General features: G+C 40.6%; 1 protein-coding gene and 1 long non-coding RNA gene across 2 annotated transcripts; one reads left to right on the top strand and one right to left on the bottom strand.

Moving 5' to 3' along the window:
* The first annotated feature begins 334 nt into the window (after positions 1–334).
* Positions 335–36,063, top strand: LOC121880175 (chitin deacetylase 1-like). Its single transcript, XM_042387300.1, has 11 exons — positions 335–476; positions 14,352–14,507; positions 15,271–15,375; positions 15,622–15,771; positions 16,268–16,383; positions 16,674–16,879; positions 17,793–17,914; positions 29,989–30,218; positions 30,364–30,534; positions 34,039–34,170; positions 34,525–36,063. Exons 1-11 carry the CDS (start codon positions 416–418, stop codon positions 34,669–34,671), a joined length of 1,596 nt encoding a protein of 531 aa, XP_042243234.1. The 5' UTR covers positions 335–415; the 3' UTR covers positions 34,672–36,063.
* A 341-nt stretch (positions 36,064–36,404) lies between these two features.
* Positions 36,405–46,030, bottom strand: LOC121880176. The gene is made up of 2 exons (XR_006091501.1): positions 45,604–46,030; positions 36,405–44,682 (listed from the first exon to the last, which is right to left on the bottom strand). It is a non-coding gene; the product is annotated as an uncharacterized LOC121880176 (long non-coding RNA).
* Between the last annotated feature and the right edge of the window lie 19,899 nt (positions 46,031–65,929).

A 65,929-nucleotide genomic window follows, 5' to 3' on the forward strand; every position in this document is an offset into this window, starting at 1 on the left:
TTAATACGATAAATGTACCACGAAAATACACTAAGTTACTTCTTGCGTTATTTTGAATGATGTAGGTTAAATTAGGATAGGTTAGGTTAGGTTTACTTTGGTTAGATTAAGGTTACTTTAGTTTGATGCGATTAGATGAGGTTTGGTTTAGTTTAGTTTGCATGGATTAAGTTCAGGTGGTTTATTTGCTGTAGTCTGAAAACAATGATTTGGCGGTGCTGTTCGTGGTATCTTGCAACATGGTACACCTTGGTGATCACGTGGTTGGGGGTACCGTATGGCTGACCGTCACTGGGAGTGTTGGAACCTCTGATCTGCCCCTCTGAAGCCCCTCCCCTCCCCCCTTCCTCTGCTGGCGAAAGTTATATAAAGAGGCCGTGACACACACCTGACACATACACTCGTGGCCGCTAACATGTGGCGCACGGAGGCGATGTTCACCTGCTTACTGCTGTTCTGCGCTACCGTACTTGTTGGTGAGTCTGCCTTGTTTTCTAAGTTAATTTTTGCGTTTGTTATCAGAATTTGTGGTAAATTCGCATTACATCAACGAGAATTTGTTTTTTTGTACCAATTAGTATCCGTTATTTCGCGTCTGAAGCCTAATCTGAACAAAAATTATTTTATGTATTACAGTAAAGTAGAAAATTCAGTCTGCTGCATAGGGTCTTAATCGTGTTTAGATTTCTTTTGTGTTTTGTGAAAAAAAAAATAGGATAGGCTAAAAATGCCGTACGTAAGTGAAAAATCACCCGAGACATGCGTCAGCTGATCATGATAAACAAACGAATCCAGGTAAAAAAGTCACAGGTAAAAAAGTCACAAAAAAAGTCTCAGGAAAAAAAGTCACAGGAAAAAAAGTCACAGGAAAAAAAGAAAAGTTAACTATCGAATTCTCACATTTTTTAAGGTTAATATGTCAATCAGTTTCAGTAAAGGAATATGCAGAACCTAACCTAACCTTTATTACCGGCCACCATAAATTAATTGTGACTTTTTTTTCCTGTGACTTTTTTTCTGACTTTTTTTTCCTGTGACTTTATTACCGGCCACCAAACAAACATCTCGCCATGAGCTGTGACTATATTCTACTGTGACTTTGGCTTAATGTATCAAGAGGAAACCTTTCGATGTCAACAGTTAAACTATTTTTTTCTTATTAATATGATGTGTTTACGGAAAAATATTAACCGATAAAATAATGTAACAGCAATGACTGATATACTGTAAATTGTGAGGTTACTTTGCCCATCTGACGAAGTTTCCACATTCTTGAGTACTGGGTGTTGACAAGTCCATTGATGTTTGTGTTCACAGTCCCTTGAGGAAGTTTATACATCCAAAACCTGGATATGTACTCGATCATTTACAAATAACTACATTCTTCATCTGGTGCAACGTTAATCTTGTTGGAACAATGCCACATGTACGGCGGTGCTCGAGGGACTCTGCAAACACAAACTTTAAGAGACTTTTAAACAGGAGACTAAACATAACTATGAAGGGACACTAAAAACAAGCATCAAGGGGCTCTGTATACACAAACACTAGAACCGTAGATGACCCACTCTCTCCCTCAAATACCAAAAGTAGTGCAGCGTTCTTTATCGATGTTTGAGTTTATCCAGATACTGTACTACGTCTAAGAGTTTAATAGGTTTCTACGTCATTTAATACATTGCACACGTTAAAGGGTTTCTTACAGTGTTTATTATTTTCCTCAGCTACGAATTCTGTGTGAATCTGTAAAAAGGGAACTCGATTTGGGGATTCTGGATTATGGCACATATTCAGAAATCCGTCTTAATGTGTTTTTCTTTTCACCTTCCAAAGTAACTCATCCTAACCACCACCACTGTGCCTCTGCCGGTGCGTACATCAGGTTTTGAACGATAAAAAAAAAAAACACACACACACACACACACGCAACGCTACCAGGAAATCAGATAACCAAGCAATCATCTACTACAACATGGAGTTTGCCATTTAGTCGAGTCCCCAGGTGAGAGTTACTCCAGGCTCGCGGCACCAGCGTGTTTTGATGTGACTGACCGGGAAGTGTCATGACTGGGTAACACCTGGCGGGATGTACGATGTTGGCTAAGTAACACGAACGCTACACGGCCGTCAGATAACTGTATTTGTCTTTTAAGTTTTACCTCTTTCATTATTATTATTATTATTATTATTATTATTATTATTATTATTATTATTATTATTATTATTACTCGTCAACAAGTCTTTAGTGCGGTCAAAGACACTGACCTTCACAAATCTGTCCTAATACGCCTCAACCTAACCAAACTCAACCTAATTCAACTTAACCTAACCAAACTCAACGTAGCCTAATTCAACTTAACCTTATTGAACCTAACAACCTGACCTAATCTAATTCAACCTCGCCTAATATCTAATTCAATTTAATTTAGCCTAATTTGACCTAATCTAACCTAACCAAACCTAATCTAACCCAGCCTAGACATTAGGAATAGGACCCATTAGGACTAGGTTATGGAGCCCATTTGACATATCACCAAGCGAAGGAAGAAAAGAGAGAGAGAGAGAGAGAGAGAGAGAGAGAGAGAGAGAGAGAGAGAGATTAAAGAAAGCAACAGAGAGAGATTAAAGAAAGCAACAGAGTAAGAGAGAGCGACCGTCTAAGGGAGGAGGAGGTATCTGGAACACTCCTTACCTCAGGCTCTCCTTTCCTCCTCTCTCTACCTCACCCTCGATATCTGACCTACTCATGGAGGAGGAAGAAGAGGAGGAGGAGGAAAAAGTAGTGAAAGAAGGAGGAAGGATGATGGAACAGAGAAGAGAAAGGAGGAGGGGAGAGAAGGGCATAGTGGTGATGAGAGAGAGAGGGGAAGATGAGGAGGAGGGAGGTGTGGTAATAACTTAATTTTTTTCACGTGGCCTCCATCCTCCTCCCCCAATAGCCACACCTTCGCCGCCATTTTATTACCTTAAAATTAAATATCCTAATACATAGTTGAGTCACAGATTTATGCGGCATTCAGTGACTGTTGCCTCATAGTCAATATCTGTAACGGTTGTCCGCTTTCGGGTCGATGCTCTCTTTCACCTGAGGCAGAGCAAAACAGACCTAAGGAGAGAGAAGGGCAGTCGACATCTCATCCAGGCTGCAACATAACTTCTGGGCAGCTGCTTCTGTTCGGATAGCTCCTCCGCGAGTCTGACGTAGAAGCATCTTGCACTTGGTCCCATCCCACCAGAGGCTGTGAACACCAGAGGAGTGAAGCTATCTTGATCAACGTTCTGAATTCTCTCCGCATATGCCCTTATCTTGTCGTTCTCGTTCCTCCTATGTGCAGCATCGAGAGCTAAGTTACGGTGACATGCGGCTATGGGATAAAAAATCCTTATGTCGAAGAAGGCTCGCTGTCCCCGTGTCAAGAATCCTCAAGCACTGACGTCAACACGGCCTTCGTTGGATGTGTTTGAAGTCCTATGTTGGAAATTCTCACCGTCCAATGGAAGGAGGGTCGGTTCTACCCTGACATCACGTCAGGTTTCCTTCAACATATTTGCTGTGAGATCCCTTACTTCGTCATGCCTCATGCATATGAAGCCCCCTTTCTTGCACACCATGGCGTGATCAACGTCAGGGTTTCAAGGATTTGTGGATTCGTGGGATCAGGGATTCGTGGGTTCGAAGGTTTAGGGGATCGGGGTTCACGGGTTTGGGGATTCAGCAGTGAGAGTTTGAGAGAGAGAGAACCAGCAGGTGTTGTTGTGTTGGTCATGGTTCTATGTTTTCTCTTTGATTCGCCTGAAGTTATGACGAGACCCTTGACTGTGGTGGTGGTGGTGGTGTGGGAGTTAGTAGGAGAGCTTTGGATCTGACTCTTTCCAGCAGCTCAGAGAGACTCGTTCGTGTGGTCGTTTTTATGTCGATTATAACTACCTCGTGTTATGTGTGGTCGTTTTTGTGTCGAATATAACTACCTCGTGTTATGTGTGGTCGTTTTTGTGTCGAGTATAACTACCTCGTGTCGTGTGTGGTTGGTTTTATCTATTATAATCATCTCGTGTCGCGTGTGTGTGTGTGGTCGTCGACGTGAACACAGGAGTACCCCTTTTTGCACTTTGCTCCCACGGAAATTCATAATATATAGACAATATTTTACATTATACCCACTGCGTCACATCCTTTGACATTCCATCAGATTACTTTGACAGACTTGCAGATATTACACCGACCGCTCACCAAAATACATAGTCAACCTTAGATATGAATATGGGTGTCTTACGGTATTCGAACTCATAAAGCTCTCAAACAGTCTTCTAGCAGTACGGCATTCTGTTCTCGATAATGTTACCGTGCATATATTGTAATATTATCAGTGTTATTAATAATTGCCCTATTGACTCACTGATATTCCTTTTTATGAAACTGATTCGAATGATACTTAATTGGCTCGAGTTTTGAACTGTTCGAAATAAACTGAAGAGCAGTGGGAATGAAGTGCAAAGACGGGTATTACTGTAAAAGCAATAGGACGCCCGTGGCTACTATTTTGACAGGTGACCTCAACGTCTGACGCTTCTGTAGGTAATAGCTAGACCATGTACACATCTAGTAATATATAAACAATTTATACACCTAGAAAAAATAATAACTTCAGATGGAACTGTAATGTATATTAATTCCATATCACAAATCCTTTCTTCTCACTCATCAACTAAACACAACACACACACACACACACACACACACACACACACACACACACACACATACACACACACACGGGTATTACTATTAACGAAACGAAAACCTTGCAAATTATTTCGCATTTTACATTAAATTTGACTGAAAATGCGAGTATATGAGATAATATTGTAAATCTTAATATATTATCACCAGCTGGAGCAAATGACTCATGATGACAAGGTGGTAGTAATGGTGATAGTAAAGTATTCAGAGGAAAAACTTCAACATTTATACAGCAGCTGGTGGTGAAAGTTAACTTGTTGTGAATTACTTGTTATTAACGTCATTACTTAATTTATGAAGCTGTACACACGACCTGTAGCACTTAGTATATCAGAGGCTGGGAGAGTCGTACTTTGTATAGTTCTTTTAAGTGAAGATTGAAGAATGTAGTCAAACAGTTAAGTGCATTCATTAGTTTTCACTTACGAGTAATATTCAGTCGTTCTATATGGTGTGTGGGTGTGCGTTAAATTAGTCGTTGTAGTAGTAGTACAGGTAGTAGTATAAGTAGTAATAGTAGTATGTGCGTGTGTGTGTCTGTGTGCCGAGGTGGACGAGCGCTACCGCCGGAAAGACCATACCGCCGCTCCTCCCGCACTAGATGTAGCCCTCCACACGTGCAACATCTGTGGACGGTCCTGCCGGTCCCGTATCGTCCTCTCGAGTCACCTCAGAACTCACCAATGAAGGTGACGTCTTTAAAAATCGCTGGATGATCGTCATAGTCGATTCCGAGTGACAGCAAAGTATTATTATTAGTTATAGTAGTAGTAGTAGGGTGTGTGTGTGTGTGTGTGTGTGTGTGTGTGTGTGTGTGTGTGTGTGTGTGTGTGTGTGTGTTGCTACTTGCTTCACCACTTCACTCTCTACGTAATTCTTGCATCACTTTCAACTCATTATTTTCATCCCTTCTCTACCTTTCTGCTTCCCTTGAGAGCCAATCCTCACGCAGATATTTTGAGAGGGAGTATAACATACATACATACGTACATACAACCATACGTACATACAACCATACATACTGTACATACATACATACGTACATGCAACCATACATACTGTACATACAACCATACGTACATACAACCATACGTACATACAACCATACGTACATACAACCATACATACTGTACATTGTTACTTCCAGGGATTTAAACGCACCATCACGTCAAGAAATCCGTTACTCCATCACCACACACACACACTGTCAGTCACGCACTACTTGACAGAGACTAAGGAGTGAAGCGGCGATGACTGTCACGGTCAGCCTCGGTCCGACAATAGAGAGACGAACGATAAACTATAGGCCTACCGTGATACGCCTCCATACGCACGTACATTTTCATTATCATGTTCGAATTATGTATTTACAAGGGCGTCAAGTACTGATATAGGTTAGGTGGTGTACTAGTGAATGAAACATATACTAGTGAAACAATAAAGTGGCGCCAGTCTGCAGGTATCACGTATCGGAGAGAAGTTGAGATAGTACTGACATATTTCCACCTTGTCTGGATATTTTGTCAAGTAATTCAACTTTTACCTCGAGCAGCAATGTGAAGTGAACGGTGAAACTAGCAGTAGCAATTCAGTGACGGGAATAATGAACGTAATTAACAAGAACAGGGAAATGTGAAACGGTGGCAGAGAGAGAGAGCGTGATGAATCCTCCACTCTACTTTCCTTCTCAACCCAGGTGGCAGGTGTCGCCCATCGTTAACTCGCGTTGGTCGGTGAGGTAGTGTGGTGGTGTGGCCCCCAGCTGGTCCTTCGTCAGGTAGTAAACATCACCCACCCGGCCACCGTGTTTAGTGGTCACTTTTCACCTTCTGTTGCTTTCTCTTCTCTTCTTTCGTTATACTCTATTTACGACTTATCGCTTTTCTCTTCCTTTCTCTTCCATTCTCCACGGTGGAAGGGGGACGTGTGTTCCTCCTCTTCCACAACATTTCTTCACGATTGAAGTAAAGATGAACAGAGAGACGGATAAATAAATTACCATCCTCTCTCTCTCTCTCTCTCTTGTCCCTTTCGGCCATATGTCACGTCTCGATACACTTTCTCCCTTCGCCAATAAATAACAATTGACTCTTCTTCCCCGTCAGCCACCACGATCAACAAATACAACCCCTTAACCACCACCACCACCACCACCACCACAGACCAATAACAGGGAGGAAAAGTAGTATAAAGAAACGTGTTGAAATAGATCATAAATGTAGAGCCATTCCATATATAAACTATACTCCTGCCCCTCAGATGCCCTATGTAATTGTGTAATAACTTTGTAACTTGGTGTGAGGAACTGTATCATGTTTAGGTCATCAGGATCGTTAGCGTTGGCACCATCATGTACAGTAAACGTAGTGTACTGTACGTGATGGGCTTAGTTGTTCGCTTAGGGTATTATCTAAAGTGTGAACTCTTGTGTACAAACTGCGATGGGTCTTGACTGTCACCCTGCTAGACGCCGCCACCGACAGCTGACCCCTGGACCCGCGGCCTTCCAGATCCATGACCCGTCTCTTGTTTTGTTTTTTGTCACTGAAGGTCACTCGCACTTCTGTTTTAGGTCTTAGATCCTTACTCCGAAAATAATCGCCCTTAACTCGTGAGACATAAGGGCAAGCATGAACTTAGCATGCTTCCCTGTTGGGCGCTGTAAACGCTTCTGCGCTTCACCTTACACAAGGATGTAGGGGGGTGCCCAATAAAAAATAAAAAAAATCTGAAATTTCATGTCTACCTTCCTCCTCTTCCTTCTCCTCGTGTCTCTCTCGTGGTGTGGTATTCTTCCCTTCCTCCTCCCGAGTCTTATAACCAGTGTTGGTACAGGTGGCTCCTTCACCAGGTCTTATAACCAGTGTTAGTACAGGTGGCTCCTTCACCAGGTCTTATAACCAGTGTTGGTACAAGTGGCTCCTTCACCAGGTCTTATAACCAGTGTTAGTACAGGTGGCTCCTTCACCAGGTCTTATAACCAGTGTTAGTACAAGTGGCTCCTTCACCAGGTCTTATAACCAGTGTTGGTACAGGTGGCTCCTTCACCAGGTCTTATAACCAGTGTTTGTGCAAGTGGCTCCTTCACCAGGTCTTATAACCAGTGTTGGTACAAGTGGCTCCTTCACCAAGTCACCTACTCTCAGAATGGTGTCAGAGCAGCAGCACTTTGTCCTATCGAGGTAAATCATTTTAGAAGATTTTTAAATAATATTAGAGTTGAGTTTATACAGTTGATTGTCTGTCTGTTTTAATTATTATTTTTCTTTCCTTTACCGGGTAATTATCTCTCTCTCTCTCTCTCTCTCTCTCTCTCTCTCTCTCTCTCTCTCTCTCTCTTCATCACAGTTCACCCTAACAGGTTTTCCGTAATAAAAGGTTCGTAAATGAGGTTCTCCACCGTTGCATAATTTTCATCCTGGTCAATCTGTTCATTGTTTCAGTGTTTCGCTCTGTCACGTCTAGAATGACAGAAATTTTTTATGGTATTATTGAGTGGTCCAGTGAGATGTAGAAGGCAGGGAGCAAGGTCGGTCATTGATTGGTGGGAGGTGAGTGACGTGTCAGTGACGTCACACACCACACACACACACACACACACACACACACACACACACACACACAGCCTTATATTTTTGCCTTCAGTAGCCTTCCCGAACATGCGGCACCGTGGGAATAATAGTCGGATCTTCTTTTCAAATATTTATATCTAGTAGTTATAGTTATGTGTATTTATATTTTATTTTGTGGATCATTATCTTCAAAATAAACTACACATATACATAATTATAAGAAATACCTATAAATATTTGTTACAATTCATCAAAGTCCTGAATATGTTATACAAAAAAGACTTGTAAATCCCATTTTTCCTCAAAGGTACATTTCGTCATGGTTCAGGTTTGGCACAAAGTTGAGATGAACAACTTATGTCCACACACTTTAGTAGATAGGATGCAATAATGCTTCATTTGTTTATCTTAATGACACTACAACCAAACGTGAAGTATCAGAATTCAGAGATTAAGTATTTCTCACTTAACACAACAGTATGGCGGTGCAACTGTCATCTGTCTACCTCCCCTTCGTCTCTTTACGTCGCTTCACCTTTCCTTAACATGACCGTCCAGCAGATAGGAGTCGCTGACGCTCTGTTTAGTAATCTGTATTAAAATTATAACCAAACACGTCATGCTTACAACAGGGGGAACTGCTGCCTGACTGACTTACTGTTATTCACACATTAATGTTATATATAATAAACCTAGTTTGCAAACTTCCTGGGTATGTTTTTATTGTAAACAGAATATATCCGTTATTTATTGGGTCATGGAAGTGGCCCTGTCATAAAAGGACACTATATTGAAACTCCAGCCCCGACCTCCTACCATGCCTAGATTACGTCAGATTTGCATGAGAAAAAAAATGCATAGAATCGCTCAGATCATTAGCACAAGCTGGGAATACCACCATGATATGCAGTAACACATTCTACGCCTAATTTGTGTTTTCCCTAAGTATTTTTATCTTTGCTATGCTTGTAACTGCACAAGTAGCTCCAGAAACCTCTCAGACCATCCCTCTAGCCCCGAACACCGTCCTCTTCCCCCATAACTCACACTCCGACTCCCGTCATCCCCCGGCTCCCCTCTCCTTCTCACTCGTGAATGCTTCGGATTCACGAGTCGATACTCTCCGGGTTCATACCTCACGGAGAGGGTGGATTGACAATGTTGAGTGTAATAGTCGGAAATGTCCTCAACTGTACATAATACTCGCTACCACTCAACACAGGATACATTGCCTATACTGTAATGTGTGTGTGTGTGTGTGTGTGTGTGTGTGTGTGTGTGTGTGTGTATGTTTAATGGCCTACTCCTCCTCAGCAAGTGTGCTGCACACAACCACACTATCACCAATACCTTGTTTAGGCAGGCAGACAAGTTCAAGGGCTCGTGGCAACACCCACGATCCAAACACTAGCATCTCATTGACCACATCATTGTCAGAGAAAGAGATCTCTGAGATGTCCTCATCACCCGTGTCATGTGTGGCTCAGACCACTGCGGCACTGATCAACAGCTCGTTAGGGCTAAGCTCTAACTTCACGTCGCCCCAAAACGGCGAAGGCAGCAAACCTCTAAAAGAGGTTTTAACACTAAGCGTCTGGAGGATCCAGCTGTAGCACATACATTCAGAGAGCAGCTCGAACATGGGCTGATAAACAACCCGATAACAAACGACCCAAATCCCAGTGCAGATTGGGATATTCTCGACACTGTCATGACAAAAACCGGCAGAGGCCCTCTGTCAGATCGAAAGAATGCACCAGTACTGATTTGATGAAAATGACCCTGCAATCAATGTACTCATCAATGATAAGCGTGCTCCTTTAACTGACTGGCAGAACAACCCTCAGTCTCGGACCAAAGCTGATACCTTGAGCAAGAAGAAGGCGGCGGCCCAGCGGGAACTTCGCAATCTAAAGAATGACTGGTTTAAAAATAAAGCATGTGAAACACCAAAAAATTGCAGATCAGCACAAGATGCACGAATTATTCAATTCCACCAAAACATTTTATGAGCCAATCACTCGTGGCGAAGCCCCCCTCCGCTCATCCGACGGTAACTCCTTAATTAAAGACGATGAAGGCATCCTTCAGCGCTGGAAAGAGCACTACCATTCATTGCTCAACCGAAACACTAATGTGGATGTCCTGACTACACAGCAGGTCCCAACACTACTGCCATGCAACAAACCAGAACATCACTCCAACTTGCACACCTCCCCAGCTAAATGTACAATGTTAGAAAAGTACATCACATATGACAGCTGTTTTCTAATTAACTTCTCAAACCAGCGATACAAACCAAACAAACTGGAATCGTTAAGTTCATCTTAGTTGTTCTGTCACCTCAAGAAAGAGCCGGTTCAGCAGTGATCTCCGCTATACTTGTCTAATAATGAGGGCGTCTTGCCTCCGTCGCCCGCAGTCATTATAACCCACCTTTCTCTTGTGACAGCCTCCCCCTCACTCCTCCCACCAACACCCAGCCTCTCCCTCAGTCACCCCACCAACACCCAGCCCCTCCCTCACTCCTCCCACCAACACCCAGCCTCTCCTCACTCATCCCACCAACACCCAGCCACGGCACCAGTCCAACTTCCACCTACATAATGTATGAATCAGAGGCAGGTCGCCGCCCCCAGACACAACGGCGGAAGAACAGTTGCCTCCATTTATAACGGGTACAGTGGCTGGTGTGTTTTGTGAGACGTGGCACTACCGCCCCCACCAGATAGGAGCCAATGACGTTCTACTTGGTAATCTATATATTAAAACTGTTACTATGCCGGAAATACTCGTTTTTACAGATAGAGGGAAGGGGGGAGAGGGCGTCTTAATTAGCATCCTTGGTCTGGTTACTGTAGCGAGGGTAGTTCTGCCTATTCTGGTAGGTTTACTACCATGTAAACAAACAGTGGTGCCACATCTCACAAAACACGCCAGCCACCGTACCCGGTATAAATGGAGGCAACTGTACTATACATCTTGATCTGCCTTCTATTGTTGAAATCAAGGAGCCATGAACTTTTTATTATCGTGAGTACTGTGTATCTATTGGCAGGAAGCACTGGTAGTGCCCCAGGTGCTGCCAATTACCGATAATAAACCTTAATTTACTCTCACCTGGTACAATCTATTACTCTAAGGCACACATTAGTGGATGACAACCATGATATATTTACAATTGTTTATTACTAACCCTACTCTCACCTCGAGGCATCAACGTCTTTGTATTACTAATAATCACTCGCTTGGTGTCATCTTGTGGTTATAAAGCCTGAAATGGCTCCACTTACTACCGTCTAGTGGCTGTAAATGCCGACACACTCACGTACTACCATCTGAAGTTTGCGGTATTAATCTCAAGTATTAATCTAACCTCCATGACACCTTCGCTTTTTCTCTACATTCACTCGTCTTCCAGGTTCCTCTTTCTCTTCCTACGTGAAAGTAATTGTTTCATCCGTGAGTGAAGACATAAAGTGTTCAAGAGGGAGTTCCCGGATATGGTGTAGTTACCAGTGATGGTCCGTCATGGTGGTGCCTCTACCCTTCCCCAGTCACACAATATAAATATACGGTGCCGGTATGCAAAAGAAAGTTTACCAAGACAGTACTCATAGTATACAAACACAGGTAAACAGCAAGCCAACTCGACCAAGGACAACCAACAAAAAAGTGAGATACTTATTCCCTTAAATATTGTCTCCTAATACGAATTAAGTAAACGCTATCTTGTTTATTTAATCTGTATAATTGTTTAACGTTATTTTTGTGTTTGGCGTGAATCAACCAATAAGGGGGCATTCTACATCCCCAGTTAAGTGTAAATTTTAATTGTACGAATCTCTGTGACTGACGGTCTGGCGTCTGACCCCCGTGGTTCTTTTTTAAGGAAAAACTCAAACAGACTGACATAAATTACCGCTTTATCGTTGCTGCCGATGATAATAACCCACACTCAGAGAGCAAACAATGTAGAACTTAAAAGTGTTTGGGGAGCGTGGCGCCCAGCTGTTGTGTGAGGCAGCTTTCCTGCGCTCTCTCCTAACGCAAAGTAAACATGCGAGACCCACCGTGACTCTTCCTTCCCACTTTCCAATTTAGAGAATTATTATTGTGTCTACGACTCTACGAGATACGACCATTGACCTCTATGTAACTACACCTTCTAAAGCAATTCAAAATTAATGTATAGGATTAATATCTACAGAGCATATAATTTTTGTGAACGTTTAAATAATTTGTATCGTAGATGTCATCCAAATGTTACTTTTTCTTCACATAATTAGGAACAGTTTGTGTGTGTGTGTATGTGTGTGTGTGTGTGTGTGTGTGTGTGTGTGTGGAATACCGTAACTCGGCCAGTGGAACACGATCTCACATCTCCAGTTAAGAGTAAAAATTATCGCAGAAACTTTTGAAAGACCATCATTGTGGTGTAGGTTCAGCGAGCCAGTTAACGAACCTTTGAGAATCTGGCACCCCCCACCCCCCCCACACTCACCGGCCTGGCACCACCATCACTACCACAAGAATGAAAACTTACTTGCACTCATTCACCTCACCCTTGCTCTGCCATTTTTCTCTTTTACTCAAGTGTTACTCTAGTGGAGTACATAGGTGTTGCTTTAGTGTTACTTTAATGAGTCTACTCCGGTAAGTCTTACTCTAGTATTGTCTGGTGGCTACTCTAACACCAAAAACAGGTGTATTGAACCTCGAAACCATTACGTTGATCTTGGCTTACTCGTGTGATGTCAGTAATGGCCGCTTTCAAATACAAGGCAGTAGTGTTATACAGTAATCATACGCTGCCTTTTTAATACCATCAGTCCTTGGTGTCTAACCTTTAAAACCGGTATTAATGACTACGTTGCTTCTGTGGCATCAATATTGTCTGATTTCTACCGTGAGAAGTGTTCTGATATCACCAGTACCCGTAAAACTTAGTACAGGTGCTGTCGGTGTAAACGCAGATATATTAGGCTCTGCTCTGGCGTTCAGGTTTACCCGATTTCTGTCATGGAAGGTGTTATAAATATTCTTGATTTCAATAACAAAAAAAAATTAACATAGGAGGCGTTATAAGCTCACTTTAAATTGAACATTACATAATTTCCAACATGCGAGGCTGGTAAATGTGGATGTGTCGCTTGGTCTGGTCTGTCAGCCGTGATGGTGGAGGGTGTTAAAGGGGTCGAAGAAAATTGTTGACCATTCCCAAAGATCCCGAGGCAGAATTTCCATCACATTTGACTGTGTACTGTGCATCACCGTTTCTGAGGCATTTATTGTTATTATTACCTTCCTGATTGGATATTTACCTGCATGTTCAACTGTTTTTCAAGTATCAGTATAGTTTCTTGGTTATAAACTTACCTGTGCGTCTCGCCTTTTTTTTTTTACTAATTGGAGATTCATTCATTATATTTCGTCCAAGAGTTAAGTGATTAGAAATTACGTGTACTGTATGTTTTGATTTGTCTGGTGGGAAACATTTACGTGTTGAATGTTTTTTGTATTAGAAAGTTTCATGCCTGTAATGTTTAATATTATTTTACAAGTTTTTATCAAAATTATACAAGTTGTTCCGTCATGTCAGGAATTCTTACCTGTGTATTAAATATATCAAGGAAATCGACTAACTTTTCTGAAGAGTTTATTAGCGATTCCTTGATTTTGGAAACTTCACGTGTATACAGTGCCTGTCCTTAGAGGTAAGACATCTTATATTAAACTAAAAAGTACCACAGACAGGGCCACTAAACGATCCATAGGGTAGTATCAGTTAGGTCATTTCCCTTAAAAAAATGGATCACCTGAAGATTAGTCCAACCACCTTATTTCACCTGATTATTAATTAACCACCCTAACGCTAACCTAACCCCTTCAGGTAGCGTTAGAATATTTAATTATCAGATGAAATAAAGTGTATGAATCAGTCTTCAGGTGATACAAAAAGAATTATCGGATTATGTCGTGGTATTTTTCCAACACTGTGTTTCCCTGGATTTCACGGTTGCTCGTCCCTGTTGCAGGAGGCGTTGTCCCAGATCATCCCCTGCTGAGGAACAAACGCGCCCTACGCCTCAATGTTCCTTGTATGGAGAATGGTCAGTTCTACCGCAACCCCAGCGCCAACCCGGAGAAGATTTGGAGCCTGGGCGAGTGTTCCAAGTACTATCTCTGTCTAGGTGAGTCTTTTAAATTAAACTAGTTAAGCTGGATTAGTGTTAGGCTAGATTAAAATACCAGATTACTACTAGGTTAGGTTAGGCCAGCGTTAAGTGAGTGCTAGGCAAAGTTAGTATCAAATTGGGTTAGGGTGTCGACAGTTATGTTAGGCTAGATGGAAGGTTAAGTAGGGTTATGTTAGACTCAAACAAGGTTAAGTTAGTAGGTCAGCCTAGGTTAAATTAAGGCTAATAATTGGAAACTTGATTGTTGTTAGTTTGGCGGACAATTTTGGTCTCATTTTGCCCAATATTTGATGCTTAATGCAATGCAGGTATACAAATAATGGACATAGACAATGCAGGTATACAAACAATGATATACAGTAAAGCAATTTGACCAAGGATAACTAACAAGGCCATTATAATGCTTCTTCCCAGTAGAATCCGTGCATTAACACTGGTAGACAAAGATGTTGGGAAGAGCTTTATATAAAACAATCAACTGTCATTAAATTATCACAAAGTACAATAATAGGTCGAGACGATTTCAGCAAGGGAAAGACTGCTTGAAGTTGACGTATCACCGCTCAGGAAACCTCATACTACCACATACAGTAGCCTAGTACCTCACCCTTGTACAGTACAATGTTTTACCCACTTAGACTTGCACAGTTGTTTAGTATGATGCCACGTACAGTATCTTACCAAGTACAGTATCTCACCACGTACAGTATCTCACCACGTACATTATGTGACCAGTAACCGTATTGTACTCCTACAGACGAAGAAGTATACGAGTTCAAGTGCTCGGTGGGGCTGCTCTTCGACATCAACAGGCAGATATGTGATTTCAAGTCCAAGGTGTTCAACTGTGACTCCCACATCCGTAAGTATAGAGAGAGAGAGAGAGAGAGAGAGAGAGAGAGAGAGAGAGAGAGAGAGAGAGAGCAATCCTGATTCGGTTCTTTCCTGTTAAGTAATAGACCTAATTACGCTTCAGTTTTAACTGGCCCCAACCCTAACCGACCTAACCTAATCTAACCCAAATCAAACTTATCTAATCTAACCTAACTTAGCATAACCTAAGCCTATATTTACCTAACTTGAGTCTTCCTCTCTGCTCGTGACACAGAGTTGACGACACCTAAGCCTCTCTTGTATACGGAGGAGCCCATCTGTGACTTCGGGGAGTACGCCTGCGCCGATAGGACCTGTCTCCCCTCTGAGCTCTTCTGTGATGGTCAGGTCGACTGTCTGGATAGTTCTGATGAAGGCTGGTGCGGTGAGTTTACTGTCCCGGTACAGGTTGCTTGAGGTTCAGAACACAGACGTTTAGGTTTATAATAAGAGGCACTTAAGCTTATAATAGAGGCCTTGAGGTTTATAATAGAGGTCTTGAGGTTTATAATAGAGGTCTTGAGGTTTATAATAGAGGCCTTGAGGTTTATAATAGAGGTTTTGAGGTTTATAATAGAGTTTGAGGTTTATAATAGACTTTGAGGTTTATAATAGAGACTTTGAGGTTTATAATAGAGACTTTGAGGTTTATAATAGACTTTGAGGTTTATAATAGACTTTGAGGTTTATAATAGAGACTTTGAGGTTTATAATAGACTTTGAGGTTTATAATAGAGACTTTGAGGTTTATAATAGAGTCCTTGAGGTTTATAATAGAGGCCTTGAGGTTTAGAACAAATTATGTGCCTCAAAACAACAAGAGCTCAAATCAAGGTCATATTCCCAGGAACCACCAATTTAACGATCTTCTGTTTCTCCAGATGCTGACCACGACCCTAACGCCGCCCCCAAGTGTGACTACGCCAATTGCACGTTGCCCTGGTGCTTCTGTTCGAGGGACGGCACCCTCATACCTGGCAACATGGAGCCAGCACAGGTATGCCCCACCCTAACCTCCTTCACACCAGCAGGCTCTGTAACCAGCCACACACCTGTACTGTCTACTTGCCACACCTTTATACCGTCTGCTTTCCACTTGTCACACACCTGTACTGTCTACTTATCTAGAACCACTTGCTTGTTTATTATCCGTTTGTACTTATCACCTCATCTAATGGACAATATAAATTTAATAACTGTATTTTACTGGATTCAGTTGTCAACTAATGGTCAACTCATGGGGGTAAAACTGTATCACTGTAACCGCATTATCTTTTCCTCCTGCAGGTGCCCCAGATGGTGTCGCTGACATTTGACGACGCAATCAACTACGAGAACTGGAACCTGTACAGCCAGCTGTTCAACGCGGAGAGGACTAACCCCAACGGCTGCCCCATCCATGCTACCTTCTACGTCTCCCACGAGTACAACAATTACCAGTACACCCAGCAGCTCTGGAACGACGGCCACGAGATCGCTGTCCATTCTATCACGTGAGTTTTCAGCGCCTTAGGTCGGGGAGAAATACTGTATCACCGGCTTGACTTATATCACTCGTTCTTTATAGGATACAACAAACCTATGCTAATCTAAGCTAAACTTATCCTTAGTAAACCTCACATCACCTCACCTAATCAAATATAACGTTGCCCTATCAACTTTAACCTAATCAAATCATTTTGTTAGGTTACATACAGTGTGGTTGAATATTGACGTTTTTTCCCCAAATGAACTAGTTTAGCAGTGTTGCTCGTAACATTACCATCATATTGTATTTTGCTATGAGGTTCTTGGTTATCTAACATTTCAGACGAGGAAAGGCTGTCTCAGAACTTACAGATGCAAATGTCGCTAATTTGTGTCTCGGTCCAGGATTTTTATCACTACCACTTACGTGAGTTCAGTCCAAATAAAAAGATGGCTGCTCAACGTGACTGTTGAGTCCCAGCGATTTGGGTTAGCTTTGGTTTGGTTATTCAGAATAAATTAAGTTAACAATATTACTAGTGTCGGTTTTGTGAGGATTATGCATCGCTTCGGGTCCTCTGTTTACAAAGTGGGGAAAATTAGAACAGTGGTGGACGTAAGGGTGCACTAACGAGGGTGTTCGGAAGGATTCAAATTAACATTAACGTCAATATCATCAATGAAATCCACATGAAAATTGTTAGATACTAAAGCTGGACTACCAAACCCCACCGGGATGCTCGGTTTTTAATATTTACTGGTACACCTGGTCGGAACTTCAAGTTACAAGTTATACGACGTTTATAGTTTCACAAAACTGAATATAAAACGAAAACATTCTACCAGGCTCTGTTAGAAAAACCTGAATAAAAAAAATATATATATATATAATATATGCTTCTGTTGGTTCTGTTTATAACGCGGGTGCTGTTACTCCAGGCACCGTGGACCCGAGAACTTCTGGACACACAACGCCACCATCGAGGACTGGTTTGACGAGTTTGTGGGTCAGGCTAACATCATCAACCGCTTCGGTGGCGTCCACATGGAGGACCTCTGGGGTACGTCATCACCTCATTGCTCTACACTAGGCTCCGAATGTTAATTTTTCATAAGGTTTAAAACTAACGAATCCTATCCTGACATACTGTATATCTAACCTAACCTAATTCCACAGGTTTCTCCTAATTTAACCTAATCTAAAACAGTGTAACAACCTAATCTAATTTAACCTTACCAAACACAACATTATGTAACCCAACCTAACCTATCACATATTATAGGGCAGAACACTGGAGTCTGTGTTCGGAACGGTATTATATTATTAGTGTTGGTTATTTTAATTATATTTTTATTTATTTATTAGTTACAAATATTCGTCGATTTGGTGAGCTGTGGTCAAAGATTTTTGTCTACGTTCGATATTTTGCTGTACGCCGATGCTAATTTATTTGGGGTCTCAAGTTGTTCACTGATTTACAATTTCACAAGCAGGGTAAACAGATTTAGCTTTCCGTTTTCGGTTGGTTTAGCATTAAATCGGCCATTTCGAGATTTTTAGTACTTTTCGACATGATCGTCAGGAATATATATATATATATTTTTAGTTTTTTCATTTGTTTTTCCGATTCGGTTTCATAGTTATAGCATGCTGGATGTGGGAGGGTGGCTTTGGGGGTGGTAGGATGTTGGGGTGAGGTGGCTTGAGATTGAGGGATGTTGGTCGTTGTAGGGCATTAGACTAGGTGCTGGGGAGGGGCGTGCCCAGGATTTCACCGGGGGAATTAACTACGAACTTAGATTGGTAATATTATGTTGGAATCCAGAGATGTTATATTCAAATTTGCTAACACAGTCACTAGCTTGTAGGCCTATTTTACTTACTTTCGTTACACAATGATTCATGCTAGGCACAAATACATACTTCACAAACTAGCTTCTATTTAACACTTTCTAAAACAATATCCTTCTTTACTTGATAATCACAGATAAGCATGCATACCAGTTAGCATTTTTTATTACCTAATCACAGGTAGTTACTAAAAAGAAAGTATGAACAAAGTAAAATCTTAAAAGAACACAAAATGTAACATCAAATACAGCATGTACTGTACAAATTGAGAAAAAGCTACTTCGCATTTTCAAACTCTCTTTCATAGTAAGCACAGTACACAGAAATCCCCCTATGATATATCAAATTCAATTAACCTCATTAGGACTCGAAACTGGTACACAGAGAAAAGGTATCCCAGTTGTTACCACTACACTACGACCCTTCAAACCTTGATTGTACTGTTTTAAGGGTCGTATTGCAGTGGTGGTTACGGCTGGGATACTTGTTCTCTGTGTACCAATTTCGAGTCCTGATGAGGTTAATTGAATTCCCTGTACGAAAATAACGAAACAATGAATTAATATATATTATTTAGAAAGGACATAGCATTAATACCTTTCAAGTTACTATGCTATACTTATTCTAACATGAGGTTCAAACGTCTAGATTTCTTTCGAGCAAAATTATCAAGAATCAAAGGGGCATCATTTAGACTGAGTATATTTCTGTTTATAGCCATTAGGGTCAAACCTGACAATCTATCATCCTTCATGGTGCTACGCAGCAGGTTTTTAGTCTCCGTAGATTCGAGAATGAACTTTCAGGGCTTCCAGTTGTAACTGGTTGGACAGCAATAACTCGCAGCAATCTGTTTATGACACGAAAGCTGTTGTTGTCACATTTTACTAGGGCTGAGGTAGCATCGATGGGTCTAGTATTGTGAGGTGCTAATTTCTACATTTCTGCCCAAACATTCCATTCTCCTAGAGCTTGCTGAAGTGTAGCGTGAGGTAAGATTTTACTCCAAAACGTATACGCCTTTTCAACATCGGCGTACTGGTACTTCAAGATATTCATGAGGAGATCTTCACTTTTGAAGTAGCCTAATAGTTACTGAAAAAAAAAACTTATTAGACACAAGTGGCTAAACAAAAATATCACAGACTATGGCAGATAACAATTGAATTAGTGATGATAATATTTAGTAAGTATCGTAAATATTCTCTGTATCACTATCACAGTATCACTATATTCCTCTAACCCGCTTACAAACAGTCCCACGTTACGTGCCACGTTGATGCCTAAATACTGTTAATTATTTCCTTTTTTTTCCTTCGTGTAACACTGTTGACAATGTACTGTACTGCACAGCACTTTGTTATTCAGCAATCTTCACTGATATAGTTACGGTATACAGGCCCTACGGCTACATACTTACGAAGGATGAGTATCCTAATAGTAACTGAAAATTCTATTGGACGCTAGTGGCTGAGCAAACATCGCATATTGCCCACAGTTCAATAAATGTTTTAAAAGGTTGTTTAGAGTAAGGAATAAGTAATTAAGCAATGCAATTTAACTTCATTAATTAATATCATGAACGATATATTAAAAAACACCTATTGATATGAAATTATTGGTGGAAGATTTATTTATTTTTTAATTGAAAACCATTGACAGACGCTATTGTAATTTGGAGTTGCCATGCAGACAAGCACAGGTCAGAAAAAAAACCGAAGTACAATATTAATTATTATACCAGTTTAGAAATACATGAAACAAATCCTTCCGAATTTAAAATTTAGCACTTCAACAAATCCACCATTTTGTTTCGTGAATTAATATGTTTCCAAAGTTTTCCGCCTGGAAAATCTGATCACCCTATTCACAATGTTACACAAGGCATAGTGGCCGCGAAGTCACCAGTCAGATTCTGTTCGCTCGGGCCCACTCGCTGCTTTGCACTGCTCGCTGTCTCGCAGTCGCTCACTCGTCAGCAGTGCTGCCGTTTGACGGAAATTCGTCTGCTAGACGGTAAAAAAATGAAATTCGATGACGTCATTGTACCGGCCCCAGTGGCCCGTCGAAAAAATACCGAAATTGTTAATTAGGCCTCTTTTAGGGTCAAATGCAAAATATATATGATATAGAATAATTATGAAGGCATTTTATTTTATTTCCTTCATTTTATAATTAATAGTTTAGCAATACTGCTATGATGAGTTGGCACGAGAGGGTGAGTAGGAACACAAAGACAGTCATTTCGTCCTGTTCCATTTTGAGTTCCAGGGGCGGATCCAGGAATATCAAAAGGGGGAGGGTCCATGAAGTTTTGGGTGGGGGAATATCGGCCAGCAAAGAGAGCCCATCCTTCTGGGGAGCGGTAAGCCCCTCCCCCCAGAACATTTTTTGAAATCTGACCAATATCATGGGTATTTTGAGCCCATTTGAAGCCATGTGCACTTGATATTAGGAGATGTTCTGAGGTAAATTGTAATTATTTTTTACTATACAAAAATGCCTGAGTACAATACTGCAGTAAGGAAAAGTATAGGAGTTTTCTGATGAAAAGGGGGAGGGGTCCCCCCGCTTTTTGCCTTGAATTCAGTGCCTTTCATATGATTTTCAGCGTAGAGCCTTTGTCAAAAACATCTACACGCCGTTATACACCGACTTTCTATGAGTCCTTTACTGTTAGTTCTTTATTTGTTATTTTATTAGACATTTTAAAATTATATATATTATAATAGTTATCCTTTTTTACAGTGCATTTTCTATGATATTCACCCGTGGTATCACTCCATTTTCTACTTCTTGAACTCTTTTTATCTCTTTTATTCAATATAATACTGTACTGCTCCACCTGATTTTAAAGTTGTTTAAAGAATCTATTGTGGACTATTTCATACTATATATATATGCATAATAATAGTAAAAAGGAAATGAATTGTTACTGATATCCATTATATGTATCACATTTAACAAAGAAAACGTCTTTATGACGTCATGGTCTCGTAACCAGTCACAACACGAGGAAGATAACCAATTGGACCGTTCGGTAAAACACCGTCAGAATAACAGCAGCCCTGAGTAACTCGCCTGGAGCCAGTCGCCAGCTTGCCATTGGCCTAGTAGTCATCACAGCATAAGGAAGTACTCACGCTGACCAAAACCAGTCGAAGTTATTTGTAGTTGCACACCGGTGAATTCTACCAAGATCAACTTTACATGAGTATACTTCTATTGGTTCCATTTATAGATCTATGTTGGATATTGTGTTGAATTTGTGAATTCAACATAGATTAGAAGTTATACACATGTTTATAACAACCGGTGGCTCCACAAGGTATCTTTATATGACCGGTAGGTTTTATACAGTCCACTTGAATTTAGAATAATTGTTTTAAATGATCATATAATTGGGCGTTCGAACCGGGTAGTATAGAATTCGAGTTTGAATTTATAGTTTGATTTTCTGATCTGTCTACTGGTGCTGACGCCATTTTGGTATACATAAGAACATAATAAAATAAAGAGTCTGCAAAAGGCCGGTCGGCCTGTGCAAGGCCAACCAATAGGTTACTTGATTTTAACCTATTTGGGCTGTCAAGTGGATACAGTACAGTGTAGTACCACGTTTGTATGTAGTGAGACATTTGCCACTTCGAAATAAGTCCAGTGGATATTTTTTGTATAATTAGAATAACGTTTTAAGGTAACGGCACGAAGCCCCTGTGCTTGCTCGTCTCTTCCGCCATTGCTTCAAAACCCAAACTTTTCCTTGGATCAGCCCATCCCGAAGAAGGGTTACCATTCTAATCCCTCTATCGCCCCATTGCCCTAACTTCATCCCTCTCTAAGATTTTCGAAACTATCTTGAACTCTCATGTTCTCCGTCACCTTGAGCGCCATTCGCTTTTGTCGGATCACCAGTATGACTTTCGCCAGGCGAGATATACCGGTGATCTGCTCTCCTACTGCACCCATCTTTGGTCATCCTAGCTCTCTTAGGGATTATGGGGAAACTTTCGTCGTGGCCCTCGACATCTCCAAAGCATTTGACAGGTTATAGCACAAGTCTCTGTTTTCTAAACTTCCCTCTTAAGGTTCTCTCCCCCACTTCGTTTTTTAATCTCTAGCTTCCTTGAGAACCGATCCATGGCAGTTGTTGTCGAGGGATTGATATCTCTTTCTCTACCAATGGTGTCCCACAGGGTTCTGTTCTTTCACCTACCCTCTTCCTTCTTTTTATCAATAAACTTCACACTACGACTAATTCTATCCATTCTTAAACTGATGATTCCACTCTTCACTTCACATTTTTCCCTTCCCCCTAACTCTCAAACAAGATCTGTTTCTAGAGCGGATTTCATTACTTCTATCAATGCGGATCTGTGCAGCATCTCCGAATGGGGAGGTAGAAACTTGGTTTAATTCAATAGTAATAAAACTCAGTATTTACCAATTACACATTCCAAATTAGATGAACACCCACCAATCTCATTTCGGGATGCTATCATTGTCAAATTCTAAAATAGATATGCTAGGCCTCACCATTTCTTCTTAATATGTCATGGAAGCCACACATCCTCAATATTGCTAAAGCTGCCTCCCGAAAGTTGGGAAAGCTGTACAGATGCCGTAGCTACTTCACTCCTGAGCAGCTGCTTCAAGTATTCGTCCTAACTTGGAGTACTGCTCTCATATCTGGAGTGGCTCTTCTGTCCACCTGTTAGATAGGGTGGAATCAAAGGCATTTAGTCTTAACTCTCTTCCTTTAGTTGACAATCTTTCTTCCCTTTCTCTTCGCCACAATGTTGCTTCACTCACTCTTTTACAGGTACTTTAACTGATAATATTCAGTAGATTGGGCATCCTGTGTACCGGTGGCAAGGCAGTGTGCTCGTAACATTCATCTTGCCGGCCCACCGGTTCTAGTGTGAATGTTGGGCACTCGAGAATAACCCGTTATAGTAGCTCCTTTTTTCCTCGCACCCAAACTGCCGTTTCCACCCACCCATATCATTGTGGTGTAGATTTATTTTTCATCTATTTTCTTTTTTTTTCATCACCGTTTAAAAAATAACAATAATAATAAAATCCGACGAGGATTTGGAAGACCTCAACAACTGGTCTGTCACGCCCGTTTAAGTTTCATTGTCAATAATTAAATAACGCGTAGACGAATAAAGTGCACCAAATGCAATTGTAAGTGTTAAGTTACGAATCCATCTGCCTACTTTTTCAGGTGTACCCACTGCAGCACATTCCGAGCAGTACTTTTTATCCTTTTACGGACAGTTGGCAGAAATATGGTTGTACTTGTAACAATTTCAGCTTGTTGGGTGTATCTTTTGTGATATATTTGTCCACCTTTTTATGCAAGATCGTCAACCCACGCCAAATCCCCCCCACCCCTTATGTAGGGCAGTAATGTCGTTCAGCGTCGAGTCGGTATGAAGCTCTTGCAGGGAGTTTTCTCCAGGGCTTCGGAACAAACAAATTTTGTGACCGAGAAAGGCGGGCTGTATGCCACAAAGGTTGTTTGTACAGCAATACTTGTTACAATGATAAAATTTAAAGTACTTTGTTAATTGGTATTAGTAATTATAAATACCAATTAACAGTAATTTTAGTTTTGGGGTTAAATTTGATTATAAATTAGTACACCCGGGGCTTAAACGGTAAGGTGAGTATATCTTATTGACTAGAAGTTCGACTGTACTTTGAGCGGAAATTATAGGTCAAACAATAAACATTATCAGGTGCACATAGCGAGTTTGTTAAAAATTCATTGACCTCATGATCAATTACCACACCATGATACCAGACAATGATACCTGCTCCTGGAAACCTTGTGATCCTGCCAGTATGGCCGGTTGTTAGAGAACTAGTTCGCTTTCATGAGACAGAATTATAGCTGGTACTGTTACTCGACCTATTGAATTATATCCATTGAAGTTATATACTAGCGCTAACCAAGTCGATGAGTCTGATCTTCGTTAATTTGTCAGATCGCCCCCTTTTCGACTTATGGTCAAGCTACAATACTAGGTAAACAGGACGTGACGCCTTCATAATTGTCAAATGTGAAGCAGTTGTAGGGTTTAAGCTATTGCCCTTCCCCCAATATATCGTATGAACATCTACCCATGCTGACCAAAATCAGTCGAGGTTATTTGTAGTTGCACACCGGTGAATTCTACCAAGATCAACACTACATGAGTATACTTCTATTAGTTCCATTTATAGATCTATGTTGGATATTGTGTTGAATTTGTTAATTCAACATAGCTTAGAAGTTATACTGTACACATGTTTATAACAACCGGTGGCTCCACAAGGTATATGACCGGTAGGTTTTATACAGTCCACTTGAATTTAGAGTAATTGTAAATAGTTGTGCTAATCTAACTATAGGTTAAGTTCTGATGGATTAAGTTAGTTTAGGTTGGGCTTAATCAGGAAGGTTTGCTTGGTTAAGTTAGATTATGGATGGCTCCATTGGGTTAGGTTGGGTTAAGTTCTTTTAGGATAGGTTAGGATGGGTTAATTTTGGTTAAGTTGGTTTAAGTTGGCTATGTTAGTTAAGGTAGAGCTAGGTTAGGTTAGCTTAGTTTAAGTTGGGTTAGGTTAGCTTACTTTCAGTTGGATTAGGTTGGGTTGCTATATTTGGGATGTTTAGAGAGTTTTAGCCTTAGTAGCTTAGGCTTCTGGTACTAAGCCACTTGTTCTTTTGAAGACACCGGAAGCTTGAGACTCAGCTGTGGGTGTTTTTTTTTCATACAATATATACAGTACTAACTTAACCGTAGTCATTAGTTCAGGTTAAGGAGGGCTATATGAGCGCACTTCACTGTTCAACGGTTAAGCTAGATATGCTGTTGTCGCTCCAGGCTTTAGGCTGGTCGGATAATGAAATGTTTGTGCACTTTTCTTTACAATTATCATATTTGGTTGGGTGGAAGCACACTGCTACTGCCGCCGCCATGACAACGCCCAAGGTTTTACTAAATCGGCCATATCTCCGCTTCTACTCAATATTTTTTCACTCTTTTCAGATACTCATAAGAATATGCTCTAAACATTTATGAATGGTGAAATAATTTGAGCATTTTTTTTAATTTATAAAACTAGAAAATTATTATTTTTTCTTCTAATTGTGTACAGTATTTTGTTTCGAGTAAGAAGCACTTGTGTAAAATACATTGTGCTGCTTACATGTTGCAAATCACTGCTGGGACTGCTGAATAATTTCCTGGTCACTCCCCTAACAAAACAAGGGCAGATCCAGGGGAGGATCTTGAGGTCACGACCCCAATTTTTCCATCAGATTTTTTTTTGCAGTATTGTACTCAGGCGTTTTTGTATAGTAAAAAGTGATCACTATTGACCTCAGAATATCTCCTTATATCAAGTGCGCATGGCTTCAAAATGTCCTGAAATTACTGATATTGATCAGATTAAAAAAATCTGGGGGAGTTACAGCCTCCCCGCAACCACCCCCCGCTACTGTAGATGGACTCGTCGTGTTCGCCATGTTCCTCCATCCACAATTAATTGGACCTCCCTTTTGATCTTCTGGATCCGTCCCTGATAAAGCAAGACATACCCACCAAGTCACCGCTGCCAATTTATCTCTCAAGCACCAAGCTTACAAAGCTTATGTAGAGAACAAGTGAAGAATATCCCCAGTTCTGCTATTGGAGCCTAACATTGAAATTGCAACTGACAATTTGGATTTTCTTGAGGGCACAGAGGTGGTCTCTTTGATTTGTATATAGTCCCTTTCCGAGCTTGCCCCATGGTTTTTTGCACTAGATCCTCCCTCCAGAAAAATCATCCTTCTTTGGCTGCAGATTTTCATAGTGGAAGATTTGTCATTCACAAGACAAAAATGTCTCGTCTGGCATTGCTTTTGATCAAGGGAAGGGGCAGAATATCGGACATCTGAAAGGTATTGGTGGGGTGATTGGCCTGGCAGAGAATCAAACAACATTCAGAAGATGGCAAGTGGCTGCTTCTTAGCTAATCCGTATCCTTCAGGAGTTTGAAGGCATTCTTCAAAGAGACGCAAACAAGGACAACCTCCATCACCATGAACAAGCTCACTGTGCAGGAATTATTTTACACTTCTCTTTTGACAGCAATAAAGGAAATGGGTAACACATGTTTCAAGAGGACAGTCCTGATCTGTTAGTATTAGATACAAGAGATATTGTAAACAGTCCAGCAGTTCAGTCTAAAAACTGTTGAAGAGGTGGGACAAAGAGGATACTCAGAGTTTGTCAGGATCGGCTCATTAGCAGATCAAAACCAGTCTGAGACTATCCCCACAAAACAACCTTGCTCTGTTCAGTCGGCATAGACCCAAATCCCCCCAAAAAAGTTCACAACTACAGGTGACTGAACTCCAGGAAGACTGAGACCGACCTCTTGGCACATCTTTGTGTCCTGTCAATCAAGAGCTATCAACCTTGAGGACTTCTTTATTCATGAGAATCATGTCTACCCACCATCAATCTCAGATCATGGTAACCTTAGGGTTTGCAACAAGTCTGATTTACTCGTGTCTTGAGTCACACAAACCCAGTGACACGCACAATCATCTGATACAAGTATTCTGGATGGAGCAACATTAGTTCATTTTCTTGTGCCTAGTGGAGCAAAAACATATAATGATTATGCCAAAGATGTTTTTGTTCCATGCATAAAAAAAACGCAAGAGAAAGTTCAGTGTTGATTTAGTGACAGCTTGAAGTCAGCCACTCGTCAGTAAAGAGGAAGTGGTGTGAAACAAAATGTGACATATACCACACAGATGCCACAGAATTGGAGTCAGTTTTTGCAAGATAAGAACAAAAAGAAAGAGCTATTTGACTTTCTTGTTAAACAAGTTATGATTGTGTGTGAAGGCTGAAACAGAGCTGTATGTGACAAATGATGAAAATATTCTGAGCTCTGAAGATGCAGACCTTAGCAACCTGTCTCCCTGCAGACTCAAGAATGATTGTGCATGCAGCTGATGCCACCAACATAGGCAGCAGGAAGATAATTAGAACTCGATACCGATGTGGTCATTCTAGCAATTGCATTTTTTGAAAGGCTGAGTATTGATATGCTATGGAATGCATTTGGGACAGCAAAGACCTTCCACTACATACCCATACATGAAATTGGTACTAATGAAAGTCAAAAAGCTCAATCCCTTCTCGGATTTCATGTCTTCACAGGTTGACAGTGTCAGGTTTCTGTGGAAAGGGCAAGAAATCAGCCTGGGATGTATGGAAGGTCTTTCCTGAAGTAATATCTGCATTTCTAGCAATATCACCACTCGGCAATAGCATATAAGCCGTTGTTCATGCTTTGATCCAGAGGTTTGTCATTATTCTGTATGCATGGGGACAGGCTTTGGTGGCAGATATTGACACCCCTTCACCATAAAAATGGGGATGGGTGAAAGAGGATGCTGTGTGGACACTTCTGTACAAGGCTACCAGGGGCTTCTAATGGTTGTAGGGAGCTTGTCAAATGTAGGTGTTGGAGGGGATGTACAACTCGTGGCTGTTTAGGGGTGCAGATGCCTTGTACACTTCAATGCAGAACATGGAAATTACAGGCTTGCATCTGTGCCATTAGTCATATAGACTACCTTGGTTTTCATGTATGGGTTTTTACTATTTAGGATTGTATTATGAAGTAGGAGTAGTAATCAGTGGAAATAATCAAGCTATTTTATACTGATTGAATACTAGTAGTAACAATATTCTGCCACCTGGAGCATAACCAGTGATTTCATATATGGGTATTTTGATTCACAATAATATTGTGCAAGAATTTAAGACAAAAATAAAATCAATGGAAACTTGTTACTCACAGAATAATTTAATTTGCACACATTGTCAGTTTTTTTAATACCTGTATTGACGAAAAAATAATGATCAAATCACTTCATAATTATTAAATGTATTTTCGAGTATCTTCTGAGGAGTATCTGAAAACGGTGAAAAATTTAGAAGCAGAGATATGGTCGATTTAAAAACCTTGTAAAGAAAAGTGCACAAACTTGCCCCTCTGGAGCATTATGCTACTAGACAACTATAGTACAGTACTAGTCTGGTAATATGTGACAATGCAGAATCCTCATTTATGGAATTCAAGGGAGATGACTTATTGGCCTTAAGAATTACTAAGCATAATATAATGGCATGTACAAATAAGGTGTAAGGGTGTTTATTATATGGTACATTCAACATGACACTAACAAGGTTTGGTTTCATTAGGTTAGGTTACATTAGGTTAGGTTACATTAGGTTTTGGTTTGGTTAGGTTTTGGTTTGGTTGCTGTTAAGAAAAATAAATCACTTTCTAACACTTAGTATTTATCAAACACAAAATTAAATATACATTAAAACTACATTTAGTAAGCATGGTCAAACGGTTAAGGCAAGTAGGATGGATAGTTTTTTGAAATGTGTACATCGCTAAGCCACCATGTAATTTTCTTTATTTCTTCTTGGTTCTTAATTCTTTCTCCTTCTTTATTTCATGCTCTGTTTCTCGTGAGATGGTGGAAAGAGACTAGAGGGAGAGGGAGGTAAAGAGGCCAAGGAATGTGAAGGTAACGGCTGGTTTGTGGTTAGGCCGCCCTCACACCAAAGGGGGGAGAGGGGAAGTAGATGAGGATAACTGGGGAATGGGGGTAACTGGGATAACAGACACGAGGGGAAACGGGTGATAAGTTATCACTTAGGACTCAATGTATCACTGCTAAACACCAAAGACACTGAGGACATACTCTACTCCATACACAAGGGACTTAAGAACTAATCATAATGGTTCTTCGTTTATTAACGAACTTACTCAGAATGACCAGTTTCACTTTAAAAACAATAAACCTATCCTCTGTCAGCTAAACAGGGGTCACACGAGTCATAATAATTTCTTGAAACGGATAAAACCTGAAGATGACACACACAAGACCACACTTTACTCCCCAAACTAGACTGTCTTTTTCAGTCACCTACAAGGGGGCCACATACTCATGACCTCACATCTCATTGGTTCAGGCTTAAGGCATTCACACTCATAATTTACTGCGATTGGCTCCTGCTTGGCGGGAAACACACTCATGACATTGTTATATCAGTTAGAGTTAGACTAAGTTATGGAAAGTCGAGTTCAATTTGGCCAGGTGGGTTAGGTTGGGTTGTATTGGGTTCAGATATTTTGAGGCCTGTTAGAGCTTCATCCGTTTTCCACCTTGAGCACCACTTAAACCGACCCTTACTTCTCCTGCAGGTGTTCGTGTACCGTTCCTGCGTGTGGGGTGGAATCGGCAGTTTATCATGATGAGAGAGTTTGGGTTCATCTACGACTCCTCTATGGCTGCGCCTTTCTCTAACCCGCCCCTCTGGCCCTATACCATGGATTACAAGATGCCTCACAAGTGTATGGGCACCAGGCAGAAGTGTCCTTCCAGGTCCTTCCCGGGCATATGGGAGATCGTTCTCAACCAGCTGCAGGCAGGGGTAAGTTCAGGGGTAGATAGAAAGGTTGGGGTAAGCCCCCCAAAAGGTGTTAATAGCCAAAGTCCCTCGAGTTTGAATGTAAACACGTTTCTCTCGCCTCTTCCGTCCAGGCATGCTAGAATAATTGTTTACTCTTGTACCCAAGGAGTACTACTGCGCCATGATGGACCAGTGCCCACCGTCGTACGACGAAGAGGAAGTGTACCAGATGCTGATGCACAACTTCCGGCGCCACTACAACACCAACAGGGCGCCACTAGGCCTCTACTTCCACACCATTTGGTTCAAAACCAAGCACAACATGAAGGGCATGAAGGTAGGAGCCAGGGAATTTTACAAATAAACCTTGAATTTTGTGTGAATTCAGTTCAACTTCAAAATATTATTTTGGCAGCAATCTTACAATAAATTAATGTACTACTGTATATAATAGGTAATTAATTAAACTTTAGGAACAAACTCCAGTAAATAGTCTACTCCAATAAATGAATTGTGTACCTATTTCATGTTAAGCAACCAAATAACCAAATTTTGCAGGTTATGCCTATTAATTCTATAATGAGTATTGTCGGAGATGAATTGTTCTTATAATTGACTTTATTCAAATGGATTATTCCACATATTTATCATAAGTCATATAGGTGGATCAGGGGTGTGATTTTTTGGTTTTTGCCAGATTTCCTGCTTTTTTTGGAACATCCAGGTCGACCCAAGTGAATAGCGCAAATCAGGGAAAAAGATATGGAGGGGGGTGTCAAGGTTCTTTGCCGATGTTCATCTTTGAATTTTTAGTAGCGTTTTCATATTACTGAAAACCTCTAATTTTGTTATTCTATTGTAATAAATTCCGAATTAATATACATACAGTAAAAAAAAAGTTTCATCCGGGGGTTGCTGACTTCCGTAATGAGCCATACATCACCTGATGTGCCTCGAGAGTTGGTATGTGTGCCTATATATACGGCAGGTTATGTCGTGACACCCTCAGGCAAGGAAAACAGGGCTACCGCATATTCCACTATATCCCTCGTCCCTGATTTCATATTGTTTCCCACATAATCTGTGCGGTGTTTTTTTTTACTGTGTACCTGGAATTTTTCACATTTACATCAGGAAAAGCAAAGGAATTTTGTTTTGTCTGGCCAGTAGACATCCTGTAGAGATGCATATAGCACGTTTTTTCCTCATCAATACAACACTAGTGTAATGGGTCGAGTTTCTTTCTCTATATTCCAGCTAAGCTGCCACTATTTGTAACGGGACGTTTTTCTTTACTTCACATTTTACCATCCAGATATTCTTCAGTTCTTCATTTATATATATACCTTATGTATTCTTTCTTATATTCTTTAGTATTCTTTTCTTAGTTATGTATATTTTTTATATTAAACTTTCATGGTATATTTATTTAATAATTTCTATGCTGTGTCTTTAGTTCCGCAACGTACATAAATGTCTTATCTTTCTTTTCTTATATTTTCCAAGTCTTTCATTTCTTTTCATATACTGTATATTACATTTTCTGAATTTGTCTTTACCTTTCTGAAGTATTTACTGTTTTACTTATATTCTCATACATGCGTTGGTCTGGGGAACCATAATATTCTTAGTACAACACTTATTATACTTACAAGGGTAAGCTGCCACCACCCAGAATTTTGGTAGAATATAACATCACTCATGGACAACTTTTGGGTAGGGGTGTATGGGCACGTGAGTAAGTATTATTTTCTGGGAACCAATGTTTAAAAGGAGTAGAGGTGATACTCGTAGATCACTAATTCAATATTTATTAACACAGTGAGTGAATAAGATGTTACTTAAATTCACTCAGACAAGACTGGACCCTCAGGTTTTACTGCACCATTGACAAAACAGATCTCAATTACTTATTAATTCATGAAACACTTCCAGTACTCATTACATCATTAAACAGCTCCAAGTACTTATTACTTCATTAGACAATTGTTGTATTAATCCTCTGACAAATAAGATTCGGCAATTATTATACACGGTCAGATAACACTGTATCCTCATGTCTTACTTTTATATGATACAAATTACATCTTCAATTCTTGGTTACAACATTTAGCAATCATTATATTATTTCATTGTCAATACAGATGATTATATGACACTTGACAATATCCCAAATCAACTTATAACATCACGTTCTATCGGCATGAACAACATAGTACATTTCCTTCAGTTCATGTACTCAACTCGCATAACATATTTCCTGGTACTATTAATAGTTATGGGTTCACTACTTAACCAGGGATTTCTGTTTGTAATCCCTCCATCAAGATACAATAATACTTAGGCCCATGTAACTGTGAGGAGTGCCCCAGGGTATAATGGTGGCTCCATAACAAATGAAGATCGCTGTTAGGGGTCGGTTGTAGACCACACACGCGAAAGGAGCTGGGGTCTGATTTGCAGGAAACGGACTTCAGTTTAATCCTGTCGAATTAACGACATCGTCCAATACGGCTACCGATCTATGGTAGCCGATGGGTATTCAGCTCCCACACTGGCCTGGAGATACGTTGAGGAAGTCACGAATGCGTATATGTCTAACTTCAAATATACAAAACATGCGTCTGGTAAAGGTACAGACGACACTTACTTTATATTAATCCTTTCACTGGGTAAATGACAATTTCACTGTTACAACATGAACACTGATATTCACAAAATTGACTAAGTTAAACTGAATTAATACGGCGGCAGGGAACATACCTTGAGATACGTTGAGGAAGAGTCACGAATGCGTGATTCTCCCTCGTGTAGCGGTATATACTATATACATGCGCTCACAGGGCAACTGGCACACGCATTCTTACCAGAAAGGTTGATCTCGCCAACAACAGACCTTCTCTACCATTTTGGATCGCTGTATACTTAGTTATGAACTTCGGTGTTCCTGATCAAGGTAATTTCCTATGTCTATTCATATAATCTAATCAGAGGTTGAGCTTGCCAGGAAAAAGTGGAATATACACATTGATAACATCAATTCTGCGAGCTCAGGGCTGCTGCGAACAAGGAACTATTCACTGGGAGACGTTAGATCTGGGAGATTATACAGGTTGACAGAATAATTCAGGAGATTAATGACTTTCTTAAATAGACAACTGACACTCTAAACTACAACCATCAGATTCTCTGATGTTTGGGCAACAAAATAATCTGACTTCAGTAGCATTTGGAAACTCATGGTCATTCTTAGGGAACGATACCGTGGGTATCGTTTGTACTGGCAGACTCAACACTCGCTTGCCTACCCAATGTTAATAACAATAAAAACATTTAAAGCTTTCAACATCACTCACAAAGGATTTTGTATGCTTTAACTGTAATCAAACATATCTAAGTTGACTCAAAACAAGGGTGTTCTCTCTCGCATTCAAATTCATTTTATAGAGAGGTTGGTTTCAGTAAGTTAGAGAAAATGGGATAACGGAGGACTGAGGCGTCTTGAAGCGATGCGAAAACGGACTCCTCAGATGGGGGACTCAAACGAAGGCAGAGTTACATGTTTTGTGGGCTATTGAGCGTAATATGAATCGTCTGATTTTGGCGTTAACTGACGTGTATAACCGTGGTCATAAACTAGCAGGTCGATCTAACGACCTGGTGTTGGCAATCTTATGGTTATTTGGTGATGTTAGAGGTTTAACAATAGGTTCTAACATGTTTGTTATTAGAAGTTTAACAATAGGGTCTGTTTGGTGTTAAGAGTTTTAACTATAAAATCTAACTGTGTTTGTGTGGTTGGTGATGCTATAACTACCCCCGTTTTTGTTTGTGTTATTAGCGATTCCTGGACGAGCTGAGTAAGATGCCTGACGTGTGGGTCGTCAACAACCAGGAGATGATCAAGTGGATGAGGGAGCCCACACCTAACTCCCAGATGGCCAGCTTCGAGCCCTGGAAGTGTCAACAAGCGGTGAGAGAGGGAGAGAAGAGGAGGGGAGGGTTAATATTCGTTTTTATCCCAATAAGCCTTTCAGATTTTTTACCATTATCACTAGGATTCTTTTTAGTTAGTAATCTATTTTTTCAATGGCAATAGTAGGTTAGGTCAGGGCGCGGTTAATATTAGTTTTTATCCCAATAGGAAGGAATGGAGGGTGGGAGGGAAAGGAAGAGGGAGTGAGCGACTGCTGCTGCTTATTGCCCTTTCTATAAATCCTTCAGCGTTCTCTCCTGAATCTTCTATATTTCACACTTTTAAATTCCACTCATTTCTCTCCTTTAAATCCTGCATTTGTCTTTTAAATCACGCCCTTGTTGTCCCCAGGTGCCGGCGGAGGACAAGGCCTGCAGCATCACTAAATCGTGCAAACTGAGGAACAGACTGCTAAGGGGTGACCGCTACCTCCACACCTGTTTCGAGTGTCCTGACATCTACCCCTGGCTCAAGAACGAGTTTGGTATCTATCTGTAAACATTGTCTAGATTGTATTTTTGTCCAGAGATCTTTGTTTAAAAGTTTCAGTCGAGCTTCACCTTACCCGACAGTAAATGATTCAGGTTAGAATTCAGATTTTTACAAATCTTGACAAATCCTGATTTCTCACTGCTGCAGGAGGTAATGTAGGGACGTGTACCAGTATTACCCACCTCAGATGTGACTGTTTCATCAAATATTTTAAGACCACTCAACATCATCACGTCGGGATTAACACTCGGTTGCATGCAGCTCTCTAGGATTTCTTTTGATTGCTTTAATGGTGTTTGGAAACGTTTTCTATGGAGTATGGTTCTCAGCCTCCCTGTAACATATTTCCGAGTACAGTATACCAAATATGTGGGTCAGGTAGGGCCCTTACCTGACCCGAGCTCTGGTGGGGAAAGGAACCATCTTCAAAAGTAATGTGAGCTTATGACAAACTATTTTGATATCATTGATCTTCAGTTATGAAGGCATTAAATAGAATGATTGTCTTGAGAATGAAGTCATTCATAAAACTCATAATAATAAATTCCGATTATGATATATTCAAGGCGTTTTTTCATCAATAATTGCGATGTTAGTTATAGTATCATCCGTAATACTAGCCAGTAATGATAAAAACTGTGATAATTTATTTTTTTGTGTTGTAAACTCGCATCACTGAATGTCGTTTGTTGATCATACAACAGTCCCGCCATATAGTCACTTAAATTTTATGGATGGTTAAACAATTTAAAAAAAACGGTGGAATTCATTTCCACTCGTGTGAAGTGTTTAGTGATGATGTGCATTCACTTATCCATAATCTGGTACCCCGTTGATAACTGCACAGGCAGCATATATTATAACTAGTACCCCGTTAACTGATGTACAGGCAACTGGTATAAACTGATACCCCATTCATACTACACAGTCAACCGCCATAAACTAGTACCCAGTTGACTACCTTTAAACAATTATATAACTTGGTGTCCGAGAGCCTGATGTCACTCCTGTCTGGTACTGTACACAATTGCTCCTGCATCAACCTCAAACTATAATTTTTTCTATTAGATTAATTGCGTTGAAACACTTTAGTTCCGAAGCTTGTATCCATGGTTTCATCTCCCAATAAATTTTGTGTAGACTGTACTGTACATATATACCAAGGATGAGTTATTTCGCCTGGTCATATTTTAATATTCCCTAGGTGATAAATATTCTGTTCAAAATCTGGTATCTACAGTAGGATACCAATGTACTGTACTATACTATTCCTGTAGCTTTTAGCGACAACGGGGTTCCAGTGATGGTTCATATTTCCCTCTAGTTTTGTTTTGTTACTGAAGTTTATTTATACATGTAAATATAATTTTTTTTTCTATATTAAAGGACTAAAACCTAGGCACAACCTTTTATTCTGCCTCGTTTTGTGGTGGTGAGGATGTCACAAAAAGGGGGGGGGGGATTTTACCCCAAAATTTAATTTTCCTTTTTATTTTTCAATTTGTTGTATTTATTTTTAACAAATTTTCAAATTAAAAAAAATATTTATCTAACACCCCCCCCCCACCAATAGTTCAGTTCCAACTATTGTCAAGAGCAATTCCTTGCTGTAGACTTGTCTCGGTATTATACCCAAGGTGTCTGGTCCTGGTTTGGTTATAAATTGTGCTTCCAATTCTAATTATTCTTTTGTAAGAAATTCTATAAAATATATAAAAGTGAAAAGTAAAAGGCAATAGTGGATTTATTTTCTTTATTTTTAAAGTAAAGTATAAATAAAATACATATCTGTGGCTACTAAGAGCCCCAGATAATGTGAAGATATGCATCTTGACTTGTTGGAGTATTCCTCAACCATGCTTAGTAAAAGTAAGTTTCTCTGGATTATAGGTACTGTATATGCCTGAATTAGTTACTGAAATGTTTCCAAGACATTTCTGTAAATAAGAGATCTACTGACAAAGTTAGATACTTTACTTAAAAAAAGTAGCAAATTCACAAGCGTCACAATCTTCAGCAATTTTTGGTACCTTCAATTAAAATAATTGAACACCTGGCATGTCTTAAAATGACGTTGAAACCAATTACAATACTGTACAGTACAGTATTACTTTTCCATGTAAACCAAAGAAGCTCTTTTAGAAATAAACCATTAAAGAAGCTGATATATGACACTTGGGAAGTTAAATCTTCACGATGAACACAGGTTTACAAAATACACATTGGTATTAAGTTTATAAACAAATACTGTACCCTAACCCCTTCCTTAATGCATGTTGTAATAGTGCCATTTAACATGTATGCTACTATCACCATCATACACATATGACAGCTCAGCCCTGAGGTAAGGCAGAGGTTAAGCTCCTTTTATTCAGACATGTTATTGAATTAGAACTTGATTAGAAAGCTGGTCATAAATGAGTACACCTGGCAATGTAAACTTTCACATCACACCTAAATAACCTGACTCTCACCAAGCACACTTCAAGAATACACCTGTGTTTTGCAAAGAAAGTTCTTTACGACATTTGAAGAGACAGAAGATAACTTAGCTGTCTAACAGTTAATGGTGAAATGGTTTATGAATTAGATGAGCTCAGTTATTAGTATAGTCTGATTGACGACATCCACAAAAATTTTCTTGAAAATTCATTTGAACAAGTGTTAAACAGATTAACACTGGTGGTGTTACATATCTTTGAGAACACAATACAGTAATTTTACAACTGACACGATCACAGATAACGACTGATGTAAGGCCACATTGTAAGCAAAGTGATTGCTCATTAAGGGCTTAACCTAAGAGAAGATTTGTTGTTCAAACCATTACTGGAACTCATCCACCTGAAGAAATTATCTACGTGGTATAATGCTGATGTCTGTTACAATTCAAGGTTTAGTACAAAACATCAAAATTCATTGTGGCACCATTTTGTACACATTAGTTGCATTTTAAAATATACATTCAACTTTTATGCAATACTGGATCACCAAAAATCTTAATTTAAAAAGTAAGGACCATATTGAGGAGAAATATTTTTAGTTATGTGACCAATCTATCTCAGAATAATATCCTGATACTTATATTTGCACTTATGATGAGCTTTATGCATAATTATGTCACTTCTAAGATTTAAAAAATACATCTGAGCTATTATACATCCCAAATGACCCCCCTGAGTTCTCAACTAAGGCACATATTTTTTCCTTGTGACAGTCGTACATCCCAACACTAGCTATGTCACATGGACACGAATCACAAAGCTCCTGTCACAATTAATTTTTATGAAAAATTCATCTACTAGTAATATTTGTTTTTACTTATTTTAAACATATCAGTTACAGGAGCTAATAGAAGAACAAGGCCAAGTTGAAATGAATAGTAATAAAAAAAAATCTGTACGAGGAAATTTCACTGTGCAAATAAGGTTCAAATCGTGCAATAAATCAACAAAACACATCAATCTAATGCACAATGTTCTCTTTTTAATTTAGATTTTATAATTTTTTTAAAGAAACCAAAGTAAAAGGCCTGATATCACAACATAAATGCATTTAAAACCAAACTTTGAAAAAAGGGAAGATATTTCTATTCTTGATGGGATGAAAAATGGCTAAATTAAAAAGTTGGAATGGATGAACAAGGTGTGAATGGCAGGTAATGCAAGAAAAGGAAGAGAGGGATCATAGGTGAAAGAATGGGAAAGCACATGGTGTCTGACAAAGAGGGTTGGTATGTCAGAAAGGGGGAAGATTTTGGAGAGGAGGGCAACTCTGACAGGAGGAGGTATGACAGAGAGAGGGATAGTATATGACAGAGAGGGGAGGTGGTATCCGAAAGAGCCGGGGGGTGGGGGGGGATCTGACAGAGGGGTGTGGTATCTGACAGAGGGGGTGTGGTTTATATCAGAGAAGGCTATCATTATAGTGTGTGAATTTGTGTAAAGATAAAATGACAGATATTATACAGTTTACCATTAACCTGAATGGACAATAAAATATGGCTTATTTGATGGAGGTGAACAGAATGTTGTTGAATGGGATGGCTGATCAAATACAACCAAAAAAGAAGGTTTGAACAGATCTGATATGGTAAGTATTTAGACTCACTAGTAAAATAGATGCACCATCAACCTGGTCAAATCTGTGAAATGTTATATTTATTTAACAGCCTAAGAGGTTTTTGAGAGGAATAGCTGATCTCTATTGAAATTGATTCTTCCTTACAAACCCTTCTTTCTGTGTCACTAAATAAAATAAATGTACTGTAGTACCAAATAATTTTCAAAGGAAACTTTCTGTAACATTTTAATCTTAGGATAATGATAATTTTGGTTTTGTTGTACTGTGCAGCGAGTGACATTGCATTTCAATACAGGGTATTCTTTTGGTCATTAAAAATCCCATCTATCAATATTTTAAGTCAACAGTACTACAGTATTCATATGCCATAGATTGAACAAGTATTGCAACATTTTTGTCCTGCACAGTACCATCAATGTTGCTATAGGAAGACTCACCCTGCAAAGTGGCCAACACTAAAAGTATCACAAACAGGACCAAGAAGTCATTTAATTTTCAGGTACAGCAAAATGACTATAAAATCCTTCAGCTAGGCTTGGAATTTCTAGTAAAAAAAATATTTGTCCTGATTGTGATATTTTTCTGAAGATGATAATATATTCTCCATACACAGCATTACAAATCTAAAGGTCAGTTTTAAGTTACAGTGAAGATGGTGATATATCAAGGCCTCCTGATAACTTAACCTGTAGCTAAAAGGAAGATTAATAAGTTCTGAGGTTCACAAAGTAAATGCCTGTGGACAGCAGAAATTAAAATGAAATTTGGCAACTTTTCCTGATTAATAACATGAAAATATACATACAACAAAATTCAAGATGCTACAGTACCATCATTTAAGGAGCTGGAAAGACCATACTCTCAAGAGCTTGGGAATAAATGTATGGGAATAAATTTTTACTTACGTTATGGAAAGTTTTTTCTTATTCAATAAAAAATACAGTACCTGTATACAAATTATTAAACGTTTCTTTAATAAAAACACTTTAGTCAGCAGTCTATTCCACAATTTGCTACTGACCATCAAGAAGATTCAGACACACAATTAGAAAAAAATGCATCTAAACAGTAATCCAATAAGTGAAAATGCTATGAGCACTTCAATTTAACCGTGGTAAAAATTGAAAGTGAATCTCGTAGACCTTGTGGGCACACCGAATACTAAGACTCAATACACAAGGAAGCATCATAACTGCCATTGTACTCAATTGCCTTCACTTCCCCAACTTAAGTCAGATACCCATCCACAGCTGTGTTGCAGGAGGTGTCCCATGTGTAAAGTGGTGAGCACATCCATTCAGCTGCCACACCCCTAAAATTAACTGTAGCAATCGTTTATATCATGACAATGATTCATGTATACTGTAGTTATAATAATCTATTGCTTCAATTGTTTCACAGAGAAGGAAAAAAAATGGAGTGAGATCGTGGGGTTTGACATCAGTTAGGTGACAATATGTATTTCACTAGTGCGCTGAAATGTTGTTTTGGGAAATTTCCGTATGTGCCTATGGCTACCCCTCAACTTCCTGAGTAAACATGGCATCAAAGATAAGAAAGAGAGAGTTTAAGAGTCATTAATCAAGACAATGATAATCCTACTTCAAAGATACTGAGATGCATAGTAAAAATGCCTTCTTTCATTAGTAACTTTGTACAACTTAGAACATAGTACCACCAGGCTAATGACAAATTTTGAATATATTTACAAATGTATTAGTATTAAAAGTATATTTTTTTCTAGATTTGTTAAACTTTGATGGGGTGATAAGGTATGTGTAAAGCTGGTACACAAGTTTTCCTTCACAAAAATAGGTTAATGACTCCACTACTTGTACAGCATTACCAATTGATTAATGCTCGCACTATATTATTTGTCAGTCTAGGAAGCAAAACACACACAAGAAAAGTAGAGGAGTGGAACTTCTTGTCTGACAGTCCCTGTCACACACCCTCTCCAGTGCCAGCACGCTGTCACAATAAGACAATTCAGATATGCTTAGCATAATGTTTGTGCTTCATACCTAACATTAGGAACATGCTAGGACTATGGCAGTGAAGAAGGGTCTATTCAGAATATGTAAAAATGCATATACCGTATATATAGTACAATATTTCCATATCACAAATATCAAATACAGTGCAGAACCATTGAATTTTCTGACCTGAATATGAAGCTCTGTGCAAGTCTGATTTTCAAACAATCACTTTCAGGAAGTTAGATTGATGTATGCAGATCCTCAGTGTAGAGTTAAATTAGTCTGAATAATATACTGAGAAAATAACCATCAGCGATGACTAAACACCAACTAAAGAATGACTACTGTGAGTGCATGTAATATAAGCTGGAGTATACTAGGTGCTACTAGTGAAGCTCAGAGTATTTTGTGGGAGGATAGGAGCTGTCTCCGCCTGGCCAGAGTCTCCACCAAAATGTTAACAACAGTCTGTCTTTCTTGTTTGCTTTCTTTATACTGATCAGATACTCAACACCATTCACCATATATATGAACGTCATAAATAGAAAATCTTATTTACTCTTAACTGCAATAAATAATACAGTAGAAAGTCAACTTCCTGCACCAATTATGGAAAGATACCAGCTCTGGAAGCTGACATTTTACTGCAGTTTCTAAACCAAATGCAACTCGCAGACTTAGTTTGTAATGACTGAGGGAAAAAGGGAGACTATTCAGAAAGCAAAATAGTCAGGTTTAGAAAAGTACAAAAGAATTTTGAAGCTACTGTATATTTATTTTTAGGCAACAAAAACCAGCCAGAACTAACCTGACCAAAAATACACTAAATTTATTAAGTTAGTTGAGTGCAGGTTTGTTGTCGAGTCCCAAAAGAAAAAACAAAAATTGTGGTACTTTTCCAACACTGGCCCTTTTGCGTTCAGAAATGACCCAGACGTAGGTAAACAAAATCCGACTCAACATGAACCAAGTATTTATGTAGTTGATGCTGTTCAATATTTCATTTATGCATTAACCTTTCAGTGAACACAACATTTTTAAAGTTCAATAAGGAATTTAACAATAAACTACTCCAAATAAGAATTCACTTCAATTTTTAAAAGAACTTGAAAAATTGGATAGCAGTAATTTAAGGTGAATTCCTTGTGTAGGCACCACAAGTGTGCTGTTACCACATGGAAATCAACGTACAGCACCTGTGCTAATGTTTCTGAATAAATGTTTTGAATTTAAGTAAGGTGATGCAAGCTAACACTCTCAATCAATGCTTCCTGAATAAAGTATATAAAGAGATAGATTGTTCTCATAGATTGTGCAGCATTACACAGCAGGAATGTTACCCACATCTATCAACTGGCTGACTCACATATACCTGTACCTGCGGCTTCATCACATGTTTAGGAGATTTAAGACCTGGAAACAAAGTTTGGGTTGTGCCATGAATGTCAACCATAGACATACAAAACTACAAGCTATGTAATACAAACAGCAAACAAGATCCACAGGATGCGTTAATAAAACTTAATTTCTGTTGCTTTGAACAGACTTTTCAATTCATTGTAATCAAACCCCAAGCACATGCTTGAACTTCAATATTAACAGAAGAGATATGTTTATAAAACAGCTCAACTAATGGTGGCCACCAGTTCCCACTAATGCATCTTCTGTAAGTGGACAATTATATCTGATGAATCTCTATAACAAATTAAAAAGCCAAGAGATCTCTCAAATTTTAAAACTTACACTGCAATACAAATTTTTGTCCTGCTCATTTTATCATGTTTTATGCTTTAGCAGAGGAACATCCTAGATCATGACCACAAACCATTTTATACGGGACACTTGCATCAACACTTTGCACTGGGTATGATGCCTCTAATAATGAATGCATATTATTCAACATAAATTATCAAATGATTGCATTGTATAAAATAAAATAATTCTACTTCCTTGACAAAATCAGCAATAGTGAATCTCTTCAGAAAAAGAAACCCACAGTATCAGTAACCATCGTATGTTATGGTAGTAGAAGACTTGGAATTTCCCGCCCTCTGTCAGGTCATCATGATGACCTTTGCAAAGTATATCCACTTCACAGTTACTGTCCTGTGTCTATTCTCTATTGTGGCTGTCTTGCCCTTTTTATGAATTTCCAAGCCTGTAGTTAATTATTAAGAAAAAAATAATGTTTCTCTTAAAAATTAAAAAGCAACATTGACACTGCAGATGGTATGATGTTACTGATTGAGCCAAGTACATTCTGTTTGCATTATTGGGAGAATATTTCCAGAAATAAATAATTTACACACTATCACTTCACTATAAGAAAGTAAAGACTAACATACTACCCATATATGGAGTGCAGACTTCAGAGGAAGCCCTTTATGCATGACAATACATTTCACTTCCGTCATGGCATGAGAATTTGGGTTCTATTGAGTGGTCGGTGCAGTTAATACACACACATCACCTAAGTACCAATAAATAAAAGAAATTCTTCTCAATGGTTAAACCAAATGACCATTAATATTGATAATAAGCTCCCTGTGTCATAAATATTTGTTAGTTCAGAACAGGCACCAAGTCATTCAGTTGAACCATGATCATTTACACAATAACCGAAAGCAAGAGTCAGTAAATTTTCTCTCTGCTCTCACTAACCCAGTCATGATATCTAAGCCCAACACTAATTCTGTAGTTCCACTTAGAGAGTCCGATTAATTTCCAAGTAACATTCAACAAGCACACAGTAGTCAACAAATGCCACAACAAATAACTTCAGCACCATTCAGCGACTTGGTACATGAGAGATGGTTCCTTTTACTTGGGAATGTCAGAGGGAATGTTTTCAAGGTAAGTGTCATTCACAAAGTTACTTACACATTCTTTCCTAAGTTAAATGCGATTCATCTGAAAACTCTTACACTTTTATGCTCTTTTGTAAGTTAAATGCAATTTATTAAAAACTCTTGCACTTGTTGGGCACATCCATGACAAGCAGAACTACATAAGGAACTTTCTAGTAAGCATAATATGGAGCACAACTCCTACGGCAGGGCAGCACAGTAGTTTACGACATCCTTGAGATACCCCCAAGCAAGGCACTAAAGGTGGGATACTATAACTTTTGCTGACAGTGCAGGTATCAATTTGTACACAAGTTTTTAATAGTGCAGCTAAACTTTAAGTTTCACAGTTTCTGTTGCTGCACATAATGAGATTTCAATAACCAATTCACACTTTTGGGGTTACATGAGTTCACTCTCCACTCCCATTATAAATTTACAGCCATTGCAAGTTTAAACAATTGTCAATTGAACATTCACAGCTTCACTCCCTTCCTTCAAGAACAACTACTCCTTGTAGCATCAGATAATTACAGTCAACCCTCACCTATTGTCCAATCACCACAAAGGTTACAGTTTCCAGTTTCTTCATTAAATTCATACCTGTAAGTAGAATGCGGTGTAAATTACACAGCATTTGAGCTATTCCCAGGGGGAGGAGGGACACCACCACTTCCTGAGGTTGTGGTGGTGACAGTGGGTGAGGGTTCAGTATTGGTAGATGTGTTGGCGGTTGTGATGGCACGTTCAGTAATCTTGGGCTCTGGCACTCTTGATATCATGTTGTTTGTATTGGCACTGTTCCCAGCATTAGGGTTATTTTCATCATTTGCAGTAACCTGAGAGGATAATACAGCTTGCCTTGAGGAGTTGTCTGTCGTGCCACTGGCTGTATTGGTAGCACTGGCTGCTGTGTGACGTTGGTGGTGGTGAAGATGGGTATTGGCAGGGCTGCTAGTAGCAAGGGGTGCTGGACTTAAAACCTGTTGCGTGGGAGTTGACCTGTTACTTGTGGCCATGATTCGCGGTGGAATACAACCTCGGAAATATGGATGACGAAGAGCTTCAATGGCTGAGATACGCACACCTGGCACAAATTTCAGCATTTTCTGAGGAAAACAAAATTACTGATACAATAATGCACATTATATATAGTATATACCCAGTACTGTAACTATACTGTACATCTACTTTTGAAATTTAAATTTTAGATCTTTTAATTAAAAAATACAGCAGCAAACTATAAGTGAGGGATGAAGTTCTCAGTAAAGAAGTACATAAAATTTCCTAAAGCAGAAAAACAATGTTAGTGTGTCTGTTCCTTCAAAAACCCCAAAAATAAAATAAGTAAAATTTACTATTTGTTCTTTATTTTGGTTATCTACTAAATACATACAGAACCAGTAACTGTATCACTTTAATGGTATCAAAAAGGACATAAGCCTAGAGTTTGGATTAGAGACAAAATTTATACATTACTGGTCCAGTACACATTTCTAATTAGAAGAATTGAATCATGACACAGACCCCTAACACATCTGGTGTCCAAATGTACAGGTAAAGTAACAGCAGTAGCAGGCACCATTTACTGAAGATTAAATATAGTGTCATTAATTGTACAAATGATCATCAATACAGAGTACTGTACAATATACACAAACTGCACAAAATTCATGTAGTACTGTACTGTATTTTTGAAGTACAGTATGAATACAGATCTTGAGGAATATTTATATAAAAAGCAACTACTTTACTTGTACCCTGTGAAGCTTTGGTAAAGTGAAGCTGCCACAGAACTATAAAACTTATGTTGTAAACACAGTAAAAAAAGTACCGCACGGATTATGTGCGAAACAATATGACACTACGGACGAGGGATAGTGGAATATGCATACCAACCCTCCCGGCACATCAGGTGATGTATGGATCATTACTGAAGTCAGCAGACACCCCTCCTCCCCCCCCCATGCACAATATTTTTTTTTACTGTGTGTACATCCAACATTCAGACATATAATACTGTTCAGTACCTGGAGCAGATCTGCTGCATCATCTGTGATTTCTGGCACAACATCTCGTATATGTTTGCCCTGGTGGTGACGGAAGTTACTGCGTGAGAGTGACACATCTCGTGGCCAATCACTTTCATGTGGGGTCCCAATAACACTGAAAATTTCAAAATATATTACTAATGGAACTTTTGTTACTCCCAAGTTTTGTATAAGGCACGAAGTATGTTAAGTGGAAACATGAGGAGACGGGGAACAGGGCAGGTGAGAGTTGAGTAAGACATGCATGGGCAGCCCGAACCATATCTTTGTGCGGCCTGTAGAGTGATTGATAAATTCTATTTAAAGTGGCCCGCGGTGCAGGTAGATGCAGCCAGTTTGTGGTGAGTAAAAGCAATATTTATTCAAAGAATAATCTTCACACACAATTCATTACTGTTTCATCACCTAAGAGTAAGTAACTACAAAAATGTAACAGTGAAATAAGTATAAATAGTCAACAATATAATTTTTTTAACTTGAGTGAGTTTATGGGCCAAGTTTGGCACGACTTGTCTGATGGATCAGCTGCTATGTGGCAGTAGATAACTTGGGAATTAACTAAGGTTGGGTAAGTCCAAGTGGGGTCACAGGTGGTGGTCTCACAGGTCAAAGGCAAAGGTCTCTTCCCTGTTCACAGACTCTCTCTCTCGATAGTGCCTCATCCTTTTCAATATATATCAGTATCCTTCATGTGTGGCTGTCTGTTCTGTCTATTTACTCTTGTCTGATTAGGTCTCTCCTTGAGTGTGTGTATATATATATATATATATATATATATATATATATATATATATATATATATATATATATATATATATATATATTTCTATTGGGATATGAATATAATTTATATATATATATATATCTATATATATCTAAAGGTTGTTTCATTGTAATTCTTCAAATGCAAAGATTACCATTAACATTATTCTGGTGGGTGTATCTCATAAGTAAGACAAATGTTTTAACTGTAGGAAAAATCAATGTATTCACAGACTTCTTCACTCATCTTCTGTTAAATGCCAAGAAACATTAATACTGTATACTACAAAAAATAAAAATATGATGGATTTGTTTCATAAATGGGAAAAAGATTGTGAATGTAAACTGAAAATATTGTAAGGCGGACGTGACAATAAACTGTTTCATTGTCTGTGCTAATACAATATTAACATTACTTTTGAGTTAGGACAGCTAAAAATTTTGGTGGGTTGGCCCACAGAAAAATACCTAAATCGCAATGCGGCCCATGAATGAGGAAAGGTTGCCCATGTCTGGTGGAAGACATTAAGAGAGTGACAGGAAAGAGTTGAGAATGTAAGTACTGTAGATATAGTACCCACATAAACTTCCTTAATTTACAAGCAGTTTACATGTGAATCTTTAACCTATACAGTATACACTGATTTCCTTTGTATACTGTACAGTACTGTACATGCAAATTGGTATATGAAGTGTGAGTGTGTGTTGTAGAACCCAACGTTGTCAAAATTAGAATATTTTTAGGTTACAAAGTTTACACTAATATACTGATATATACAGATATACGGCACTGATGGCGGAAACTTTTAGGTAGTGTGTTTACACTACTCCAAGTCTTTTGAAGAACTTGTATGAGGTGTGAAGCAAATTAAAATGATCTCACTATAAAGAAAATTAAAACCAAGACAGTAGAGTTCAAGACATTGAAAAAACAATAGCTTATCTAGTAGCAAGACAGTGAGTGTACTGTACTGTCATTTGTTTAGTATTTTCATTCCTGGAAAACCTTTAATTACTTCAAATAAAAATCAATTAATATTTACAATTACAGTATCTCAGAAATAACAATAGTAAAGATTCGTTTTAGGACCAACACAGAAACTACTAACGATAGTAGTAGGTTTTCCTAGTGTACATTATTTTGTGTTGCTTCAAACGAATATGACCTTCATTTCCACTGCAAATGAGTCGTTATGGAGATATGACCCCTCCCACATTACCAACAGTCATGGTTGTTCAAAGTGGAAGATTTTTTCCGATTCATGTACAGCACTCAAAAATGGAAAAGATTTTTTTCTAATGTAGATTTTTATGCCGATTCCAAATACTGTAGTGTATGTGATTTTTTGGGGGGTGGGTGGGTGGGGGGGGGGATAAAAAAATATATACTGTACCATTTTTAGCCTAAATTGCTTGTGTCTTTGTTTTTCATTGCAGATGAATATCAAAAGGGGACCCATAAACTTGAAAGCAATTTCTAGCCCTTTTCAGGGTGTTTACTCGCCAGGCAAAAATACTGTATTATTACAGTTTTAGCCACAACTCAGTTAGAGCAATTTTGTGTTTACCATTAGTTATATCTTGTCAATAGGAACAACTTTTTCTTATACCACTTCCGTCGCAAATGGATATTAACCGAGATAGTAAATTCACAAGAAATTAATGTAAATCTGCATGTCGTCTGTATGTTTACAACTGACCTGGTGGGTGTACTGTACTGTACTGTACTGTACTGTACTCTCATGTCCACAAGAAACGTAAAATTACAGCATGATGCTTCAACAAAGTTGCTTTCATTGGTACCAGATATCAAAATAAATACTTTCTGCTTAATGTGGCGGGGACGGCTAGAAGTTAGGTAGGTTTCTTTGTTTGGTTAGGTCAGGTTCTATGGGGAGGTGATAAGTCCAAACTAACTCATTTCCGTCGGAAATGAAGGTAAAACTCGAATCAATCACACCAAATACCATTAAAAACAAATGTGTTCGAACAGTAGTTGTGGCTGAAACTGTAAATTTGCCGATTTCTTTGGTTGGTTAGTTCTACAAGTCTGCATTTTCTCATAAATGGTGTTTTTCCCAAGAAAATGGAGGTCAGATGTAAACAAAGAACCAAAATACACAAGAAACATATATTTCCCTGTAAAAAACGAAGGGGTGTTAAAATGAACCTTTACCGAATAAAGGGTAAAGTTTTAGTTTTGGTCATCCGGGGTAATCTTAAGAATTTAACTGTTGGAAACAGTAGTTTTGACAATTCTAAAACACTCTTCTATGACGTTTCCCTCGCAAATGACCTGACCAAGCCTCTTAACCGGGGCTCCCCTACCGCGGCACATGTACCTGTAGGTCGTTTGCGAGGGCAACGTCATAGAAGTGTTTTAGAAAGGTCTAAATTACTGATTAAGATTACCCCGTATGGCCAAAACTAAAATAATACTTAATATTTTTTGTTTGCTCTTTCTCCCCATATAAATAAAATTACTGTATGAAGTCCGTGTTGGTCCTAAAACGAATCTTAACCAGAACAATTACTGTATAAATAAAGACTAACATCACCAGCTCCCCATACCATAGTTGTGAGTCTCATGTTGAAGTCGTAAATCCTAGCCAAGCCGAAGTCAGCGATCTTGATGAGACCGTTGGTGTCGACTAGGATGTTCTGTGGCTTCAGGTCTCTGTGGATGATGCGATTACTGTGTAGGAAGTCCACCCCACACAGGATCTGGTGGATCAAGCTCTGTCCGGGTGTAAAAACAAGCATACAATTTAACCTCAGAGAGTTTACCTCAAAATATATATAAAATAGAACAGTAAAATTAATGATATTATCACCCCTACACGAATGCAAGGTATCTTCCCCATTCACTAACACGTGAAAGGCTTGCAGTGCCATTAATGTCATTTTTTGTAATTATTATAATTATGTTATGAAGGTAAATTTCCATTTCAACCAATATATGGCTCTCGAGTTGAGCAACGTGTTTTTCCGATGGTTTAGACAATTTTAAAGAGAGACGGGTCCAGGAATGTCAAAAGGGGGTTCCAAGAAGTTGTAGGTGAGGGAACATGGAGAGCATAGCGAGCCCACCCAGCTGGGGGTTGTTGGGGGGGGGGGGGTTGTAAGCCCCTTATTTTTATTTTTTTAATCTGACCAATATCTTGGGCATTTTGAGGCCATTTTTAAGCCATGTGCACTTAATATTAGTAGATATTCTGAGGTCAATAGTAATTACTTTTTACTTTACAAAAACGTCCGAGTACAATACTGGATTAACGAAAAAAGTATTGGAGTTTTCTGATGAAAAGGACGGGTCCGGTCCCCCAGGACCCATCCTGGATCAGCCCCTGTTACGACACTTCTTCTATGACGTTTTCCTCGAAAATGACCTAAAATCGCCTAACCTAGCCTCCAACCAGGGGTCTCCGCCCCTGGATTCCAGGTATATTTAAGCCATTTGAGAGGGAAACTTCATAAAAGAAAAGTTTCTTTAAAATTGTCTCCTCCTCTAAACCATCGGAAAAACACATTGTTCAACTCGAGCGCCATATTGGTTGAAAATGGAAATTTATCGTTATATATTATTCATGTTATTACTAATTAAATATAAACTGTATCAATATCGTTTTATACAATTAATAAGTAAATATATCAGCTGTGCCCGTTGCTTCGTCACCACTTCTCTATACCTTTGCTGTGAAATTTGTTATTTTCTACAAGCTCCGCGAAGTGGATGAGTCTGGTGGAGTGATGGTGTAGGGGAGTATTGTAGTGGATTTCTCCCCGACAATCGCACCCTGGTTTGAGACCCAGTTAGCCACTACAGTAACCTAGACTCCTGTGACTGGATATTTAAAACTATTGTTTGGAGGCATGTAATGAGTAACGATTTTTTAAATTGTATTGTAGTAAAAGTATTAGAAAACCATACTTAAGTAAAAGTACTGAAAATTGAGAACTTTTTAAACAGTTAATACCCAAAAAATGTTACTCGAGTACAGCACTCTAGAAAATTTACTTCGTTATTTTATAACTCTGACGTTGACTAACCTAACCTACCCTTACCAATATATATATATATATATATATATATATATATAAAATCACACATATAAAAAACAATATAGCACCTTAGCTTTCGTCTTGAATAAAGACGAAAGCTAAAATGTGATTTATCTAATCCATTTCATTGTGGATTTACATATATATATATATATATATATATATATATATATATATATATATATATATATATATATATATATATAAAGCGAGAGAGAGAGATTTGATTTGATTTTGCCGCTTACAGCGGCTACTTTATTGTGCACCCCACACTCATCCTGTGAGCGGTAGCGCAAAAGGATTACAGAGTAGAGTTTCCAACGGGTCATAATAATTAATCCGAGTGGTCAGGATATTATAGCACTGAATGTTACACAGTATTTCAATTACATTATTTGTTTAGTTCTATACATAAAGGGTAACTTATTCACAAATGCGTGAGTACAGGCGTGTAAGGCAGTATGTCTGGCCGCACACATTTTTATTCACATTTGCATGAGAAGTATTCAAGCACATTGTGTATTTGGTTCTATACATGAGAACTGATATAGTTACTATGTGCAAAAAAGTGGATACAATCTTAATATGTCAGCTATCTTGCCATTAAAGATGAAGTGTTGTGCCATTTTACACAGTGTGCTGAGAGAGGTGTGTGTGTGTGTACTAACCTTAATTCTGGCCTGTTCTAGGCCCGGGGAGGGACAAGCCTTGAGGTAGTGGAAGAGGTCCTGTTTGACATACTCGAACACCAGCACCAGGTTGAGACGCTGCTCGTGTTCCACTCTACCCTGGCAGATATCCAGCAACCTGCAACAACAACAACAACAATAATAATAATAATAATAATAATAATAATAATAATAATAATGATAATAATAATAATAATAATAATAATAATAATGATAATAATAATAATAATAATAATAATAATAATACACAGCGGTTAAATCCGGGGAAATTGGTACGTCACCAGAAAATGTTAGTTTATCATGTACACCAACTTTGTTATATCAACACCTCTGAATACCTGCTCTAGGCTTTAGCTTCTGCACACCTCACACACGGAACCAGCTGCCGACATAAACAACACGAGAGGTGTTAGTTGTGTAGTTTTTCATATCTGGCCAAGACACCCGCTGCACTACTGTATGATCACGTGGGGCAAGACACCCGCTGTACTACTGTATGATCACCTGGGGCAAGACACCCGCTGCACTACTGTATGATCACGTGGGGCAAGACACCCGCTGTACTACTGTATGATCACGTGGGGCAAGACACCCGCTGTACTACTGTATGATCACCGTGGCAAGACAGACACCCGCAGACTGTGTGATACGTGGGGCAAGACACCGCTGTACTACTGATCACGTGGGCAAGACACGTCGTGGGCACTGATTCACTGTATGATCGTGGGGCAAGTCTGTACTACTGTATGATCACGTGGGGCAAGACACCCGCTGTACTACTGTATGATCACGTGGGGCAAGACACCCGCTGTACTACTGTATGATGGGCAAGACACCCGCTGTACTACTGTATGATCACGTGGGGCAAGACAGCACCCGCTGTACTACGTGATCACGTGGGGCAAGACACCCGCTGTACTAGCTGTATGATCACGTGGGGCAAGACACCCGCTGTACTAATCAGACACCCGCTGTACTACTGTATGATCGTGGGGCAAGACACCCGCTGTACTGTATGATCACGTAAGCAAGACACCCGCTGTACTACTGCATGATCGTGGGGCAGACACCCGCTGTACTACTGTATGGTGTGGGCAAGACACCCCTGACACTACTGTATGATCACGTCACTGATTAAGACACCCGCTGTACTACTGTATGATCACGTGGGCAAGACACCCGCTGTACTACTGTCACGTGGGGCAAGACACCCGTGGGCAAGACACCCGCCCGCTGTACTACTGTATGACATGGGGGCAAGACACCCGCTGTGCTACTGTATGATCACGTGGGGCAAGACACCCGCTGTTACCCGATCACGTGGGGGGGCACTGTATGTGGTGATGCCGCGCTGTGTATGATCACGTGGGGCAAGACACCCGCCGTACTGTGGATCACGGGGCAAGACACCGCTGTACTACTGTATGACGTGGGGCAAGACACCCGCTGTAATGATCACCCGCTGGGGCAAGACACCCGCTGTACTACTGTATGATCACGTGGGGCAAGACACCCGCTGGTGATCTGTGTATGATCACGTGGGCAAGACACCCGCTGGCCACAGACTGTACTGAGACACCCGCTACTGTATGTCACGTGGGGCAAGACACTGTGATGATCAAGACACGCTGTACTACTGGTGCTACTGATCACGTGGGGCAAGACACCCGCTGTACTATGATCATCACGCGCAAGACACCTACGCGATCACGTCTACTGTATGATCACGTACCCGCTGTACTACTGTATGATCACAAGACACCCGCTGTACTACTGTATGCGTCACGTGGGCGCGGGGTATGACAAGACACCGCTGTACTGTATGATGTCACTGTGGGCAAGACACACGATCTGTACGATGGGGCAAGACACCCGCTGTACTATGATCACGTAAGACACTGTATGATCCACGTGGGGCAAGACACCCGCTGTACTACCGTATGATCACGTGGGGCAAGACACCCGCTGTACTACTGTATGATCACGTGGTGCAAGACACCCGCTGTACTACTGTATGATCACGTGGGTCAAGACACCCGCTGCACTACTGTATGATCACGTGGTGCAAGACACCCGCTGTACTACTGTATGATCACGTGGGTCAAGACACCCGCTGTACTACTGTATGATCACGTGGTAATGACTGTCACCTTACTTATAGTTTTGAATAAAGTATTTGAGTTGTACCCTTTCACTTGGGTACAACAATGACTTACATAAATCCATCACTGTATTCAACATGAACGCTATAAACAAATACAGCATATTAACAATAACAATGTATCTCTACGTGGCTCTGGTTTAAATTTCTGTAGTTCACATTACTGTTGTCACCACACTACAGAAAGTACAAGACACTAATATAGGCACCGATGACAACACTCAGTAAGTACGAGTAATAATGTTTTATGAAACTTTCTTTTACAAGTCCAATGGCATTCTTCTGACAAGGGTGTCAATCATGATAGGTGGAACCTCTTCGGCACACATAAAAATCGAATTGTTTTTCATAGCGTGTTTCATAACTCACTTTATCATGGAAAGTCACGTTCACATCAGCATAGATCCTTGTAAAAAATGATTTGAGGGGAATAATGTAAGCCATTTTCTAGTTGGCTTGGGCGTGGCAGAGAAAACAACTGATGAAGGGGGGCGGCATTTCACCCACCACAGTTAGCTTATCAACAAAGGAAGCTGTGGGTATTTTCAATCAATTCTCAACACAATTTAAGGAAAAAATCAAACACATAAGTAAAGAATAAAGGGAAAGTAAAAAGTAGCCAATAAGTGCATGTGTGTGGGGCAAGTTGTGTAAGACGACTGCCAGCGGCCACTTGTATTATTCAAGCTAATCCTCACTGTCGGGACCTTTTATTCGTGTTGATAAAGGATGATGACGGGCCATACGGGCAGTAATGGATCATGAACTACACCGTCATGAATAATTAGGAACAATGAGACGAGTGCGAGCCTATTTCCCGTGAGTTTAGTTCAAGGACAGCGTGTGCACTTCAGACGACAATAACAACCAGAGTTGGGGAACGGTGGTGCACTAAGGTTGAGAGATGCGGCCACGGCTGAGTTAGCTGTCCCTGGAGTGGCCACGAAGCACCACCACACCTTCACTACATCACAACACAGCCTGGGCAGGGGTTGATGCGTGAGGGTGGACAGAAAGACAGACAGCCAATGGGGTGAAGCAGCCAGGGCGGGGTGTGGCTGACGAGGGAGGGCACGAGCAGCGTAGCACGGGGGACCGACCTCACCTCACCCTCATCACTCTCGCCATCACACAATGGGATTATCCTATCCCCCACATTTACCCTACCATGCCCACCCCGCTCTCTCCAATACACCTTCCCCTCACACCCTACCTCACCTACTTATACTCCCCTCGAGGTGTTCTATCCATTCTTCATCCGATTACGACCCCTTCATCCTGTGCTTTTACAACAAGTCACTACGACACACCGCAGGTCGTAGTAATGGTGACGGCACTGTCCTCTCCTGCACCGCCGTGGAGGCCAGACAAACGTACAGCTTAACGATCATAAGGGCGAGAAGCCTCACCGCCTCTTAGGGAGACAAGACCCGTCTAGTCCTTGCTCTTTGTCGCGCGTCCACGGGTCTGCTGTGTTATGCATGATCAGTAGCAGATCTGCGGTGCCCAACGGCTGGGAATCCCGCCCCTGTGGCACGGGTTCACTGGGGCTATAGTGCACGGCGAGTCCACACATGATCTGGTGGTGTGCAGGGAGGATGTTATGCTTAAGGGGGGACAAAAGCTATCTGGAGACACCATTATTATTTCATTCAGAGGCTCGAGTGCCGCGATGGATGGGCAGGGGGACGAGGAGGGGGTTATTAGGGGGAGTTAGAGGAGGGGGCGGTCACCAGCACAGGGGCTGCAGGGGCGAGAGTAGAAGCTGTGCATGGGAGGAGGGAGAGGAGTTGGAAATACAGGAAAGCAGTTGTGATAATCTGTAGACATAGAATAACAGTCACGCGTGATGACCTCTGCTAGTACACAGTATGGTGCGGCTACATGCACTAAACCTATGACCTTAGGTTAGCTTAGCAAAATTTGGGTTGGGTCGGGTCGGGTCGGGTCGGGTCGGGTCTATGAGTTAAGTTAGGCTGTTTTGGGTTGAATTTGATTATTTTAGATTAAAAAAAAAACATCCAAGGCAATAAGTCCTGGAACAAAACAGCCGGGGAAGAAACGATCAACATTCCACAATAAGTTATGTTAGTTCCCTGAAGAAGTGGAGCTCCTCTCCCTAAAACACCACATCAGGACACATTAGTTCACTCCCACCACCAGTAACCATCTCCCTAAAACACCACATCAGGACACATTAGTTCACTCCCACCACCAGTAACCATCTCCCTAAAACACCACATCAGGACACATTAGTTCACTCCCACCACCAGTAACCATCTGCCAAACTTGTCCTCACTTACGGGGTTTTAGGATTGGATAAGAGGTGTCAGTAATATGTTAAAAAGGTTTTGTCGACGTAAAGCCTGGACAGGTCTGAACCATCCCGAAGTTCCTTGCAATTCGACATCGTGATCGACCTCTCAACCTAGTGATCGATCTCTCGACCTTAATGATTGAGCTCTCGATCTAGTGACTGAGATCTCGACCTAGTGATCGACCTCTCGACCAAATGATTGACATCACGACCTCGTGATCGACCTCCCGACCTCGTGAAGCAGCGTCTGGTGGGTGACATCACTCGGCAAGACCGTCGCTGCTGACTCACGTAATTCCTACTAGGTCTCTCTCTCTCTCTCTCTCTCTCTCTTTTTACGATGCCCCTTTCCACTTTTTCACACTCTTTTTTTTCTTTCTCTTATGTCTTCTCTTGTCCTAAACACACACACACACACACACACACACACACACACACAGTAAAGGTTCGTTTATTTTCATGCAGTTAACTATCTTCTTCCCTTCATGTGTTGAGCCCTTCCATCATGTCTGGCTAGTTGTGTCTCGTGCCGCCCACCACCCTGCCGCCCACCACCCTGCCACCCACTACTTAGCCGTCCATCACCCTGCCAGCCACTACCTTGCCGCCCACCACTCTGCCACCAACTACCCAGCAACCTAATACCTTGCCACCCACTACCCTGCCACCCATTACCCTACCGCCCATTACCCTGCCACCAACTACCTTGCCGCCCATAACCCTGCCGTCCATTACCCTTCTACCCACCACCCTGTTACTTAATACTCTGCCACCCACTGTTTTGCGATCAGCTGGGTTTACCAGTTACCACCCAACCACTTATTACTAATACCATCAAGAGGCACTGCCAGTCACCACCAGCACCCACCACCACAATCTACCAGTCATCACCCCTCTACCTACTACTACTACTATCAGGAGGCTATAACCAGTTACCACCAGCACCCACTACCACAATCTACCAGTCACCACCCCCTCTACCTACTACTACTACTATCAGGAGGCTATAACCAGTTACCACCAGCACCCACCACCACAATCTACCAGTCACCACCCCTCTACCTACTACAACTACTATCAGGAGGCTATAACCAGTTACCACCAGCACCCACCACCACAATCTACCAGTCACCACCCTCTACCTACTACTACTACTATCAGGAGGCTATAACCAGTCACCACCAGCACCCACCACCACAATCTACCAGTCACCACCCCTCTACCTACTACTACTACTATCAGAGGCTATAACCAGTTACCACCAGCACCCACTACCACAATCTACCAGTCACCACCCCTACCTACTACTACTACTATCAGGAGGCTATAACCAGTTACCACCAGCACCCACCACCATTAATCTACCAGTCACCACCTCTACCTACTACTACTACTATCAGGAGGCTATAACCAGTTACCACCAGCACCCACTACCACAATCTACCAGTCACCACCTCTACCTACTACTACTACTATCAGGAGGCTATAACCAGTTACCACCAGCACCCACTACCACAATCTACCAGTTACTACCACAATACAATGTCCTCAAGCGTGGTAACCATCATCTTGTACCAACAACAGTGCCACATACTAACTTGCCAGGTAAGATCTCACACACACACACACAAACTTTCGCACTCGCTAGATGGTGCCAGAGTGCCTCACACACCCGCTAGATGGTGCAGTAATGCCTCACACACCCGCTAGATGGTGCTGTAATGCCTCACACACCCGCCAGATGGTGCCGTAGACATGCCCTCACACACCCGCTGATGGTGCCGTAATGCCTCACACACCCGCTAGATGGTGCCGTAATGCCCCCACACACCCGCCAGATGGTGCCGTAATGCTCACACACCTGCCAGATGGTGCCGTAATGCCCCACACACCTGCCAGATGGTGCCATAGATGCCCCACACTCCCGCCAGATGGTGCCGTAATGCCTCAAACACCCGCTAGATGGTGCCATAGATGCCCCACACTCCCGCTAGATGGTGCCGTAATGCCTCAAACACCCGCTAGATGGTGCCATAGATGCCCCACACTCCCGCTAGATGGTGCCGTAATGCCTCAAACACCCGCTAGATGGTGCCGTAATGCCTCAAACACCCGCTAGATGGTGCCGTAATGCCTCAAACACCCGCTAGATGTCCTTCTACTATAAGGTAAGGCCAGACACGATCCTTTTTCGACATCACGATCCATTAATTTATTTTCTAGACGATATGTTGAGTGGTGATGGACTGTGATGGTGTTTATTGATAATTTATATTGTAAAATAACCATTGGTTTGTTTTACTTCCCCCCCAAGACCTCTTCCTCACCGGGTACCAATACGCCGTGTGTGTGTGGTTTTGTGTGTGTGTGTGTGTGTGTACTGGACATGTCATTCAGAGTAGTCAGTACTTTCTGTTGATATACACTGTAGGAAGATCGGCTAGTTGACTGTTTTGTCTAATGACTCGAGCAGTTACCAGTTCATCCACACACATTGCCAGTTACCATTCCAACCACACACTACCACAATCATCAGTTATGTTTACCAATTATTATTTATTGTATCTACCACTACTACTTACCTGCTAGTCTGCTACCAGCATCTATCTACCACTCACTGACACCTACCATTCACTACACCGCCCACAATCACCAACCACTACTACCATCACCTTTCAATATCACTACAACTTCCACCATCAACAACCACCACTACCACCATCGCCATTCACCGCTACCACCTTCACGAACCACCACTACCTCATCATTATTTACTACCACCACCACCACTACCACTACCCCCACTACAACAACAACCACCATCATCCAGGCGTCGACTTATTCTATTACTCATACTTAAAGAGGAAATAGGCTTCAGTCCTAATAGGCCCCAACCTAATCATACCATTGGGGGCCCATGTGACCAGCGACCAAACAGGAACCATAAACGACTACTAACTACTTCAACCCAAAGACTCATTCCGAATTCACCATATAACCTAACCTAACCATATCTAAATTAATTCTAATCTAGTGGTGTACAAACCCTCGTGAACACATCCCTGAACACCTTTCACGTCAACACAACACATCTTTAATGCAACACCACAACAAAAGAAGAAAAATAATGCGCTCATCAAGCACTCGTTGGCAACTCTATCCCGGGGCCCGTAATGCCATAGGGTGTTTTTGTTTATAATGGTAAAAGTTGTACACCAAGTTAGTGGAGTTGACACGAATATAGGATAATGAACCTTTACCGGGTCTTAGGACATGGATGAGAGAGAGAGAGAGAGAGAGAGAGAGAGAGCTCGTCAAATATATACCACTTAGAGCTGCTACACCATAACCATTATTTTCACTACTATTACTATTTTCAGAAACAAATAATCCGACTTAACCTAAATTAACCTAACCTGACGATCATGGAGTAGTTTTGGTTAGGTTAGTTCGTGTCGCCTGGAAAAATAATGTAATTTGCTTATATATATACACCGCATATACTGTACAAGTTTACATAATTATATAAAATTATATATAATTTCAATGTCGGTCATATGAAGAACCCCCATATTTATTAGTACCACAATACCTAGTGTTAGTGAGCGCTGTTGTCGGATCCGCGTCGACTACTGAAAAAATCCCAAAAGGAAAATAAACAAAGCCTTTAAGGAGTCAATAATGCCGCCGCCGCCGCCGCTCAGCTCATGTATATAGAAAACCCGCCGCGTGTTCCTCGGGTGACAGGGATTACAGCTATATCATTACTTGTTTCCCGATATTTTGTTGGCATTTGTTTGAAACAGATGAAGAACTGAGGGCGCGTAATGGGTGGCGGGGTGTGGGCGGGCAGTTGTTGAGTCGAGCTCTGGCAAGGATTGCTGGGGAGGCGTCTGGCTTGCCATGTCTGCACCGCTGTTTGGTTGTGTGGCGCGAGCTAAAATACTATGTTGTCAAGTTATTTATCTGTCTAAACTTAATTACTCGATTTATTCCTTCCAGGTTGAGAGAGATGAGGAAGATGAGGAGGTTGCGTAACGCCCAAGAGAGATGGGTGTGATTGTTTTTCAGATGAGCATACCTTGATAATGTGGCGCCAGTGACTATGCTCATCTGTTTGTGTATTGTGTGTGGGTATGAGAGGAGGCTGGGGGCGGCCAGAGGAGCAAATAAACAACCTCTCCATTTTCCTTCACGTCACTTGCTGGCAGGAAGTCAACAGTCTCATAAGACGAGGTTTGTGTGTGCCCAGATAACTTATCTTAGTAATAATGAAACAAAGCGGAAGTTACCGGATTCTTAATGTCGCGTTCAGACGACAGAAAAAAAAGTCTGGCAGTTGTCATTTACTGTCAAGTGATGTCATAATGTGTCATATGATGCTACCTGCCATAGGAAAAGATATGCCAATACCAGGAGAGTGTCAATGTGAAGCAGACAGACGCGGCGCGGTGACACCTCATGACAAACACACGATCGTCTTGACACATAAATCTGCCTCCACCATCCATGACGTCATCAGCCACCAGAACTGAACCTTATGTCACTGAACTCTGGCTCAACACTGCTTGCTTGTGGAGGCCATTTTTTGTTTAACTTTTCAACTCATTTAATTATCGCTTTACTTATATATATATGTATATTCATTCTATCATTCACTTATGTTACTACTTGTTTGAAATTATGATGTGTACTTTAAAAATAATATAAAAACAAACCCCTTGGCGGCAAACTAATACTGTACACCGTTATACACAAGAAACATTACTCACACCTGTCCACCACTACCCATCTACACCACTACCAACACATAGTCGAACGAGACGAATCAATCACGGTGTTACCCCCCAGCTTCCCTTGGATCTCATTACGTTTAAATCTGTTTTTATTAGGATAAGGTGTGAGTCTGCCCAGTGCTTGTCTCGTCGACTACTGACCCAGGATGAGTGAGGTGTTGAACTGTGCTCATTTTAGTTTTGTTTTTATTGCACTACAGCAACGATACTAAATTCTTAACTTTATTCCAACATGAAAATAAAATTCACTCATCCAAGATAACTTTAAAGACGATTCAATCATAAGCTTCAGTATTTCTCGTCGAAGAGTCGGAAATAAACTTCAGTTTCTTTCACCACATAAAGAGTGAAGCTTCCGAGCAGACAAATCCACCACATATTCCAGCCTCCCACTTAATAAAATCGTTTAATGAACTTCAAGTTGACTCGCTTAAGGAGGAGTGGACATTTGAGGCACAAAGAATCCGTCACGGTGTTCAACTCCACACGCGCACAAAATCGTTAATGAACCAGAACTTGACTCGCTCCAGAGGGTTCGAGCAAGTTCGAGACATACATATCAATCATAGTTTCTGGTGTAGAGCTGCCGGCCGACCCCCACCTGCCTGTCTACACACACCCACCATCATGTCAATCTTGGCCCCTCAGATCCACACAATTTCCGAAGTCAATTATAAAAGAACCTATCTAATTATAGCCGAGTTTCTGTCTAATTTCGACGCCATTAATGCCGTTTATAGAGTTAATATAAAGAGCGGGTAAATAAATTCCCACACCTTATTCTGACGAGGACTCCGCAAAACTACAGGAAGATCTAAAAAAAAAATTCGAATGGTATGAAAAATGGCAGATTAAATTCAGTGTGGACAACTGTAAAGATGTTATACAGAAATCCAACTGTGAGAAAGATTTAGGAGTAATGATAAGTAGGAATCTTAAACCTTGTAAACAATGTGTATTTGCTCGAAACATGACTAATAAAGTACTTGGGTTCATACAAAGGAGTGTTAGTTACAAGACTAGCGAGGTCATCCTTAAACTATATCTTGCGCTTGTGAGACCTCACTTGGATTAAGCAGTTCAATTCCGGTCACCGTACTACAGAATGGATATAGAATCCATTGAAAGAATTCAGAGACTAATCCCGGGTATTAAGAACCTTGAGTACAGAGACAGGTTAAGGCATCTTAATTTGCACTCCCTCGACAGACGTAGAGTGGGGGGCGATATGATAAGGTGTATAAATGGAAGTCAGGGCTGAACAAAGGGGACATTACAAAGGTACTCAAACTATCCAACCAGGAGCGAACTCGTAACAATGGTTTTAAATTAGACAAATTTAGATTTAGGCGCGAAATAGGTAAACATTTGTTTGGAAATACAGTAGAGTAGTGGAACAAGTTACCAAACATCACCATTAACTCGAATACGCTGGATAGCTTCAAACACAGGTTGGATGGATATATGAGCGATAGGTGTTGGGTGTAAATGGGACTGCCCAGTATGGGCCAAAAGGCCCGCTGCAGTTTCCTCCATTCTTACGTTCTTATGTTGGGAGAAATTTCGATTCATGACCTTCTGAGAATCTTTGTCTCGAGGTTTAGTTGAATCAGTTACATGCATTCTCACTTGAGCCAGTTACATGGAGAGTTAACTTATGAATCTTCAAGAATCAGGAATCTTGGCCGTCAGCCAGACACCATTTCTTCACCCACCTGTGTCAAGCTGTCAACCCTCACCCTTACCCTCCCCTCACCCCCCTCCTCCCATCCTCTGCCCCCTCCCCTCACCTTTTCTTCGTCCTCACCCTCCCCTCACCCTCACCCCCTCCCCCCATTTAAGGCATCACAGCAAGAAACAATGACTCTTGGAGTTTTCACAGCCAGCATCTTGCCGCCCTCCTCCCCCTCCTCCTTCAGCACATCCTGGTGGTGAGATAACCTCAATACTCCCTCACAGCCACTCGCGTTCCTCTCCCTCCTCCTCCTCCTCCTCCTCCTCCTCCCTTATTCCTTCCTCACTTTTCTCACACTCCCCTCACCTCCTTCTCTCTCACTCCCCTCACCTCCTTCTCTCTCACTTCCCTCACCTCCTTCCCTCACAACATCAGGGAGCACAAGGGAGGTCGTCAAGGGATACATTTACTTCCTTGCTTTCCCAACCTCTCTCTCTCTCTCTCTCTCTCTCTCTCTCTCTCTCTCCTTGTCTCCTCTTCCGTCTTCCTCCCTTATCTCCTCTCACATATGTAAGCGATGACCTTCAACTTTGATCTGTGTAGAATTTTGATCTACCGACCCATTTAACCTACTTGAACTTTGACCCAGTGTATAACTTGACCTGAAATGGCAAATATGACCTTGACCTGACATGGCACAAGTGACTTTGACCTTTAATATTCATTATTACAACATTATATATAACACCAACAACAGTAACCCAACACCACCACCAACAATAATATAACACCAACAAAACACCACCAACAATGACATAACACCATCATCAACACAACACCAACAAAACACCACCAACAATGACATAACACCATCACCAACACAACACCAACAAAACACCACCAACAATGACATAACACCATCACCAACACAACACCAACAAAACACCACCAACAATGACATAACACCATCACCAACACAACACCAACAAAACACCACCAACAATGACATAACACCATCACCAACACAACACTAAGACTACACAACACCATGTTCGAATCATTCTCAAAAAATAAAAAATAAAATAAAATTAAATTAAATTAAAACTCCTACAATAGATCAAATATATAGTTGAAATATTAATGGACAACACAAATAATTCAACCCTTAATATACAGTTCAATACAACACAACCCATGACTAGTGTGGAGCAAAAGTATTAGTATTTAGTAAAGTCTTGTGGGGCGGTGAGATGAAACGCTGTATTTAGTGGGATTTTTAAGCAGTATCTCCTAAGATTATATTACATTTTCTTTCTCATGGGAGACTTGTGTATAAATCATTATCATCCTGTATTAAGACTACTGTTGAATGAAAGACTTCCTCAGATGTTTACACAGCCTTGATTGTCTTTTAAACTTTATAATTATCTCTGTGTGTATGTGTTTGTGTCTGTGTCCTTGTGTGTGTGTGTGTGTGTCTGTGTCTTTGTCCTTGTGTGTGTGTGTGTGTGTGTGTGTGTGTGTGTCTGTGTGTGTCTGTGTCCTTGTCTGTGTCTTTGTCAATGTTTTTGTCAGTCTCTGTTATCCGTCTAGTGGAAGACCAACACAACGAGCACCAGGAGAGGGGAGGGGGGGAGGGGAGGTGTGACCGTGCCTTTGTTTACATGAATCAGCTGACTGGGGGTCCCCGTGTGACTCTGTACGTCATCACTGTTTACATTCACTGTTTACACTCACTGTATACCTCTCTGGCGGCCACCCAGCTAGTGAGGGGACCTGAGGTAGGGGAAAGGGAGGTGAGGGGGCGTGAGGAAGGGGAAGTGAGGGGTGTGAGGGAGGGGAAGTGAGGGAGGGAAGTAAGGGGTGTGAGGGAGGGAAGTAAGGGGTGGAGGGAGGGGAAGTAAGGGGTGTGGAGGGAGGAAGTGAGGGATGTGAGGGGAGGCGAAAGGTTAGGGATGTGTGTGTGTGTGTGTGTGAGAGAGAGAGAGAGAGAGAGAGAGAGAGAGAGAGAGAGAGAGAGAGAGAGAGAGAGAGAAGGCCGGGGCCAGCCAAAGGTCACAGTTAAGTGGGTGACGCATCCTACTACTATGTCTTATGGCGCCTGCAACACTAACTTCCTATTGGTCCTCCCATGCACCACTAACTTCCTATTGGTCCTCCCATGCACCACTAACTTCCTATTGGTCCTCCCATGCAACACTAACTTCCTATTGGTCCTCCCATGCACCACTAACTTCCTATTGGTCCTCCCATGCACCACTAACTTCCTATTGGCCTTCCTATACACCACAAACTTCCTATTGGTCGTCCCATGCACCACTAATTTCCTATTGGCTCCCCCACTGCACTCATTAACTTCCTATTGGCTGGTAAATTCACTGGTTGCTGCTTATTGGCTGAAGCTGTTACTATTCACTTCCTATTGGTCAAAATCTATCAACATAGGTTCGAAGACAGTGAAAAATCAGAATAAAAACGGAATTCACAATCTTTTATTACCCCTATGTTATAATTTACTGCTTGTTTAAGTGTGAGAACGACCCAATTAGAGTCTCAGGGCAATTCCGGCGTCATTTGAATTGTTAACATTGTGTAAGTGAGTCAGTTGTGTGGATGGTTGGTCTCGTAGCTAAAGTAAAGAGGAAAACTTAATGTGTGAACCTTCGTTAGCCGGAGTCTGTGCGTGTGGTTGTTGTTGTTATGGTTGTTGTTGTTGTGGTTGTTGTTGTTGTGGTTGTTATTGTGTTGTTGTTGTTATTGTATTGTTGTTGTTATTGTATTTTTGTTGTTGTTGTGTTCTTGTTTATGTGGTGAAGGAATTGTTGTTGTTGTTTTTGTCTTTACTGTTGTGTTGTTGTGCGTTTCGTTGTAATGTAATATAATTTAACTTGTCGAGTACGATTATTTAAATGCTCGAGTACGAAGAGTTAAATATCGTACTCAAAGGGTTACAACAGTTAAATGACTGTACTCAAAGGGTTAAGCCATCGTACTCAAGGGGATAAATCATTGTCCTCAAGGGGTTAAATCCTCGTACTCAAGGGGTTAAATCCTCGTACTCAAGGGGTTAAATCATCGTACTCAAGGGGTTAATTATATTTTTCATAAGGCCGTTTTTTCCCTTGACGGTAACTATTAAAACCAATGACAGATATTCCTTGGTGTGTGTGTGTGTGTGTGTGTGTGTTTATGAAGTATTTTTTCATGAATAAATTATTGGTACATAATATCATTACTATTATTATTATTGTTGTTATCATCCTGAACAAAGTTGAAGAAAAAATTACCACAAGAGTGACGTAACACACACTCAGTCAGTCAAGTCAGTTCAGGCGGTGTCTAACCTAACCTAGTCTAACCTAACCTAACCATATGTAATCTAACCTAATCAAACTTACCTTAACCCACTCACAAATCCACCACATCCACACACACACATCCACACACACACATACATACACACCGACCCACCTACACACACACACACACACACACACAAGTGACCTTCATACGCAGTCAAAACAATAAGGCTTACAGTGCTACCAACACCATCATTATCCCACACCACCTGATATGTATTTTGGCAACCCTGGTGTGTTTGATCACTGGTCACTGCCTGGTGTCTCTGATCACTGCTTGGTGTCTCTGATCACTGCCTGGTGTGTCTGATCACTGTTGTGGTTAGTTTGAGGAATCTGATCACTTCCTAACAAGCTGATGGGTTGTTAGGTTGTTAAGTAGTAGTTAAATGGTGATTGGTGGAGGAGTGTACCTTGTTTTGTTGAAGAATTAGGCAGTAAGTTGCAAGGGAAGTAGTTCTGAGGAGGAAAGTAGTCCCGATAA

The sequence above is a fragment of the Homarus americanus genome, unplaced genomic scaffold (assembly GCF_018991925.1).
Source record: "Homarus americanus isolate GMGI-L3 unplaced genomic scaffold, GMGI_Hamer_2.0 scaffold30108, whole genome shotgun sequence".
In the NCBI taxonomy this organism is placed as follows: domain Eukaryota; kingdom Metazoa; phylum Arthropoda; class Malacostraca; order Decapoda; family Nephropidae; genus Homarus; species Homarus americanus.

Bases quoted from the DNA above. Each gene is read 5' to 3' on its own strand.
- LOC121880175 (XM_042387300.1), top strand. From the start codon at position 416: ATGTGGCGCACGGAGGCGATGTTCACCTGCTTACTGCTGTTCTGCGCT. The intron at 16,880-17,792 runs GTGAGTTTTCAG...CTGTTACTCCAG, and splicing joins ATCGCTGTCCATTCTATCAC to GCACCGTGGACCCGAGAACT. The intron at 30,535-34,038 runs GTAGGAGCCAGG...TTGTGTTATTAG, and splicing joins ACAACATGAAGGGCATGAAG to CGATTCCTGGACGAGCTGAG.